General features: G+C 35.2%; 1 protein-coding gene and 2 long non-coding RNA genes across 13 annotated transcripts; 2 read left to right on the top strand and 1 right to left on the bottom strand.

Annotated features, from left to right (window-relative positions):
- Positions 1 to 28,246: 28,246 nt before the first annotated feature.
- Positions 28,247 to 33,749, top strand: LOC110686851. Of its 11 annotated transcripts, none has more exons than XR_002504335.1 (11): positions 28,272 to 28,494; positions 28,589 to 28,650; positions 28,750 to 28,763; positions 30,029 to 30,119; positions 30,218 to 30,407; positions 30,821 to 30,937; positions 31,014 to 31,127; positions 31,235 to 31,318; positions 32,313 to 32,516; positions 32,597 to 32,691; positions 33,047 to 33,749. It is a non-coding gene; the product is annotated as an uncharacterized LOC110686851 (long non-coding RNA). The 11 variants fall into 11 exon arrangements; XR_002504334.1 differs by having other exon boundaries at positions 28,276 to 28,390; XR_002504329.1 differs by adding an exon at positions 31,587 to 31,658 and having other exon boundaries at positions 28,267 to 28,650; positions 28,750 to 30,119.
- A 2,926-nt stretch (positions 33,750 to 36,675) lies between these two features.
- On the top strand, positions 36,676 to 39,762 carry LOC110686852. Its single transcript, XR_002504337.1, has 3 exons — positions 36,676 to 36,941; positions 37,684 to 37,729; positions 39,574 to 39,762. It is a non-coding gene; the product is annotated as an uncharacterized LOC110686852 (long non-coding RNA).
- Positions 39,763 to 54,205: 14,443 nt separating this feature from the next.
- On the bottom strand, positions 54,206 to 55,518 carry LOC110686810. The gene is made up of 4 exons (XM_021863398.1): positions 55,313 to 55,518; positions 55,017 to 55,177; positions 54,784 to 54,872; positions 54,206 to 54,523 (listed from the first exon to the last, which is right to left on the bottom strand). The coding sequence occupies exons 1-4, from the start codon at positions 55,516 to 55,518 to the stop codon at positions 54,206 to 54,208; spliced, it is 774 nt and encodes a 257-aa protein (XP_021719090.1).
- Between the last annotated feature and the right edge of the window lie 16,571 nt (positions 55,519 to 72,089).

The following is a 72,089-nucleotide window of genomic DNA, read 5'->3' on the forward strand; positions in this document are numbered from 1 at the left end:
ATTAGGATAGAAAATACGAACTGCAATCCGTCATGTATTTTGGTAATGTCTTGAAGACGGAGTTTCTTGGAAGACAAAGCCATGAAGTAGCAAATCAAGACCCTTGAAGACTCAAGGGGTCATGCTAGTTATCAAATGCATCATTTACTTACGTTTTTATATTTATTTATGCTCATATATATGACGAATGATATGTTAGATGCATATTTAGGATTTCGAAATGCTGCGATGATTAGTTAAGTTCACTTAAATCAACCAACATAGAAACCCTAGGTCCCTAAAATATTGAGTAAAACATGCCATTACAAAACAACACTTACTGAACTATTGAGAATAGTGATGGGCTATGCCAAAGTGAGGGACCACTACTTTCCTAAGACCGATAGGTATATTGATGGGTTTGCCATAGCAAGACATCATAATACATGTTTCGTTTTGTTAGACTCAACGATATGAGTGATGGAGTCCTAACATGTCGTGGCAAAAGAGTTTCTTACCTTATAGTAATAAGTGTTAAGACAAGCCAAAGCATTGTTACACTACAACAAATCATCACTTGTGCCACGAATTATGCCACGGGAATACCAATTTCGTGGCATAATTTCATTTAGCCACGAGAAAAATGAACTATGATACATAACTTAAATAAGAAGAATAATTTATGCCACGGGTATTTTTTTTCGAGTGGCAAACATCACACTTGTGCCACGAGTAGTACTTTTCCTGTGGCTAAAATCACAATGTTCCATGAGAAGTTCGTTTCCTATGGCAAGCTTAACATTTGTGCCACGAGTAGTTTTTTCTTGTAGGAAATTTTTCACTAATGTCACAAGTTATAATTTTCTTGTGACAAACATACACTTATGCCACAATTTTTGTTAAAATTCACTTGTTAATAAAATTAGGTGCCATTAATTAGTCATATTACTTCTTTTTTTCTTTAGTTCTAAACTTGAAGATATTCCATAAGCACTAATTGATACAAAGTAGAACATTAAACATATATAATACAAATTAGAGGTCGAATATATTTATATTTCTGATACATACATAAATTTTCTTTATAAATATGCTTGGGGTTTTTTTCCCACGCAATTTAATATCGCTAACAAATCACTAGTAGAAAATTTTCAAAAGATACCTAAGGAACACACTGGTTTTTAGGGCTGTATAGAGAGCGGTTTGGACCGCACCAAACTGCAAACGAAACCACAATTTTGCGGTTTGGTGCGGATTGCGGTTTGAAATTGCGGTGCGGATTTTTAAAATGATCAAACTGCGGTTTGCGGTTTGGTGCGATTTCCAAAATTATTGAGACCAAATCGCACCTTAATGCGGTTTGCGATTTTTGTACTATATTTTACTTAAAATTATATAAAAGAACTAAAATATATGAGCTAATTTTTGACTATTAGTTAATTAAAGGTTAATAAAAAGAGTTTAATATTTAAATTATCAACTAATAATTATAATATAAAATAAAATTTTTGTTTTAAAAAGAATAATTACAATTTTGATAAAATACGGTTAAATTGCAAACTATACCGCATCTTGCGGTGCGGTTTGAAAAAAATTACAAACCGTTGTTTTGCGGTTTGGTGCGGTTTATGATCCAAACCGCATCGCAAACACCCTGCTGTTTTATGAAAACTTCGAACCCTAAAATAAAATTAAATAAATTAAAATTCCATGATATAAGAGATGCAATAATATTTTAGTTTTATTTTATTATTTTTTTATTTTGAGGAATAGTTTTATTTTATTAGTTTGCCTTTATATATGATCTATTTCTAATACACACATCAATATTTATTTATAAATATGTTTTTTTTAATCACTAGTTTACAACAGTTACTAGTAGAGATTATTTTAAAGACACCTAAGGAAGACACTTATTGTATAAAATCTCAATCCCATCATCTATGTTATAAGTGCCATATCAGCAGTCAAGTAATAAGTCAATATAGACAATTATGGTTATTACTCGTACATAGTACACATTTAATAACTGAAAAATGGAAAAATTATTTTCATTCAAAGATATTATTTCAAAGAATTTCAACAGAGAAAATAAATGAAATTTTAATATTATTTCCGTTTTCTAATTGATACTTGTGTATAACACCATTGCATTTAGGGATGTCAATGGGGCGGGGCGGGGCGAATGTTGGCCTTCCTATCCCCATCCCCACCTAATATTTTCATCCCCATCCCCGCAGCGGGTCCAATTTTCATCCCCATCCCTGCCCCACGGGGTACAACTCCAAAACCATCCCGCCCCACCCCCCACTTTGATATCCATCCCCACCTAATCCCCACCAAAGACCCGCCTAATCCCCACCCAAGATCAACCTAATATCCTTATCTCAAATACAAAATCTTACATAATTAATACAAATTATAAAATAAAACATTCTATACACATTTTTGTGTTATAATATAAGTGTCGTACAAAGTATCATAATTAATATTGTATTTCATGTAATTATTTTATAAATAGAATAAAAGTATGTAATTTTACTTTAAAAGATATATAGATGTGGGTATGAGGTGGGGATGGGGCGGGTACGAAGTGGGGCGGGTGGGGATGGGGCGGGTACAACTTAAAATCCACCCCAACCCCATATTCCATGGCAGGTATGGTTTTTATCCCTATCTCCGCCCCACCACCCGCCAAACCGAGACCTATCCCCGCTCCATTGGGGCGGGGATGGGGCGGGTCTCCTTCTTGACCCTCCCCGCTGACATCCCTAGTTGCATTCACAAATGACTACTACGAGTGATTGAGTGAACGAGTAATGTTTCACCAACAATTATTTTTTTAATTTTTATTTTTATTTTTTTTAACCTTTTTTGTTTTAATCTATTGAATACAAGTTTTCTCAAATTATTTACAGAGTATTTGTTAAATAAAGTATAATAATAAAAATAAAAAAATTGAATCGCACTCAAGTCTCAACAGTTCTCTCCACAAACCAGGCTCATCTCCCTCCCTCTTTCCCTCTCACTTTCCAATGAAGCTCATCGCTCCTACCTTGCCCGTGCCGAGACAAATTTCCTCCATTGAAGCAGCATTTAAGGTAAGATTTTTTTTCCTTTTCTCATCATCCGATTTCAATTTAATTAACAATTTAGGGTTTTATCTTATTCTCACTACACTCAATTTAGGCTTCCCTAAACTCCACGGCTTCCTCCATTTCACGGCTTTAAACAAGTCTTGTATTCAATTTCTGCGATTAATAAGGTAGAATTCGAATGAAATTTCCTCATGATAAAAAATAACTAGCCTTAATTCGAGCAAAATCGAAAAATGTCGGGCCTGATTCTGAGCCAATTTTACGGTTTTTCATGCAGTATTTCAAGCAACAGCAAATTCAAATAATTTTGAACCAAAAATCAAAACTTCGAGGTTAATGTTTCCGGGTTAAATAGCTTTGCTTTATTTTTTGGCTTTTGGTCTAATTTTTCATGTTGAATGCTTTGATTTCTTGGATTTAATGTGTTCTAACCTTTGTTTGATTATAATGTGTTCTGAAACAAAATAAATTGTGGGTGAAAAGTGAATATATATTGAGAGTCACAGTTATCCTTGTCGACTGATGAATCGAGAGTCAAACCAACTCATTTAAATGAATTCTTTTTTATGAAGAACAAGTTGATTTAGAGGAGATGTGAACTAATGAGTACTAATAAGAAAAGGAACTTGATTTTGTTGCTGTAAAATTATGTGCTTAATTTAATGTTTGAATGAAATTTGGTGGATGCAACTATGTAATTGGAGCTTTTTCCAAAAATATTATGAGCTTAATTTGATGATTGAATCAAATTTGGATGCTAATATGTTTTAGAACCCTTTAAAGTTAAGATTTGGGTTAAGGGGGAGTGCCCCCCTTCCCTTTTAAATTGTTGTTTAACTTGCATTAACCGGGATATTGTTTGTGTCATTAGTATATTAGCCTTCTCAAAGTCAGCAGTTGGGTAATGAGGTGTATTGACTAAGATGGTTGTACAGCTTGCTATTGCTGCATTTGTGAAGGATGAAGCATTTGTTAAGAGTAGAAAGAGATGTTGTAAAATAAAATTGTTTGTGGATAGGATCCGTTATAAGGAGGCGCTGCTCCAACATGTGCAGGAATTGGGAAAGGATACGGCTTATTCCATAGAATCGCCATAAACTGAGCCTTAATCCCACCTATGTTTGGGTAAATAAAGCTCATTGCAGGCCCAACATTCGAATTGACTGGAGGAGCAGCACCCATAGGAGATGAATTAGCGAAGAATTGATTAAATAACAGAATACTTACCATCATATTACTAGGAGCACTAAGGGGCAATGCAGGCTGAAGCATATACTGCCTCTCTTTGTAAGTTAATGAGTTAATCCTTTATAGTTAATCTAACTAATTTTTTAACAACCTAACTTTCTATCAGTGCTGAAATCAACCAATTCATTAATCTTGCTCATAAAGTCTATGTTGTTGGTCACAAGGATCATTTTCTTTGTGCCTACTTGTGCTAAGATTGCCTATGAAAATGAAACTGATATGTGTGCTTCTGGTTCTGGTTATGTTGATATTCTTCTTTATAATCTGTTCATAAAGAATCATGGTTCGTTGACGTGGATGTCCTATGGGTGTATTTTTGATAGTACGAGTGATAAATATGTCAAATATGTTTGATAGTTTTAAGCTTATGTTGGTTAAGAACTATGTGAGAACCTTAGTCCAATATTTATGGGATGGTTATGGGCACATTGCTTCTGGTGTTAAATTTTCTTGATGTAGCACTAGCAAGAATCTGACCGCAACTTTTGTAAACGGGTTTATGGCCAGTTAGGCCTCTAACATATATTTTTGTTGTGTGTTAAAAAAGGGACTATAGCAACCATTGTGACTCTATAACACCTTGTTTTGATTCTTCTGAATAGGAACTTTCTGTTTCAATGAGGCTTGCTACCACATATCTAATGTCCAGTGTTCAAAAGAGAAATCCATAGTATATGCTTTCAAGTTAGTAATGAATCAAAGAAAAAAAAAATTCTTCTATTTTTTTAGGGTGAAATTTTAGATAGGGTGTGTAGTTTGCTAGTCGGTGAAGGTGATAAAATATCGATGGTTGTTCCTTGTGGTTGTGCTCATTGGACCACATACATCAGTGTGTTTTAGGCCTAATAATTCACCTGCCCTTTCTCCTAACTTGGAGAATTGTTGTTTTATCATCTTACCTAATATACTCCTTCGCAGTTTTCAAATAATTTTAATCAAATGAGTCAAGAATACCTTCTTGTAGTAGTCTCTTGATGCATTTGTTGAATGTGGCCAAGATGACAAATCCATAAGTACTTATGTCTCATTTGATTCAACAATCATAGATTTCTTTGGTGGTATTATAAACCTTATAAACTCGTTTGTCTAAATAAACATCTAGATAAATGTGTAATGCCATAAAACATGTAAACAAGACTTACAAACAATCATAGTTATAGTCTTGTGATCTAACAAGTCAACGTCCAATGCCAAAAGATCAAAATATGTTCAACAATAGAACTAAAATCAGTTCTATTTTAAGACAAACTATGCAATTACAAGTTTAATTGATAGATTGTCTTCTTTTTACGCTTGTAATTGCACGTCCACTTGTGAAGCTTCTTCTCACATAGTTATTGAAAAAGGAGAATATAGTGAGTCATTTGTGGTATCTAATACCTTTATTAATCTCATACATTTTTCAAGTGATGGTTTTATAAAGAAGATACCTGCGGTGAGAGCTACTTTTCCTTTCGCCTCATTTTCTAGGTACTCGCTGCATTCCCTATTGTAGTGCCCTCACCTACTACAGTAGAAGTACCTCATCTTTGCCTTGTCTTTTAACTCCTTCTTCTTAGGCCTTAGAGAGAACCTAGTACCCTTGCAAGAATCGGCTATATGAAGCTCTTGAACAACCTCCATCAATGAGAGTTTATCTTGATTGGCTGTCAAATGCATTCTCAATGCAACATAACCCGAGTGGAGTGAGCTTAGTAGCAAGAGAGAGGCTTGTTCATCGTCTAATGGCTTCCCAATGAGCTCCAAGTGCTTGAAAAGCCTTGTTATTTAAAGCACATGAGGTTGAAGAGGCATTCTGGGTCTAAGCTTAGCATTTTAGACCTTGTTCCAAACTTCAAGCCTTTCTTAAGCAAGGAAACCTTCGTTTGGGATCTTGATCTTCATGTTCTTAAAGGACTTGGTTAAGTGATGAACATTCAAGTCCTTAGTCTTAAAAGACACAGTGACAAGCTCTTTAAAACAATTAAGAAGCATGTCTTGAAGGTATGAGGTTAATCTCCGCTTCCAATCCTCCAAAAAGGAATTCCTCATTAAAAGTGTGACCTTATCACAATCCAAGGACCAAGTCTCATGAGTCTCATAACTTATTATTCCCTTGGAAAAGAAGATTGGAATGGGAGTGTCAAGAATGTACTCCATGGAACAATTCCAAAGTGTTTTCCGGAGTTCTTCTTCTCATTCCTTGAAATTGGTCAAATTTAGACAAAATGTCGATTTCTCTAGGAGTTTCGGGCACATGTAGTTGTTGTCTGTATTATTTAAAGACATGGTTCTAAAATTGAAAGAATTTGAAATGAAAAACCATTCATAATACTAAATAAGATTGAATTCATGCATATATATTTCAAAGTTATTTAAGCGTCTTATTCAAACATTAAATTTGTCCCTATTTGGGGAGAATAAGGTGATTCCAAGATCCAAAGAATCAATGAGTGATTAACACTACAGCAAATTGACCTTTGTGCTACGTGCAAAATCGTGGCACAAGTTTAAAATTCTCGTGGCTAAATTACATAGCCACAGGATTTTTGAAATTTACTCCCGTGGCACAAGAGGTCGTGGCTAGGAATTTGCCACGGGAAAATGGATGTCGTGGAAAATTTTAATTTTTACGCCACGAGTACTCACGTGACAAACAAATTCACTTGCCACGAATACTAACGTGGCTAACCAATTATTTGCCACAAATTCTGCCGTGACTAATAAGAGCTGCTGCCATAAATATTACCGTGGGTTAATAACTGTGTTGTCATAAATATTATCGTGGCTAATAGCAATAATTGAACAAAATATTTAGGCACTGGTTCAAACCGGCTTAAACACAACTACACAAGATATGTATATGTCAAACAAATATAAATCATTTGAGAATTCAAAGATTTCATAATGAAGTGGAAAATCAACTTGGCAAAAAAATCAAAGCCTTTAAATCAAATCGAGGTGGTGAATACTTAATTCATAATGACCATATCAAAAAATATGGTTTACTTTCAGAATTGACACCTCTAGGAACTCCACAATGGAACGGAGTATCCGAAAGGAGAAATCGAACCTTGTGTCTTAATGATCTTCTTATCTCTTTGTGGGGACATGCCCTTCTAACCGAGGCACTAACACTGAACCGTGCTCTGTTAAAAGTTTTAGTAAAGACTCCATATAAATTATGGATGAAGAAACCTCCTATGTTGTCTTTTCTCAAGATTTGGGGTCGCGAAGCATTTGTCAAAAGAGTCATTTCTGGAAAAATTCACCCTAAATTTGACAACTGTTTAGGCTACCCTAAAAAAACCAAGGGGTATTAATTCTACAACAAATTTGACAACAAAGTGTTTTTTGATCACGATATGTCTTTTTTTGGTATGAACACCTTTCAAAAATGTGGAAGGAAAATCGAACTTGATGAAGATCGAGAGGACGAGCAACAAAATCAAATTGACAATCAAAGTGCTACATCATCAGTTGACTTTGGTCAAAATGTGTAAAGTTAAACCGACAATGCAAATGCTATGTCCATTATCATGAAACCTTTTTTGCTGTCGCAATGCTTATGTCCATTCAGATCATTCTAGCGATTGCTACATATTATAATTATGAAATATGGCAAATGGACGTCAAAACCACCTTTCTAAATGGAATTTTTGAAGAAATTGTGTTTATAACACAACTTGAAGGTTTTTTTTTTTACCAAAACAATACTGGGAAGGTATGCAAGCTTAAAAAGTCCATTTTTTGGTTGAAGCAAGCAAGCAAAAGTTGGAATCTGCAATTCGATGAATCCATCAGTAAGTTTTGTTTTATCAAGAATCCATATAAGTCTTGTGTTTACAAGAATGTAATTTCGGGGTAACATCGCCAACCTAGTCTTATATATCGATGATATATTGCTCATTGGAAATAGCATTCCGATGCTAGAGTCTGTAAAGGCTTGACTTGGAAAGTATTGCTCAATGAAAGACTTGGTTAAGACATAGAACATATTAGGAATCAAGATCTACAAGGATAGATCTAAAAGGATGATTGGATAGAGCCAAAGTACTTACATTGATAAGGTACTAGCATGATTTAACATAGAGCCAAGAAAGGTCACCTAACCATGTCACTTGGCATAACCCTAAGTAAGAAGCGATGTCCAAAGAGACCTGATGAGCGAGAAAGGATGAATCAGATTCTATATGCTTCGCTTATTAGATCGATCATGTATGTCATGATATGAACTAGGCCACATGTATCGTATTCCTTGAGTGCTACGAGCCGGTACCAATCAGATCGGAATGCGGCCAAGCATATTTTAAAATACCTAAAAAGGAAAAACAATAAATTCCTAATATATGGTGGCTTAGATGAATTAGTTGTTGAAGGTTACACTGACGCAAGATTACAAACACAAAGATGATTTTAAATCGCAGTAAGGATATGTATTCTGTCTAAATGGAGGAGCATTTAGTTGGAAGAGTGCTAAGCAAATAATAACGACAAATTCTACAACTTAGGCCTAATATCTGGCAGCTCCTGAGTTTGTCAGTGAGCTTTATGTTGGACCCTTCATCAAGGGTCCAATAGCCCTTTATTTTGATAACAATGGAGCTATTGCTAGCCAAGGGAAAATTAGAAGGTCAAACATGTTAAGTGGCGATTTCACATGATAAGGGAAAGGAAGTCAGAGGGTGAAATCAAAATTTGTAAAGTTGGAAATGACGACAATGTAGCCGATCCACTTACTAAAACTTTGCCTCATGTGAGGCAATGGGAATCAGGAACGTTGGTGATTGACTTTGATTTCCTTGTTTGGTGTTTTAATTATTTTTAGTGTATTTTAATATAAAACACTTTGATGAATCATTGAAATTTTGGAGTAATTAAATTTCATGCAATTTTTTCACTCCGTTTCTATTCATTTGTGGTTTAGAATTAAATATAAAGTCCATTCAATTTCAGAATATTCAAAATAGGGTATCAAGACTAGTCATGGATGAAGAAACACTTATTAAGTGAATATTGAATATTGTAATAAAAATTTATCCCTAATCGAGGCCATTTAAATGACCACTTGAGATTAGTGTGTAGTTTTATTTATAGCACTGTTTCTTGTGCTACAAGGAGATTGTAGGGAATATTTTAAAAATCACACACTTGAGACCCATTGTGATCATACACTTAAGCAAGGTGTCATCCAAAGGGAAGGAAGCTAGAGTAAAAGAGTCGCCAATAAGTTTTAGGAACTTGTAAACCGTTCACCGGGTTAAGGGTACACCCTTTTCACGATCCATGATATTGCTAACTCCATAGTGGACTGAAACCATGACTGGATATTCGGGAATGAAAGTACAAATCCAACCTAAAAGAGATTGAATCTTCCATAAAAATAGGCTTTTACTTTATTCTTCGCATATTCATGTGCGCTTTCTGACTAACATACTATCAATATATTAAACATAAACCTGTTTAATCTATGATAGTGTTATATTAATGCACAAAAAAATCTATTATTTGGCGATCACTTAAATTATAATCACATTAGCCTAAACAAGATTATTAATTATCTTATTAAGCGTGATTACAAGTACAAATTACTTTTAATCCTACAAGAGAGGGTGTGATCAAGGCAATAAAAATAATATATCAAGCAACATAATAATAATAATAATAATCATCATCATCATAACAATCTCAATCTCATTAAAGCATAATATATTATTATCAAGATCCTAGGCATGATACTAACAAGATTAATAACAAACCCTAGCATGTTACTAAACAATAAAGATCAAAGCTAATCCCTAACATGATATAAAAAAATAGGAAGCAACCTAAGCATTATACTAGAAAGCAATAAATAACATCCTAACATGATACTGGGAATAACAATTATATAAACATTCTTTCTATAGAAATAGAGCAATTAAAACAATACACACGTTAGTAACTTTAAGGAAAATATAAAATCAAAAAATTTATTTAAATAATTAAAATAGGGTTTTGGGACAAAACCCTCATAAATTATCAACCTTTAACGTCTAGGGCAATCGAGGAAGAGAAGGAGAAACATGAGAAGAGAGAGAAAGGAAAAGGAAGAGATAGAAAGGAAAAAGGAGAGATGAAGCAGTGGTTCATTAATATTAGGGTTATGGTGAGCTCGGCACTCATTTCATACCTTTTATTTATTAACCTTTTGTAACAGCTTTTAACGGTCGCTATTTTTGTAATTTTCCACATGAATTTTATTTTTAAAAAATGATAAAGTACCTTTGCGACCGTTAAATAGGCAAAAAAAAGTCGTAAATATACGACTGCTTAGAACGGTTGAGAAATTGCGACTGTCTCAAAATCGGTCGCAGATTTTATATTTTGTGAACGTTTTAATGACTGTCATAAAACACGGTCACAATTTGATCGAATTTTAGTAGTGCAATTACTGATTTTGCATAAAGATTAGTGTGTAGCTAAGAGGTGTTCAATTTAGGACATGTCTATCAGATGTTGGCTTGCTGTGATGTGTATTAACCGTTACATGTTTTGGATCAGTATTTACAACAACAACAACAATACGAAAGAGAAGGTGTATTGGAGAAATTGAGTACAGCCGTAAGGTGTTTCTTAAGAAGCTCAATGAGTATAAAGGGGAGCACTCTGATGTGATACAAGAGACATAAGCTTTTGCATGTATGAAGGTAGAGCACGACAATGAATTGCTACTTCCTTCATATCAAACCCATTCTCCTAATTATTTGGTGCTAGATAAGAATTATCTCTCACGTGTTCCATATTCACTTAAGCTTGCACAAAATGGTCTTAATCGAGGCAATGATTTTTCGCTATATTTTCTTATTATGGATGATCACGTGTTCCATATTCACTTAAGTTTCAAACTTGTTGAAAAGGACTTTTTTTTTTTTTTTGAGGGGGAGTTGAAAAGGACTTCTGTATGGATGATTACGAGTATCTTGTTTAATTGATTTAAAAAGTCATTTTTTTTTTCAACTTGATTGAGTGTTTGATTGAATTATTGTACATCAAGTTTGTTTATTTAATCTTCATTATTCAAATTGAAAGGTTGTGCCTCGAGTAACATTTAGCTGTATTTTTTTTCAGCATGTGTGTCTGTGAGTTTTTGGTTTATCTTATTGCACAAAAGACTTCTTTACTAGACTTGATTAATATGATCATTATTTAGTCCGGGCTGGAATTTATTATTGTTAAAATGTTTGATGACCACTTATCAATTCATAAAATAAGCTGTAAATTCTTTTTAGGGTTTTCCCAAGTTATCTCCCCAAACTTCTTCGGTTTCTATGTTGTGTCCATGCCTTTTCAAACGCCTAAGTTGTGCACTTAGCCTACTAATTTTTTTAACAATAACCTTTGACGTTAACAATAACCTTTTTTTATTATTTTATTTTCTGATTTTTTAATTTTTTTTAAAAGTATTAAACTAATTAGAACGGGACAAATGTCAAATTAATAACACCACAACACCATTGTTGATAAAATAACTTAACTTTCGTTAACATATATGACAGTCAAAGGGTATTGTTGATAAAATATCGTGAGGTGGAGAGCACAACTTATAACTTTGAAAAAGCATGGGTACAACTTAGAAACCAAAGAACTTGGGGGGCATAGCTTAGAAAACCCTTCTTTTTATGAACGTGGTTTTGCTGCAACTTATATTTTGTGAATAGATAATAACTTGAAATTATATTTAACTATCAAATTGTTCACTAAAACCAGCTTATATGCTGCAGAACCTACTAAAGATTTTGCTAATAATTTCCATAGTGTAATAAAGTTTACTGGGTTGTTCCTGCTGCTCTTGGTTGTTGCTTCTGGTTGCTATTGTTACTGTTCTAATAATGTTGCTCCTTGCCTAATACTGCTGCTCTAGGCTGTTGTGTTTGTGGCTGACTGGATGTTACTTCCTCCAAACGTTGTTGTTGTTGCTATAACTATGTTCTTGGGCTGTTGTTTTTTTGTATTCCATTTTGTTCTCGGATTTTTAATCATTTGTATTTTTAATTTTACAAGATGGTTAGAATTTTTGAGATGTAAATTTTAAATTTGGTTTGCCATGTTTTGATAATCTGTTTGTTTCTTCGTGCCTTTGTGGCATGAAAACCAATATTTGAGATTTTTTGAAAGTTAATTAATATAAATGATAATTTGAAAGGTGAATGGAAAAATATAAGGGGTAATTGTAACAAGCAGTTGTTGTGCCTGTTAAAAATACCCCTAATATTTTGATTCTTCAAGACATTATCTGTAATGGGCAGTCAAAGTGTCGGTTACAAATACCTTGCTATTTGTAACGAGTAGTCAAATTGTCCATTACAAATACCTGGCTATTTGTATGTAATAGGTAGTCAAAGTGTCTGTTACAAATACCTGGCTATTTTTAATAGGCACGTTTAATTCCCGTTACAAATAACTTTATATTTTTAACGGGCACTTAACCTACCTTTTACAAATAACTGGATAATTGTAACGGACAAGTGCCCATTACAAATAATATTTTTAACGATAACGGCAATATACGTATCGCCCGTTGCCCGTTTTGAAAAGCCTGTTTTTGCTCGTTACAGATAGGAATTTTTCCACTATTGTGATTATTTTATGATTGGTTAAATAAATAGTGACAATAGCCCTTCATTTTTGTAGCATCATAATGAACGAAATTTAATTTAAAGAATAGTTCTTGGATTAATTTTGGTTTGTGGATTTAAATGAATTTATTTAGTTGGTTTTGATTAAACTCATCGGTATGAGTAAGGATTAGGGGAAGTATGACATTCTCATGATCAAATGGGCAAGCTATTCAAGCACATGGGCAAGAAGAAGAAAGGCTTTAAAGGGAAGGGTAAGAAGACCTTTCCATCTAAGCCAAAAGCTAAAAAGGATAACAAGGAGAAGAAGGTAGCCTCTTTTAAATCTAATTCCAAATGTTTCTATTGCAAGAAGAAATGACATTGGAAGAGAGATTGCCTCAAATTCAAGGAAGATAAGAAGAGCGGAACCGTTGTTTTTTGATAAGTTATTTTTGTTATAGACTTAAAGTTCACTAGCACAACATAAGGGATATTAGATACCAGATGTGGGTCACACTTTGTTCCAATTCTTTGGGACTTATGCAAACTAGAAGGCTAAAGAAGGGAGAGGTTGAACTCCGGGTCGACAATGGAGCCTGAATTGTAGTCGTATCCGTGGGAACTCTTAGTTTGTCTTTGCCCTCAAAGGTTGTATTATAACTTGAAAATTTTTATCTTGTTTCCAATGTTACCAAAATCATCATTTTAATTTTGGTGTTGGACGCTAAAGGATTTAAGTTTCAAGTAAAAAAAATACAAGTTCGTTTTATCTTAATAATGTTTTATATGGTACAACACATTCTGAAAAATGGTCTTTATGTTCTTTTGTTAGACAAACAAGTTTATAATGTTAAAAAATATCCCTACGAAAGCTTAGATCGTTGAGTCAAATCAGACATACTTGTGGAATCGTGTCTTGGCCACATTAACATCAATTACATCAAGAGACTTCTACAACAAGATATTCTTGACTCGTTTGATTTATAATCGTTTGAGAATTGCAAACGATGTTTATTAGGCAAGATGATAAAGCAGTTATTCTCCAAGTTGGGAGAAAGGGCAAGTGACCTATTGAGCCTAATACACACCTATGTATGTGGGCTAATGAGTACACCCGCAAGGAATGGTTATCAATATTTTATCACCTTCACAGAAGACTACAATAGATATGGATGTCTACCTTATGTCGAACAAATTAAATTTGAATCGTTTGAGAAATTAAAAGAATTTCATAGTGAAGTTAAAAATGACCATGGCAAGAAAATCAAAGCCCTTTGTTCGGATCGAAGTGGTGAATACTTGAACCATGAATTCAATGACCATATGAAAGTACATGATATATTTTCTAAATTGACACCTCCAAGAACTCTACAATGGAACAGAGTATCCGAAAGGTAAAATCGAACCTTGTTAGACATGGTACGATCAAAAATTGGTCTTAGAGATCTTCCTATCTCTTTCTTGGGACAAGCACTTCTAACCGCGACACTAACATTGAACCACGCTCTGTTAAAAGGATTAGAAAAGACTATATGAATTATGGACGAATAAACCTCCTAGGTTGTCTTTTCTCAAGATTTGGAGTCGCAAAGCATATGACAAAAGGTTAATTTGACAAAATTTACCCTAAATCTGACAAGTGTTTCTTTTTGGGATATCTAAAAGAAACCAAAGGGTATTACTTCTACAACAAATAAGAGAACAAAGTGTTTGTTGCTCGCGATGGTGTACTTTTGGAGAAGTATAATGTAGACACATGATTGTGTCTCCCCAAAAAACAAACCAGTGATAACTATCTTTCACATCATTGATTATCGAACAAGGTGGAATGTGAAAGAGACTTATGAATGCCTTTGTTTTAAAAAAAAATATTTATTTCTGTTTTGGAAAATATTCCTTTTTGTAACCTATTTATCAAAAATTTCCGTTCATGTTTAGTTTAGTCCATGATAAGGGTTCAATAATGGTGTATTTGGATGAGGCTCAAACAGAACTTTCCAAGAATATATTATAAGCCCAACTCTGATGAATAATGAGGAGGTTATGGCCAAAATACTAAAATGGGCTCAAATCGGATTTTACCCGGCCTAATGATCATGTGGAAGTTCCAAAGGTTTAATCTCATTCCTAAAATAATTAGGATTTATTATAAGCTGATATAATTTTCTAAAAGATCTTATTTATCCTTTTTAAAAAGATAATATCAAAGAGTTTGAAATTTGATAAAAACATTCCTTTTTTAAGTGCTAATTCTATGATAAACGTTCAAAGACAGTAAGATAGTATTTTTGTGCCTAATAATTTTCTCCAAACCATTATGGTTGGATAGATTATGAAAATATCTTTCCAATGATATATTAAAATATTAATTCCGATTTCTAACGATAAAAATATGAAAGAAATACGAAACTTTATCCAAAATTGAAACCGTCCCACTAGTTTGGCTGTATCTTTTGTTCTAAAAAAGTTTTATTCTAATTCTAATTGGTTTGGAAAGTAGATTTCAAGACCTTTTCAACGACATATTATATGCCTCATTTAGACTTTTGGATCAAAAGTTACAATAAAAACAAAATTCGCAAAAAATGATGACCGTCGAGTTTTATTTCGATTCGAATTTGGATTCTTTTCTATTCCTTTGACCCTCTTTTATCCTAATAAATAGAGGTAATATCACCCCTTTTTATAGAATTAATAAGCTTGATGATCAACAATAATATATTCACTTCTCTTAAAAGCTAGAAGCTTATGTTTTCCTTCTCAGTGGATTTTCTAAGCCTTACCTTATCAAATAAAAATACAGCATTCACGAGTTGTAGTCACACCTAGCACAAGAGTCAAAGCAATCATAAAACACAACAAACCTTAGGTCAACCCTAAGAAAAACATAAGCAATTTCCTGTAACCCAAAACATAGATGAAAGTGCACTAAGTCCCACACGGACAAGTGATCTTTACAAAGATCTAAGGCAGAAGACGCAAGTTTTCAAAGACATGCAAAGCTATCACTTCCAAGGCGAGGAGATGAGAAAATTAGAACAAGACGGCTTAAGGCGTAGTGGTTTTTGACAACATTCCTAAGGATGCCAAAGTTGTTACCCGATTTTAGAAGATGACTTCAGATAAAGCAATCTTGGACAAAAACTTATTATGTCTTGAGGCATGGACGATTCATGCAACAAGTTTCTCAAGGCAAAGAGACACATAATTATCGAACAAGTTTTCCCAAGACGAAGAAAAATTGTCAAATGATGCACACTTCCCGAGGCGTAGAAGTTGGCAATTGCATCCCAAGGCGTGGGTACTTAGTGGAATTTCACTTACGAGCTACTTAAGGCGTAAGAGCTCACGACAGGATTCTCAAGGCCTGGAAACTGTTAAACTATTAGACTTCCCAAGGCGTGGAAAATCATCATTCAGAAGATTTCTCAAGATAAAAGAGTCTACAACATGTTTCCCGAGGCAGGGAAATTTGTCATCATTCATTTGTGATTGAAAAGAAGATGGCTACAAGCATAGTTATCTTGGACTATGTTCCCTAGCTTGAGGAATATAGTCACAAAACGATAGAAGATTTCTACAAGCGGAGCAATCTTTGATGGTGTTCCCTATGATGAGGAAGATTTTCACAACGGTAATTGAAGGCAGCTACAAACGGAGCAGTCTTCAGGCGATGTTCCCTAGCATTGTGGAGGTCGTCACAACAACATGCAGCAATAAAATCAGCTACTCTAGAGACCTGTGCTCGATGGTGCAAGATACACGTTTCTTAACTCTTTTATCTGTTTAACTGACACTATATTGCATATAACGGTGTTACAAGAATGATTTAGGATCACAGAACGTTCTGAATCATTCTCCGTCCCTATCGCTAGTTTGACTTTTGTTTTCAAAACATGTGTTTGTCCAAACTAAGTCAAAGTGGGGGGCCTTCTGTAGACACCTGATTGTGTCTCCCCACAAACCAAACCCAGAGATGAATATCTTAGACGTCATAGATTTTTGAACAAGGTGAAATGAGAAAGAGACTTGTAAATGCCTTTGTGTTAACAAAAATATGTCTTTCTGTTTTGGAAAAAATTCCTTTTTGTACCCTATTTATTAAAAATGTCCATGCATATTTAACTTAGTCCATGATAAGGGTCCAATAATGGTGTATTTAGATAAGTTTTGAAAATACCTTTCCAACGATATATTATATGCCCAATTCTGATGAATAATAAGGAAGTTATGGCCAAAATACTAAAATGGGCTCAAACCGGATTTTACCTAGCTACGACCCAATGATCATGTGGGGGGTCCAAAGGTTTAATCCCATTCTTGAACTAATTAGGATTTATTTGAAGCTTATATAAGTTTCTAAAAGATCTTAATTATCCTTTTTAAAAAGGTAAGATTAAAGAGTTTGAAATTTGATAAAACTTTCCTATTTTAAGTCCTAATTCTATTTGAAGTGAAAGACGTTCAAAGACAGTCAAATATTATTTTTGTGCCTCATAAGTTTTATCCAAATATTTTATGGTTGTATAGACCTTGAAATTATCTTTTGAATGATATATTATAATATTAATTCCGATTTATAACAAAAAAATATAAAAGAAATACGAAACTCTATCAATAATTGATACCGCCCCACTATTTCATCCATATATTTTATTTTAAAAAATATTTTAATCTAACTCTAATCAGGTTAGAAAGTAGACTTCAAGAGCTTTCCAACGACATATTATATGTCTTATCTGGACTTTTGGATAAAAAGTTATGATAAAAACAATATTCTCAAAAACTGCTGACTGTCGAGTTTTAATTCGATTCGAATTCGGATTCTTTTCTATTCTTTCGACCCTATTTTATCCTAATAAATAGAGGTCATATCACCCCTTTTCTAAGCATTAATAAGATTGATCATCAACAATAATATATTCTCTTCTCTTTAAAAGCTAGAAGCTTATTCTTTCCTTCTCTGTGGATTTTCTAAGTCTTGCCTTTAAAAAAAATATACCGCTTTCACAAGTTCTAAAAACACTTAGCCAACTTCGAAGTTGTCTTCTCCCATACGTAAAAGGATAATAATTTCCGAGGGTTTAGTCCCGAATCTTATTTCATTTCTTTGATTAGATTAATTACTTAATATTTTCCTTGAAGTTACTAACGTGTATATTGTTTTGATATAAAGAGATACGAGGTAACCAAGTAAGTAATTTCATTGATATCTCTATAGAAATCATGCTTAGATTATTTAAATTCCTAGTATCATGTTAGGATGTTATTTATTGCTTTCTAGTATCATGTTTAGGTTGCTTCCTATTTTCTTCTATCTTGTAAGTATCATGTTAGGGATAAAGCTTTGATCTTTATTGTTTAGTGACATGCTAGGATTTGTTATTAATCATGTTAGTATCATGGCTAGGATCTTGATAATAACATTATGCTTTATTGAGAATATTATGATGAAAATTATTATTGTGTTGCTTGATTATTATTGTTATTGTTTGATCACGCCCTCTCTTACAGGTTTAAAGGGAATTTGTACTTGTAATCACGCTTAATAAGATAATTAATAATTTTTTTTAAGCTAATATGATTTTAATTCAAGTGATAACCAATAATAGATTTGTTTGTGCATTAATACTCAACCAGCATAGATTAAACAGGTTCATGATTAATATATTGATTGTATGTTAGTCAGAAAGCGCACATGAATACGAGAAGAATAATGTAAAGACCTATTTTAGGGCAAGTTCAATCTCTTTTACGTTGGATTTGTACCTTCATCCCCGAATATCCAGTCATGGTTCAGGACCATTATGGAGTTAGCGATCTCATGGATCGTGAAGAGGTGTAACCTTCACCCAGTCAACAGTTTTCAAGTTCCTAAAACATGTTGGTGACTCTTTTGCTCTAGCTTCCTTTCCTTTGGACGCCACCATACTTAAGTGCACGATCACAGTGGGGCTCAATTGTGGGATGCTTGAAATATTCCCTACAGATTACCATTCCCAAATGACAAGTGGGAGGAAAATCAAACTCGATGAAGTTCAAGAGGACGAGCAACAAAATCAAATTTACAGTCAATGTGCTCAAACAGCATCTGTTGACGTTGGTCAAACTTTGCAAAGTTAAACCAACAATGCAAATTCTTAGTCTATTATCCTACGTAGGTCACGGAGGACAATGTCTCAACCTTATAGATATCTTAGTGTCGTATTAACCGAGAATCAAGACATCCTAGTAGTGGATGGAGACAAACTGACAACCTACAAGCAAGCTATAGGCGAGCCCAGACTCTGTTAAATGGAAAGAAGCCATGACATCAGAGATGGACTCCATATTTAAAAATCAAGAATAGGACTTGCTTGATTTACCTAAAGGTTACACTCCTACCGGATGTAAATGGATTTCAAATTGAAAATCAACAAAGATGGAAATGTATTCATTTACAAAGCTAGACTGGTAGCAAAAGGTTACTGTCAAATTCACGGCGTTGATTATGATGAAACCTTTTCTCCAGTTGAAATGCTTAAGTTTTTCTGGATTATCATAGCCTTTGCTGCATATTACAATCATGTAATATGGTAGATGGACATACATAAAACCGCTTTCCTAAATGGAATCTTGGAAAAACTTTGTACCTGACACAGCCTAAAGGTTTTTTCAATCAAAACAATGATGGGAATGTGTGCAAGCTTAAGAACTCCATTTATAGGTTAAAGCAAGCAAGGAGAAGTTGGAATTTGCAATTCGATGAAGCCATCATCAAGGTCAGTGGGAGTGACATCGTTTTACTAGTCTTATATGTCGATGACATATCGCTCATTGGAAACATCATTTCGATGCTAAAGACTGTAAAGGCCTTGCTTGGAAAGTGTTTTCAATAAAAGATTAGGCATCAAGATCTAATGGGATATATCTAAAAGGATGATAAGGTTGAGCCAAAGTACTTAAACTGATAAGGTATTTGCACAATTCATTGTGAAGGAGACCAAGCAAAATCACCTACCCATGTCTCAAGGCATAACCCTAAGCAAGAAGCAGTGTCCAAAGGAACATGGTGAGCAAGAAAGGATGAATCTGATTTCATATGCTTTGCTTATTGGATCGATCATGTATGCCTTGATATGTACTAGGCTAGATGCATCGTATGCTTTCAGTGTTACGATCTAATACCAATAAGACCCCGAAGAGGCGCATTGGAGTACGACCAAGAATATCCTTAAGTAGCTGTAGGAAATATTTCAAGCGTTAACCCCTAGCTTGAACCCCACTGTGATCATACACTAAAGTACGGTGGCGTCAAAAGGGAAAGAAGATAGAGCAAAAGAGTCGCCAACAAGTTTTTTAGGAACTTGTAAACTGTTCACAGGGTGAAGGTTACACCCCTTAACGATCTAGGAGATCGTCAACTCCATAAGGTCTTGAACCAAATAGGGTTTGGGGATGAAGGTACGAATTCAACCTAAAAGAGATTGAACCTGCCCTAATAATAGTCCTCTACTTTATTCAGATCGTATTCATGTGCGCTTTCTAACTAACATGCAATCAATAGGTTTACCCTAAACCTTTTTATCTATGTTGGTTGAATATTAATGCACAAATAAATCTATTATTGGCGATCACTTGAATTATAATCATATTAACCCTAAACAAGATTATTAATTAACTTATTAAGCGTGATTACAAGTACAAATTCCCTTTAAACATGCATAAAAGATGTGATCAAGCAATAAAAATAAATATCAAGCAACATAATAATAATCATAAAAATAATTATAATAATCATAACAATAATCATGTTCATGTTAAACCATAATAATAATAGCAAGATCCTAGGCATGATACTAACAAGATTAATAACAAACCCTAGCATGTCACTAAACAATGAAATTCAAATATAAAGCCCTAACATGATACTAACAATCATAAATATTAGGAAGAAAATAGGAAGCATCATACTTTTAATCATACTTGATATTAAAATTACCCTAGACATGATACTAGGGAATAAATAACAACCTAAGCATGATTTCTACATCATAATATCAATAAAGAAACCATTAAAGAACTTACTTGGATGCCTCGTACCTCTTTCTAATAACAAAATACACACGTTAGTAACTTCAAGGAAAATATAAAACAACAATTAAATAATAATTAAAAGAGAGATTTGGGACCAAACCCTCAGAAATTAAACCTTTCATGTCTAGGGCGAAGGCAACTTCGAATATGGCTAGGTGTATCTAAGTCTAATGAATGCGGAATTTTTATATTTGAGAGAAGGCTAGTTTAGAAAAGAGAGAGAGAGAGTAATCAAGAAAATCTTGATGAGAGTTGGTGAATCAAAACGGAGTTTTTAGAAGGCTATTTATAAAGAAAATCAACCAAAAAGATAAAAAAATCAAAACAGAGTTCTGACGCGTAAAACGAAGGTTAGCGCCAGACGCTGACATTAGCGCCAGACGCCAAGCTTAGCGTCAGGCGCTAATGCTGGCGTTTGGCGATGACTAAGTTTTTGACGTGTTTTCTAGAATCAGATAAAAATTACCATACAAGAGGATAAAATCTTATTTTCCTCAAAAACGTTCTTTTATTCTGATTAAAACTCTAAAAGTCAACAATAGTCAATTTATCAATGCTAATTGCATTAGGAATGATAAATCTATATTAGGCCCTCCTCTAGATCATTCGGCCGCATATAAGGCTCAAACTGGGCCCAGTTTAGTAAATTGGCCATAACTTCCTCAATATTCATCGGAATTGGGCTTATAATATATCGTCGGAAAGGTCGTTTCAAGCCCTATCCAACTACACTATTATTGGACCCATATCATGGACCAAAAAAAATGGATTGACTATTTTCTTAAAATAGGTTTTCAAAAACAGAGAGAGGAGAAAAGAAATTAAAACTATCCGCAACACTAAACTTTCCACACTTTCACTTCATTCGATTATGATTCAACGTGAAAGGTACTCATCAATGGGTTTGGTTTTGGGGAGACACAAATGGGTGTCTACAGTACCTTAAAAGGAACAAGGATAAATTCCTAGTATATGGTGGCTCAAATGAATTAGTTATTAGAGGTTATACCGACGCAAGATTCCAAACAGACAGAGACGACTTCAAATCGCAATTAGGATACGTATTCTATCTAAATGGAGGAGTATTTAGTTGGAAGAGTGCTAAACAAAGAACAATTGCAAATTCTGCAACTAAAGCCGAATACTTGGCAGCCATTGAAGCATCTTAGGAGGTAGTTTGGATTCGTAAGTTTATTGGTGAACTTGATGTTGTACCCTACATCTAGGGTCCAATAACCTTCAATTGTGATAAAAATTGAGCTATTGCACAGGCTTGAGAGCCAAGGGAACATAAACATGACAAACATGTCAAGGGGCGATTCCACAAATAAGGGAATGGAAATAAGAAGGTAAAATCAGAATTTATAACATTGGAACGGACGACAATGTAGCCGATCCACTGACTAAACCTTTACCTCAAGTTAAACACAAAAAGCACGTTGAGGCAATGGGAATCAGGCACGTTTGTGATTGGCTTTGATTTCCTTGTTGTGTGTTTTAATTAATTTTCGAATATTTTAATGTAAAACACTATGTTAAGCCAATCGGATTTTGGAGTAATTTAACTTTATGCAATTTTATCACTCCATTTCTATTTATTTGTGGTTTAGGATTAAATATTGAGTCCATTCGATTTCTAGAATATTCAAAATAGGGTATCAAGACAATGTATTGGATAACGAAACACCTATTAAGAGAAAGTTGAATATTATATTAAAAAATTATTCCTAATTAAGGTAATTTAAATGATGGACGATTAATGACTACTTGAGATTAGTGTAGTATGATTTATAGCACCGTTTCTTGTGCTACAAGAACATGATTGTCATAAATCATTTGCACGGGTATTGGTATAGAACTATACCAGATCGACTTATGAGATTAGTTTAAGTGATTTAAAAATCTTCATTAGCATACTTCTCATTATGGCTATCGGAACCTCATTCCTCGACCATGAGTATTGTGAGTTCTTTTGTTTGAATACTAGTCCGTTTTGATGTTCGTCAAATGTCTGTCGTACATGGGGATTATAACATAACAATCGAACAACTAGGTCATTTTAGTAAGAGAATCTGACAGTACAAGCCTAGGAATGTCCCCCTAAAAACAATAGGGAATATGTCTTTGTTGTTTACAAAGCCTCTCGAAGAGCAACATATAAAAAATGCATGGCCGTGCTCATAATGAATTTTAGGAATCATCTGTTTATTGATAATAAAACTCAGATTTCGAGAAACACTTCAAGACGTAATAAGGATGACGAAAAATCTTACCATATAGTTCATGAACAGACATAATTGACATAGGAAAAAGGTTATACACTAAAAGCACACTTGTTAGAAAAGACAAGTATGGTATTGATAGGAATTGAGTCCATCGAACAAGTGTATTATTCCGATAGAGGGTTTGAAATTATTAGAAATCTAATTATTCATTGAGTTTAAGTGATCGGAATGCCTAGTTAGAGGCCGCTTCCGATTAGTAATATTAATGTATATTTAATATTCCAGCTTAATCTTGATTGAACCCTTCATATCACACCCTAGCAAACAGACAATCCATCAGGACAAATTAATCAAAAAAGAATTAACGATTCACTCGAGTATTATGAGCATAGACGTCGGATATCGATCTAGGAGCATCGAGACCAAGCGTTGCAAGTCGAGTCCAATTAATAAGACAACAAGACGGTAAAAATTAATTAATTAACAAGTACCAAAATACCCCTAACATCGGAATGCTCCAAGAAAACTGAGAACTGGAGGCAGAAGTGCTGGCATGGTAGCTAGCATGCACGCCACACCATGCAGAGGCCACTAGAAATGGTGGCTGGTGTGTAGCACAGCAAGCTAGCACGCACATTCTAGGATTGCTAATAGTGGCATGCTAGCATCGCTAGCGTGCGCCAGCGTGTTAGAAAGCTTACAACGCTAGCAAGCCAGTGACATGCTAGGCCAAGCTAGAAATGGGGCGCACAAGGCCTTACCCAACAGTCGGACCTGCTAGCGACCAGCCTGTGGGCCTAGCCAAAGGTGCAGGCGGCAACAATGCAGCCTTGGCGTGCAATGCCAGGTGCATCAGTTGGCACTAGCTGGTTGGACCCAAGAGAATGTTAAGGCGATTTAGCGGTTCTTGGGGAGTAAGATATTGGTCCCCCCCCCCCCATTGTGTTCCTCATCTACCCTCCCCTCTTTGCTTGACACTTGTTGATTAATTATTACATTGCTTCTTCTATTGATTTTTTATTTATAAATAAAATAAAAAATAGGAATTTTACTAACTCTCCCATATTGATGGTACAAAGGAATGCCAATAAGAATTTCTCTATAAATACCAACCTTTTGATTTGAGAACTTCACTTGAGTTGAACTCAATAAGGCATCTCCTATAAAGTTAGAATACCTTTAAGTACGAGTGAGGGTCGGATAGTTCGTTGTTGCAGGTGGATTTCCGAGGGAGGTTCATGCGATTTAGGGACTTGATGTAAGAGCTAATTAACGATGAAAAGAAAGCACTAAGGGTAATATTGTCTTTCTCCTTATCTTTTTAATTATGCTTATTAGTTATATTAATTGTGAGCGGGTCTTAGGGTCAGGTTTTGTTTCCGCGAAAAGTTAAACTTTCTGGAACCCAACATGGGAATCCCATGATGTAGGTTTAGACATCTACTTTTCGCCTTATCACTTGACCAGAAGTGTTGTGACAATAAATAAACCATCTTTGTGTTGGATAAACGTGAAGAATGCTTATGGACTACTGATAAAGTCACAAAATAAAATATAACTAGCATGACTCAAAACGAAATAAACCAATGTCCAATTAACTAAGTTTGATCAATAATTAGGCTTAAACCCGAAGTTAAAACCTAATTTTGACGAACTTTTGGGTACCTAGGTTAAAAATTAAAGATGCCACGGGAAAATCAACGCGCATCTCAACGAGTCACGCTGGTATGGCGTGCGCAATTCACAATGGTGTGCATGCAGCCTCCACTAATGCGGTTACGGAGGAGTCAGAATTTCGTGAAAATACAAAATCGAATCTTACCATAAGACCGCACGCATGAAAGTTAGTTATGTTACCCCCTGAAATGCATCCAAATCACTTGCGTGCAACAGGCGCACGCGAACCACTAAGATGCGCGCGCCACCTGTTGTAACAAAATGCTCAAAAACCTAAACTCACCCATTCCTATAAATAGGGGCTTATTACGAAGCTTAAAGACACAGAAATTAACATGAAACACAGGCAGAAATTTTGTAAACCTCATGTCCCGACTGGAAGTGCTATGATGATAAATAAACCATCTTTGTGTTGCATCAACATGAATAATGCTTATGGACTACTAATTAAGTCACAAAATCACCAAACAACTAGCATGACCTAAAACGAAATGAACCTAAGTCCAATTAACTAAGTCCGATCAATAATTAGGCTTAAACCCAAAGTTAAAACGTAATTTGAACGGACTTAAGGCGCCTAGGTTAAAAAGTTAAGTTACCGCGAGAAAATCAGCGCGCATCTCAATGAGTCGCGGTGGTGTGGCGCGCACAACTCACAAGGTTATGCGTGACGCCTAGGGCAACCTCCATTGATGCACTCACAGAAGATTTAGAATTTCGTGAAAATACTAAATCGAATCTTACCAAAATACCACGCGGCGCATGAAAGTTAGTTGTGCTGCCCCTTACAGCACATCAAAATCACTTTGGCGCAGTAGGCGCGTGCGACCTGGTGAATGACGGAAGGTAGATTCTAGGTCGTTTTATTATAAAATTTCTTTAATAAAAAAAAATTATAACCAAACCTACTACTAGTATAGGGGTAAGTCCGAGTCGAATCCAAAGGAATGAAGGCATATACTATGGTCTTATGTCAAGTTACTTCGAAGATTGAATAATAGGTTTGTAAAATAAAAGCAAATCAACACGACAATTTCTAAGAATAGAAGTCAATATCAAGATGTTAGGCAATTAGCATCCACATACATTTACAATAAACATGATAATTGGATGGGAAGTTGATCAATCGAATAATACGAGGGAAAATAGTATTTGCAATCAAAGCCACTTGAAAAGTTATTTCCTAAGTGTCAAACTAGTGATCTTAACGAATGATATTAAAGGAAAATCACAAGACAAGTTCAATCGATAAGTGTAACTTCAAAATCAATGTGTCGTATCAATGAAAACTTCAATGCAATCTAGGTTGATAATCAAAGTTGGCTACTCCTCAACAAATTAAACACATGCACAAATCATCAACTAATTTAATAACAATATCAAATCATGAAAAATATCCTAATTAGCATTAGTTTATCATTCATATATTCTTCACCATATCCTTACAAAAGTATCTACTCATTACACATTTTTCAATTGAAAAGAAAAACTAAACAAATCATCAATTTCTTCATCAAAATTGTAATTAAAATTTCAACAATCAAATCAAACAATTAACTAGAAATTCAACAATATATCAAAGATCAAACACTAAAATTTTTACTTAACTTTGATCGGTATCGAAGAGAATGAAGATCAAAATGTGGCAATCATCCATTACCAAGTTTTTCTCTCTAAATTCTAAAAACAAAAGGTTCCCAAAATCTTGAGCTTCTCTCTCTAAAAATCTATTGTATTCTATTTCCAATACAATTCTCCAACTATTCTCTCTTAAAAAGGAAGAAAATCTATGTATAGTAATACTAAAAAAAGGAGAAGTTTGTTAGATGTTCAAAAACAACCCGTACAAGCGCGCCCTCTCCACATAATGTGCGGCCGTGGAGGAATGGGTATGGAACCAGGGAATCATGGCTGTGCGCCTACTCTCCCGTACTAGCCTATTGCACGGCTGCGCCTAGGAGCAGGATAGCCTCTCTCGTGCTTCCATCGATTCCTCCGTGCGCTCCACTTGATAAACATTGGTGATGGTAGTTTACAAAGGGCCCACGGTTGGTTCAACACCACTTTTGATATCCACGCATCTTGAGAGTGCGGCCAAGAAGACTCGAAGCTTCCACACCTCAACACTTGAGCTTCAATGTGAGAGAACGTCTTGCATCTTGAGCCTTAAAAATCTCGAGAAAGAGCCATGGAAATCCTTGGACATCACCTTTCTATTGAAATCAAATAAAAGAGAAAAGGGGAAATAAACTAAGAAATACTAGAAAACGAGAAAACAACTAAGAAAAATACAAACTAGAGAAATAGAAGATAAAACTAAAGAAAAAGAGATAAAAAAAACTATAAAAGCGATTAAAATCATCCTAAAAGAGGCTAAATGAGTTCCATAAATGACACTCATCAAATTCCCCCACGCTAGACTTTTTCTCGTCATCGAGCAAAACAAAAGCAAGTAGGAATAGGATGAAAAACTCATTTAAACAAAAAAGGAAGAAAATGATAAGAATGTACACTAAAACTCACATTCGTAGGAATCATGGTTTTCTTTAGCTACAACAAACCCTTTAAACCCCAAAGTCTCCAATGAGGACGAGTGAGGTCTCATAAGGGTATCTAAAGTGTTTGACCCATAACTTTTATAGGCAAAAATGAGGCAAATAATTAAAATGAAAGTAAAATCAAAAAGGAAAAAGTAAAACCAAAAGCCTTTGAAATGGGCTTTATAGATGATCAAATACAAGTAAATAAATAACTTTCTATACAATAAGGGTATGCATGTTCCAAGATATCCAAGATTGATAGAAACATAAAATATGCTAAGCATAGAGAACTAGTGAAACACAGTTCACCTTCATCTCAACAATCGTAGCACGTTCTCCTAACTAGCTTCAAATCCACACCTTTAGTGAGCATATCAATGATTCTTCGAAGGAACCGAAAAAGAAACATCTTGACTATGCATATTGCTCCATAGGCTTGACTCACATCTTTTCGTCCACCGACTTTTGACTTAACCAAAAAGGTCAAAAGGTCTTGAAAAGGGTCGTAATGTAAGGCCGAAAAGGGTGAAGGTAGGCTAAAATTTTAAATTTTATGGTATACCTAAATTATGAAGCAAAGGGTGATCAATCCTCAACATCATAATCAAGAAATCACCAAACAAAAACACCAACCCCCCAAGCTTATTCAAAGCCAAAATAACAATCATAAATCTATAACCCTTCTAAAAGCCCCAAGCACCAGGACTATTTCCAATTTACTGTTCCTTATGAACAGGAAATTGACTTTTGTGCCCTCTCCTGCCCTTAGCACCCTTCCTTGATTGACCAAATTGACAGGGCTATTTTGGTCTTTTTGGGTTACCTATTTCTATCTCCTGTTTTGCTCCTCTCATCCTCAGTTCCTCACTCTTCTCCTAAGCATCCTCAAATTTCTCTTTCTCTCTCCTCCATTGAAGCGCACTCTAAGTTCTCCATTGAAGCCTACTTTGAGTTTTCACTCCTCTGACGTATAATGTTTTTTCTTTTTTCTTTTTTTCAAAAATTTTATATAATTTTCACCATCTATTAGGGTTCTTCTTAGGTGGATTTCATTTAATCATTTGAAGTTGAAGTACGAGTTATGACTAATCCTTTCTTAATATTAAACTACCAACTAAAATAACAAAAACCCCATTTGTAATTCAAATTTTTTTAAAAATATGCAGAATAATTTATGGTGGAATTCGGTTTAATAGAAGGTCATGATTTGGGAATTGAGCTATGGGAAGTAAGTTATGCAAATTAAGCTAATGGAATTATGTGAAAAATGATGCTTGACAAGCTGAATTAGTGTGGTATGATCTAATGACTTCTCCTTTGTTACCAGGTTTCGTGGTGGAGGTGGTATTCTTAATCAATTATACTATGAATCAATTTTTATATCAGCTTTTTCCAACCTAGTTCCAATCAGGAATGGCCCATTTCCCTGGTTCTCTCTCTCTTTTTTTTCAATACTTCTACTAATTTATGATTAGTGTAAATAATTTATGGTCTAGGTATCTGTTGATTTTGTTGTATTTTGATTATTCAATTATTAATTGCTGGTTTTGATGTTATTAATGTCATAGTTGGGTGTTTTTGAGTGGAGATCGGTGTAGCACTGTAGCATGCTTAATTATTGGAATATAGTTTTCTAAACTATGGTTTTGAATGTTATAGAAATTATTGTTATTTGGGCTATCTGATATTATTTGTAATTATATGATAAGATTTATGATTGATGCTGCAAAAGTGTGCATGCGATTTTAGTTTTTAATTGTCGTAATATTGTTATTTAGGTGATTGTTAGTGTATGTGATAGTGTAAAATTTAGTTGTTATGGGTTTTCTCCAATTTTGTTGAAGTACATAAAAGTAGTAGTATATGCAATATTCAAGTGCAACAAGCATTCTCAGTTAATTCAGGAAATTTGAATTGAACAGTTGATTCAATTCAGAAATTTTGAACAAATTATGCAAATATTCAAGGGCAACTTGGAATTGAATATTCAAGTGCAACAAAGTATACGCACATTGAATCTAGATTTTGTTGGATTATAGCTCAATGTGAAAAATTTCCACATAATGTTTTCTTATCTTATATGTTGATGCTTAATTTGGAAGGGAGGTTGAATATTGATAGTTAATTGATTCATGAGCAAGTTAATGGATGTAAGAGCAATGTATTGCTTATGCCCCCTCTTTTTGGATGTAAGAGCAATTAGAATGATTGATGGTTGAAATTAAATTATGTTTGCTTCACTATTTAACAATATTGGTTGTAAGAGCAATTAGAATGATTGATGGTTGTTTTTGATTTTTTTTTTTTTTTTGATGTGAAATTGTGTTTTCCTATTTGAAAGTTAAAACTTTTATTTTGGGTTTTTATAAAATAGAAAAATAGTAAAGGTTGGAGTTTCAATCTTTCTGTGGTCTTAATAGTCTTAATATATGTCACCTTCATCTCCTCGGTTGCCTCGCCTCACCATTTCACCTCATCTCCTCGCAATAACTCCTTGATGCTTTAATAAATTTTACAGGGTTTTAGCTTTTATAGAAGTTAACAGAATTTTGATTTTTGATATTTATTTTATTAAATTTACAAGTTGTTTGCATATTTTAATATAGAATCTCAGCCGCGTCGGAACAGCAGCAGCTACCCAGCAATGAGCACCCCTTGCCAGGTGCCAGTGGGCCAAATGTCATCAGATAAGCTGTGGTAATGTTTTTTTTTTATTTATAATGTTAGTGAATATCAATTTCTCAGTTCAATTGTGTCAGTAAAGTCAGTTTAAGCTTCTGCTATCGTTTTAGCAGCTATGGTGATGGATCATCCAGGGCCAAGCTTACCGTTATTGCATGTGATTGTTGGTGAGGATGAAGCTTCTGAGGATTCAGTTGTTCAGAAATTGCGTTGTAACACCTCTTGTCAAAGTTGAGGATTCAAGGACTCTGTTTGTAGCATATGATATGGACCTGAGTTTCCTAGCAGGACCAGCTAACCGAGGTATGTTTGGATTTTCATTGGTATGCTGATGCGTACATCATTTTGGTGATTTTGGGAATAACATTCGGCTATCTGTTTCTGTTTCTATCCATGGGTTTCTTTGCTTAAATAGATGACCTGTCAACATGTTGGTTTCCAATTTGGAGAATTTATACCCTTTTCTTTCTAATTTTAGGTTCTGGGATTTGGGGGGGAAATTGAAAGAAACTTGATTGAGACCATGCTTGTTTAGTGTGGAATTCCAACTTAGTACGATTATCCTTTATAAACCTCCTATAAAGGTGGACTTACTGCTAATTATATCTTTCTATCCTCTTTCCTGGAAGCCCCTTTCCCCTTGCAAATGTACTCTACTGCTGTCTTTTGCTTCATATCTGTATTTATATTTAACTGATTATCTAATGTGATTTCAGACCCTTGATCTCTTTTCTCAATTATGTCGTGAGAGAAGATACCCTTATTCCAGGCTTGATGGAACGTCGATCAGCAAACGGCATAAGCTGGTCAACTGTTTTAATGATTTTTCAAAGGTCACTATTTTTTCCATAAAAAAGTACATAAAAAGTTTTTTTGTGAAGAACCCTCATTTGTTCAAGTGCATTGCAGGATGAATTTGCTTTTCTCTGAAGTAGTAAGGCTGGTGGTTGTGGGCTGAACTTGATCGGAGGAAATCCATTGGTCTTGTTTGATCCTGACTGGAACCCTACCAATGATAAACAAGTAATTTATGTCATATTGGCAGATGTATTTCTGTTTTCTCTTTCAGATCTATTGGGTCTAGACTGGAGCATTGTGTCAGCGCTAGTTATGTATATGTTTGCTTGTAGGCTGCTGCAAGAGTTTGGAGGGATGGACAAAAGAAGAGAGTCCATGTTTACATATTTCTGAGCTCTGGAACCATTGAAGAGAAGGTTTTGTTTGACACATCTCTCATGTTACTCTATGACTTTTAAGAAATTCAGGGACTTGATTAGTTTCAAGTTTCAACTTTCAAGTTTTTAATATGCATGAATGTGCCTTTGGATGACTGTTGATTTATGGCATTATTCCCAATGGCATTTTTGTTTATTCCTCCCTGTTTTGTCATAAAAGGACTGTTTAGTCCTCACAACTGTATATAATCATAACTATAACTTGAATTATTGAGATCACTTTTTGAATCTTAAATCATGTGCAAAGGTGTACCAGCGTCAGATATCAAAAGAAGAGCTTCATAAAGTTATTCAAAAGGAACAAGGTGGTTGTGATAGGGTAATTTAGTAGAATAAACTCATTTGATTGCATTTTGCATTTGTTCCAATGGCGAGATCACAGTCCCCCCCCCCCCCACCTTAATTTAGGGGAACACCTTTTCAATGGAAGATCTATGCGATCTGTTTACCTACAATGTGAACGAAGGTATATAATGTTCTACGTTTCATATTGTTTACAACATTTGCCAAAAATGGATGTTTCATATTATTGTAAGTTGAAACAAATGTTTTCTTTCCTTTTCAATTAGTCATTCTCTATCTCTCTCCTCATCAAAAGCATCTCTTTCTCTCTCCATTTGACACTTGCAACCAGATTTTACCTTGTAGCCTGTGCAACCTTCTAAAGTAGCAAATAATAAGAAATGGAGGTAGGTTTTTTTTTTTTGGAAGACAATTTACAAATGCGGTGAGCATGTGAAGCAATTGGGTGATTAAAAAATTAGATGTGTTCTCGTCTGAATTTCACTTAACAATACCTGAAGTTCCTTCTAAATTCCATTTCGGAAGTAGTTTAATAGATTGTGCTAAATCACAAATGTTCAATTTTGAATTTTAAGCTTGTTTAGTATTATTTAACCCTGATGCCTTAAGTCCATATTGACTTGCTGCACAATATTTTGGCATCAGTTTAAGTGTTGTGTGCTTTTTACAGGTATTTCATGAAAAGATGGATTGTGTTCGATGTAGAATTAGTGATTTAACTAATACCATACAAAAATGGCATGCTTGAGAACAGAGTGGAGGTCGATTGTATTGAATCAAACTGTGAAGGTTACCAATCTAGCCAAAATACTAATGATATTGGTGGGTTTGCAGAAATTTCTGGATTGCATATTCTAAAAATTCTCAGAAACAGGTAGTTTTTCATAAATTTCTAAAGAATTTGCGTTTCTTTAGTCTTGATTGCTTAAATATTTTGTTAGGGCTTGTTTTTAGGTGGGGTCTCTGAAGAGGATCTACTTAACTGGGCTCATCATTTATCTCCCACTTCAGTTCCTGATATTCTATTTCAAGCTGCAGCTAGTGATTAGGTTAGTTAATTTTTTAAACTATTTCCAAATAGCTTATGAAGTTTCGTCACCCTGTAAAATCGTTTACAAGTTGAAAAACTGTAATAAAATGGATTTAACTGCTAATTAAAAATTTCTCTTGTGACTTTTTTTGAATCTTATTTTAACTATGCTTTTCCCGTCTTTGCTTAACTGATTTTGCAAAGAATAGTTGTATTGAAGGCCAAAAACTTTAAGACTATCCTTAATGAGTTCTTTAATAATGTTAAAAGTCCAAAAGTGTTGCTAGACATGCATGTTCAAGGAATATCGGTTAGAGTAACGTAACAACATGACTGTAAGTTTTACAATATGGTAGCTGTTTGTGGTAATGCAGGTCACTTATGCATTTACAAACCAAATAGACGGGAAGCTTGTCCCTGAAGAATCTATTAACATGGTTTGCTGACTTGGAGGTGTAAAAAATATCTCTAGTTAATGGGAAAACATGTACTGAAGATGAAAAGCTGTCAAAAGTACATTGATGGGAAAACCATCAAAAAGAAGATCATCGTTCTTGGTAAGATCTTGAATGTGATCGTGGTTCCTGAAAATGCCAAGGTTGGTCAGCGATGAACCCCTTTTCCTTGGCGTTTGTTGAAATTTTCTTCTCAGTTGGAGTAGAAGTGCATCACATTCCAGAATTACGAAGCCAGTCTGAAGCTTAACTCACTATATCACAAGAATGCAGTATGATCTCATCAATTTTTCATTCGGAGTAGATTTGTTTATTGGGATTGTTGCTACTGAGTAGATTGTACATGATGCGTTCTCTAAGTGCAAATGGTGCGTTAGAAGCATATCTATGAAAGAGCTTCTTTTCTTCACTCAAAAGTTTTCTCATTTTCCAGTTTTAACAAAAAACAAATGCTGAGCTATCATATATCTTGATTCATTTGTGTATAGTTATTACTTTTTATTACGTGTATATGTTTTGAATAATCTTAAAATTTCTCGTCTTCGACATCTTTACACTTGAACCTTTTGCCTTTAAGCATGTCGAGATGACAGTTGAATATTACGCTGTTGTTTTTGTTAAATTGCTTGTTTATTGATTGTTATTGAATATGTTGGTTGTAGCTTTTTCCCATTTTTAGAATAAGATTTTTGTTAATTTCAATTTTTTCTGTTAATTTAGGGTGTATTGTGAGTGAATATGTAGGACAAATAATTAAATTGAATGAAATTGAGTTTCTTTTTCTTGTTATTAGTGTGTTTGATGGATTTTTGTTTAAAATAAATTGTGGAAACCATATCCATTTGCGTTCATGACTCTTTATGAACATTGTAGAACAAAAGAAAGGGCATTTAGTCTTTGTCCTTTTTTTTTGGTGAACCAGTCTAGGTCTTTGAACACAGTTAGTTTTTCCCAAAATCTATATCTTTACTTAATTCTTAGGAAGAGAGAAAGAAATAGAGTAAGAGGGGCTGGGTGAAAAAGGGCTAGGGGGAAAGAGATATATATATAAGAGGCGGAAGAGAAAGATATAGAGCAATAAAGAAAAAGTATGGCCGATAGAGAGAAAGAAAGAGAAAGATGGGTCGGAGGAAAAAGAAAGAAAGAGAGGTTTGGAAAAAAGAGGGAAATATAGAGAAATCAAGAGATATAAAGGGGTAAGGGGGAGAGAGGTAAATTTAGATGGAGGGGAAGGGGGGATGGAGAGAAGGAGGGGGTCATACTTAATCTGAGAGAGGGAAAGGGTAATACTTAATCTGAGAGAGAGGGAGGGGGGGTGATATTTCTAAGGTCGTATGGGTCATATGGGTTTGAGAGATTTAATTTAACGACAACAGAAGATTAGCAAAAGTTTTGAAGAAAGGAAGGATGTGCATTTTGTAAGAAACGAGTGAACACAAGAAATCCTTAGAAGGAATTAAGATCCTCCTTGCAGAAGATTATCATCAGGGAGTGACTTGGCTACCATAATGCTAGGAAAAATAAGAGTCGGACTGATGGCTGTCGAATAAGGATTACAGGCAGTAAACAATCTCAAATCCTCTTTAAATGCCAAAGGTGCTGCACATCTCCCTAGCTTGCCAGAAAGAGCAGCAAGTATAACTTCAACTTTAAGCCGGAACTTCCCTCCATTTGACTTAAATCCGATGGACAATCAGGTAATACAGTGCATTAAATTATACTGATTATCCAATGTATTCAAAATAGTTAATAAGTTCCTGATTTCCCAACAATACACTGTCTTGTGACTGCAGATGACACAGATGGGTTGGCTATAAAGCAACAAAAGAGAATCGAAGATAGGAATCAGGAACAAGTGTTCATATTCCAATTGTTGCTCTAACAGCACACGCAATGTCGTAAGATGGACAAATATACAGGGTTGTTGTCTAAGGTCTCAAGATCAAGTGCTTGTCTGCTTGAAAATGTTTATAGGTGGATCTAAGTCTATGTAAGAGTCAAAAGGCTAACTTTTGTTTTTGGTGATCATATAACCAGGCTTTGAATAGTTTTGTTTTGTTTTTGTGTTATTTGTTTTTTTTTTTGTTTTTTTGTTTTTTTTTTTAATATTGTTTATGTGTATGGATGCTTCTTTCCGAAACTTGCTTTCATTTTTGGATTTTTGAACAACAATGTCTTCCTTCTTTATGGAAATAAATAAGGACAATCAATTTTGTATATCCAACTGTAGTAAAATCTAACACCATATCTTAATTATTCAGTGATAACTTAGTGGTTGTTAAAATATATCTTAAGTCATTCTTAAGGTGTTTCGTAATTTTTATTGTGGTTCTTAAAAATTAATTGCGTCTTTGCAATTTTTCAGGTTTTTTTACACAGATTCATTCTTCTACCGATTTAATTTAGCAACCACGGGGTGTCGATGGCAGAAAGTGGGATATTTATTTGGAGACTGATAGAGTTGGTGGTCAGATTGTATGAGTAGAAAAAAATTTGTAGATTACAATTTGAAAAACTGAGGAAATTTTCGAAATAACATGTGCCATCAATAATTTAAAAAACTTACATAATTTTAAATTTTTCATTAGTTTTTCTATTTTTCAATAAATTCTTATTTTAAGAAAATACTACATATGTAAATTATTACAAAATTAATCTTTTTTCTTATTCGTTGAACATTAAGATAAAATTAACTACTCATATATAGCCTATCAACCAGTTTTAAGTTTCAACTAACTACTCCCGTAAAAATACATATACAGCTCATCAACCAGTATTGAGTTTCAAAAAAAAAAAACAAAAAAAACTAACTACTCATGTTACAATTAACGAAGAGCCTTAAAGATTAGTATTTACATAGCATCGTCATCAACTGATTGATTACCTCGCAATAAGTATCAAAAGCATTTTTTGAAGATATCTTGCAATATTAAATAGTACATTTTTGTATAGAATATGAAACAGTTTGTAGAATTTCAAAACTATGGGAGAAGGAGATGGATTTATTGAAATAAGTGATAAAAGGAGAGATTTGGAGGAGAGTAAGGGCATATTCTCTTTAGCTTAATTTCAGTTCAGTCCAGTTCATAATTTCCTTCTCTCATAAACAATTCATTTCAACTTAGCTTAGTTTAGTTCAGATCCAATCATTTCAATTCAGTTCATTTTAGTAAATCAGAACATGCCCTTAGTGCGAATTACTTTGTAATATTAACAAATCTTAAAACTAGGATAAAGAGTACTAAAAAGGAAAAAAAAATGTTATGACCACTTTTAATTAATTTTGAACATAAGATAATGATTTTTTTTAAGCATATTGATCATTTTTATAAAAGAACATCAATAGTGTATGATTTATATTATCATTACTACAAAATGAGTAAAATCTCGACGCTTAAGCCTCGACGCTGAGGTAACAGTGTTAGTGGGTAAATACCATATGCGTGTTTTCTTGACGCTTTTTTAGGTCGATATAAAGTTTTGACGCCAAAAAGCGTCGAGAATGCTAGATTGCTAGCCTGTGCCAGTCATGTGACTGTAATTATCTCAGTTCACTATCTCAGATTTAATTTGAGAATATTAAAACCGCCTAAAGCAAACACGAAACCCATTTCAATTCTCTGTTCTCAACCCTTACAATTCATTCTCTCTACGACTCTACTTCATCCTAAATTCGCATTGAGGTTTAGAGCGTCATGAATGTCATAATCAGATCTTGGTTATCCTTGCACTGCTCATATGCTTGCTGAATATCTCTATTCGCCTTTAATGGCATTCAATTTCATCTCTTTCGATCTTTGTCGATAATATTCAGGTACCTTGTTTCTTCTATGGCTTGAATTTTGTTTTGTTAAATTGAGTTCTTTAGACTGTGTTTAGAAGTAATGTCACGAAATTCTGGTCATAAATGGGTTTGATTCATGAGCGATAGATATTTTAGGGTTTCTTTTTGTTCTACCATTTGAATAAAATTCCAAATAATTAGCCCTCTTTTATTCTTTGTATGAATGAAGGACGATTTCGATCTCTTTAATTAATCTTGTATCGTGTTAATTTGTTAATTGGGATTCTGTTCTGCAATTTTTTGGTATGAGTTCAGAAATTGCATAACTTGGGTTTGGATTTTTTGGAGTTCGATGTAATTGAATACTAGGGGGGTCTATAGTGGCGCTTATCTGTGTTTAGAAAATCAATAAAACAAGGAAATTAATTGCATTTTAAAAATCATTGAATGTAATTAATTAAGAGAGAGTGAGAAAGGTTACTAGTAAGTTGTGCGGTGGGCAGTGTGGAAGGGTAGGAATTTGTTCCTGGCGTATATGTGCTATACTTGTTCTTCTAGTGTACATTGGTAAATTAGATTACTTTGATATGAATTATATATTCTTTTAATATTGATGTCTCATCAAAAAGATTTTTTTTCATTGAATATAGGAATTATTTTGTTATTAAGGCTTTGGTACAAAGTGAAAAATGATACCTAAATTGAAGATTATGGATTAGGTTGTATATTTAATCAGATTATAGATTATTTTGCTGACATTTGTTGAATGCAGGAACTTGACTTTCATTCCAAGTTGGACTAATTTATAACCTTTATGGGTATGTCTCTGGATGATTGTATTGTTTTCTAAAATTGGACTCTCATTTCATGCTTTTGCTTTTATAATATGTTCCAAATTCCAATCAGAGTGAAATGTTCCAAATTCCAATCAGGAAGACAGTACATGAATATAAACTGGTCCTAAAACCATATTGCAACTTTGGTAGAGATGTTATGAAGGGCTCTTAAATCTTCAAAAGTTATTTCATTGGCAATTGGGCTAAGAGGGACTATATTTTGGGAACTTTATACATATGCATAAAGCTATTTTTTAAAATTAATTAAATTAGTGTAATGGTTTTGCTTTTGCTACATAGCTTATTAAACTTAATAGGTAATTATGGAGTATTAATAACTCGACAAAAGAGGTCAGTGGATGCTTAAGTAAGAAAATTCGACAAATATTATGCCTTGAATTTATTTGGTGCACTGGTTGAGCAAGTATTGTTTATTGTAGCGTCTGATGTATGCTCATTATTTGATAATTTCTTGTATTTTATTGGTGTGATTCTTAATTATTTGTGGTTGTGGTAGATGGGAAAAAGAGTACGTGACTAGGTGGGGTGTGAGATATGACTAATTTTCCCAAGCCTAAACGCTTTCCTTTTAGTAAGGGGTGGCGTCTTACAGTCTTACTCCATGAAAGATGTTACTTATTCTTGTAAATGAATTATCTTTAGTCTCTCTACACTTAAGGTGATTTATTCTAATAAAGATGAGTACTTATTATGTGTATCAAATTTGGCTTAGGTGACATTTAGCCTCAATAGCTGTTGCTTTTATTATGAAATATTCATTCTTAGGTTTTATATCATAGTATCAATATCCATGATTGAGTTTTTTTGTTTATGTATGATCTTAATTTAAAATTCCACTCTGTTAGCTCAAATTTGAGGTTGGAACACTAGCTATTTGTGAATCCATTGAGTTTAAGAGCAGCTATTAACTATTTATTTAGAATCGGCATTACACGGTAGATCATTGTCTTACACTTGATATCTTCATGTCTTGCCGCTTATTGATTTCTTATATTCATCAGCTTTGATTTCTTATATTCATAAGCTTTGATTTTTGAAACTTTAATCTCCAATATCGTACCTTGAATGGAGCTCTCGGCAGTCACATTCTTTGTTCATAAGAATGTAGGATATAATTAATCAATATGACTTTTGACCTTTTGAGCATGGAGTATGGATTCTTGATATTTTTGCATTTAACTTCCTTATGTTATATGGATATCCATATCTGTAAGTCAAACATTTTACCATGTTTAATGTAATCAACTTTATGATTCATTTATGCATAATGTAGATAGTGATTGTTACTATTACATTAATTATTACAATACACTTTGTTTTTAGTTCTACACCATTGCTTTGGTATTAAGGGGCCTGTAGACAATTTATACAAACGACACTATATGCAAGTGTTATATTAATCCATATTTTATTTCTCTCCGTCTTCTCAATATTCTAATGTACTAATCCATTGCATCTATTGTTGTCTACTTGTCTAGTTTTGTTGCTATGCTGGATCTAGAACTGAATTTCAGAACTAAAAATCAGATTTGAAATCAGAGCTGAAATCCAGAACTGAATTCAGAGCTGAAATCCAGAACTGAATTAAGAACTGAAAATCAGAACTGAAAATTAGATTGAAATCAGATGTGAAATTCAAAATGCTTGTGTGTGTGTGTGTGAAATTCAGAGCTTTCTCAGCAATGTATGTTCTGGTTTAAATACATTGGTCTTTTAGTTGTTTGAATACAGAATGTTGAATCTTGAGCCTATATTATGTAATGTACTAATTTATACTTTTTTTTTTTTTTTTTTTGTTTTTTAAGATTGGAAAAGGCAATGTTTACAAGAGAATAGGCCGGAACACTTGAGCATCAAAACAAGAGACTATATATAAGGCCATTTTCTATCTATCTATTTTGGTTTTTAGTCTTATATTAGTGATGAATTTATTTAGGGACAAGCTACTATAAAATGCGACGTTTTTTTTTATTTTATTTTACTTTTATTTTCTAATATATATATATATATATATATATATATATATTGTGTTGATGTTTTCTTTTATAAATTTGGTTATTCACTACGTACTCTTATTATTGTTGATTAATTTTTTTTTTTATAAATTTGGTAATTAACTACATACTCTTATTTATGATAAATTTAAATAACTATAATGTATGTATAATGGTAATAATTTAATAAAAGGAAAAAAAAAGCTTTAAAAAAAATTCTAGACGCTTTTTAATGTATACATACTGTACATTTTCATATTTCAAGAGTTTCCCGCCACACGGCACCATAGGCTGACATGAATAAATGCAAGACAACAAAAAGCGTCGCTAAATTAAAGGATGTGGACATGTAAAAGTTTCGCTAAAAAATTACACAAAATTAGGATAATGCTCAAAATAAGTATTTTCCGACACTTGGTATATTAGTTAGGACACATAAAAGCGTCGATATTTTCGACGTTTTTTTGTGTCCCTCAAAATTCTCCACTCACGTATTCTCGACGCTTTTTAGCAGCGTCGATAAATATTTTTGCAACGCTTTTTAGCGTCGAAAAAAGGCCTAAAAAGCGTCTAAGAAACATGCATTTTGTAGTATATGAAAAAAAAAGCAAAAGGAAATCTAACATTGAAATTTTTTATGAAATATGCAAATTGTAAAAGACGAGTAACAAAAGTACTTAATGAGGAGAAGGGAAAAATCAAACTGAAAAACAATTTTTGAAATTTGTAAAACCTTAGAACATGGGGGAGAAGCTAAAGGAGAAGGAAAACAATGAATCAAGTGAAATTGAGGTAAGGTGGGGTTAGAAGACAACAACAATAATAATAATTTATGGTAGAATCATGCTAGATTTATACATAAATGCTTTTTATGAGAGCTAGAGAGAGAGAGAGAGAGAGAGAGAGAGAGAGGAGGAGGAGGAGGAGGAGGAGGAGGAGGAAGAGAGAGAAATACAGAGGGACAAGGAGTAGAACCTGTAATATATAATAAGATTGAGATAGATAATTTTTTTTATAAACATTAAACCAAATGAATAAGGTACATATGCAAGTAGAACTTAACTATAAACTTTAGATAACTGTTTAACAACCGAGACTTATAATTATGATAAAATTATTGATTATTTCGTAGTCAACATGAATTATGTATAAACACTTTTAACAAAGATATATTGTGCTATATTGAGAAGGGGGGAGGGGTGGGGTTAGGGGAAAAGAAAGAAAAAACTGATCCCTCTATATCTCCCAATTTATCTCTATCTCCATCCTCCTTCAGACCTCCCTCTCTTACTTTTAACTTTCAAATTTTAATTTATACACTAATCTCAATAAGTATTTGTATTATATAAAAAACACTTATCCTTAATTAAATTAGGAGTCTAACTCTTACTTGTCTATGTTCAATTTAATTTGAGTAAGGGGTTGGTATATATCTTACGTTAAACTAATGCAAGCAACTTCCCTTTTACCAATCTTCCAATCGCCTTAATCGCACCACCCAGTTTGTCAATCCTCCTATCGCTTTGATCACACCACTCAGTTTTTCAACCCTCCTATCGCCTTTATCGCACACTCCATTTTGCCAATCCTCTAATCACCTTGATCGCACCATCCAATCTGTTAATCCTTTAATCGCCTTGATTGCACCCCCTAGTTTGTCAATCCTCCAATCGCCTTGATTGCACCACCCAATTTGTCAATCCGCTAATCCCCTTTATCGCACCACCCATCACAACACCCAATTTGCCAATCCTCCAATCACAGTGATCGCAACACCCAGTTTACCAATCCTCTAATCACCCCCCTGCAGGCTCACGCCGGTATAATTTTGTACATTTCATTGATTTTAATCAACATACCCATATATTACATTAATTCCTTTGCAGCACAATCTATTCCATCAGATTTCAACTTTAATCAATGCTAACAACTATAGCTAATTTCATTACAAATAAAACATTAAAAATAAACTACACAAGCATCGAATAATTACACATTAAATCACCAAGTATAAATCCCCAAATTGGGGGACCACTCGCATAGCGCGCTGACCAACAACTAGTTTAAAAAGCGTAAGAACGCTTCCCTCCAAGCTAATATGAAGCATTGTCCTCAATGCTCAAAATAGAGAGAAATTTATATCAAAATATTTTTGGAGGTTTTCATTTTATTAACATTTTTTTCACTTTTGCCAAAGCATTTTAATTTGCTTTGCTTTTTCTCATTATTTCATTTCTCTATATTTCACTTTATTGCATTGTTCTCGCCTCTTTTAACTATGGACGACTTTTTCAACATGGTATCTGCCTATTTCACAAAAAGTAAACAAAATAAACTTGCATATATTATAAGAACCGATATTCAAACTCATCCACCACAATATCCAACAATAATGATCAATTTCTTCATAAAAACCAAGAATGAAACAAGAATGAAACAAAAGGCTCAAAATCTAATAATAAGGCTTTAAAAGATGGTTTATGGGTTAAATTGTTAGCAAGTAGGAAAATGTAAACCCAAAATAAAGAAATAGAATCTACACTACCTTAGCATACTCTATCCTAAAATCAATCAAACATACTCTCAAACCGTGCACACCGATATCACATAGGAAACAATTCACTAGTAGAAAAAAAGGCACCCCTTAATTGCCACCGGTTCAGTCCAAACCGGTGGCAAAAATGGGCTAAAAAATTGGCGGGTTTATGAACCAGGGAAAAAGGCACCGGTTCAATTCAAACTGGTGGCAAAAACATAAAGCCCACCAGTTTGAACCCGTGCCGAGCCTTTTTTTTTTAAAAAAAAATGCTCTCCACTCAAACCCTATTTCATTCTCCACCAAACCCTTTCTCGCCGCTTCTTATTCTCTTTCTCATCCCTCTTTTTCTGATTTTTCATTCTCATCTCCTCTACCTCTCGTTCCGTTTCTCTGATCTATCAATTCATTTCTCTTTCTCTTTCAATATTTCATCTCCTCTTTCTCTCGTTATCCTTTTCACTAATTTTTGGGTTTGATTATTTGAGGTTAGTGTTAAATACCTTGTTTTTTTGGGTTTTATTGTTGTAATATGGTTCGAATTTTGGGTCTTATGGATTTTTATAGGTTTTTTCTGGGGTTAATTGATTTTCTAAATGTTTTGCGTTTAATTGATTTACGAAATTTTAGGTTTAATTGATGTTTCTGGGTTTTTTCGAAATACTTTCTGGTTAATTAATTTTCAGGGCTTTATGTTAATTGATTTTTCTGGGTTTCTTCCAATATTTTTTGATATAATCCACCAAGAACGCATGCATGAGCAAGATAGGGTTTAATTGATTTTTTATTTTAGTTTAATCGATTTTTTTTATATTAATCGATTTTAATTCGATTATTTTTTTATTTTAATCGATTTTAATTCGATTTTTTGACTTTAAGCGATTTGTTTTTTATTTTAATCGATTTTAATTAGTTTTTTTTTATTTTCTGGGTTTTAACTGATTTTCAATTATATGGTTTGTTTTAATCGATGTTTTAACATATTTTAATTGTTAATTTTTTTTTATTTTATGGGATTTTATACTTATTTCAATCGGTTTTTTTGTTAGTTTAATCGATTTAAATTCAAATTTTTTTTTCTGGGTTTTTAACTGATTTTCAATTTTGTTTTTATTTTAATCGATTATTTTGTCTTTTAATCAATTTTAATTCGATTCGATTTTTTATTTTCTGTTTTTTTTAATTTATTTCGCAGCTAATTCTGTTTAATCGATTCATTTTGGATGTTTTAATTGGCGCAGGTATACTATTGCTTTGCAAGCCCAAAATAGTGCACATAATCGAAGAATCAAGAATCAAGAATATTGATTTAGATGTTCTATGGGGTTTTTTTTATTGTGATGTTGTAATTTTTTTTTTTGATTTATTTTGTAATTTTTTTTATTTATATGTTGTAATTGATCAATTTATAGATCTATATTGTAATTTTTTTTATTATATATTGTAAATTTTCGATTATATTGAATGATAGTTGATTTATATTTTGTTGTTCTTCTTTATTTTAGGTTTTTAGTCAATATAATTTTTTAGTGAAAAAAAAAATTGATTTTTTGGCCTTTTTTGGCACCGGTTAATCGGTGCCAAAAACTTTGAACTAATTTTTTGTGGGCTTTTATGGCACCGGTTAACCGGTGCCATTTTTGATTTTTGCCACCGGTTTGAACCGGTGCCTTTTTCATCCACTAAATGGCACCCCCACATTGGCACCGGTTCAAACCGGTGGCATTGAGGGGTTTTGAACCGGTGCCAATTTCCTTTTTTCACCTAGTGATTCATTCAAAAGTAAAAGGTCGGATTGTATTATGTTAAAATCATAAGAAAAACATTAAAATAAAACAAATATAAAGCCTCAAAATCATTTTAGTATTTTTTCTTTTTGAAAAGAGGAAAAGAAAAAGAAAAGGAGAAAAGATAAGAAAAGGAGAATAAGAGGAAAATATAAAGAAAAGTACAAAGATGCATGATTATCATGTAAATCCCAATCAACATACAAGTGGTCATTCGACGACATCGTCAATGACCCCAAATAGCCTATGGTGTTACAAAGCAAACATCCTCGAACCGTTCAACTCTTCCAAAACTAATCCTAATCTAAGCAAACAATGAAAGAAAAAAGAGAAAATTGAGAAATAAGAAAGATTTCACCGAGTTATCCAAGTTATGATAATAAAAGCGGGGTAAAAGAAAATACCACTTAAATGAAGCTCCATAAAGCATTAGTATGAATTTTCAAAACCGTGTGAGGATAGAAGAGAAAATATAACTATATATACAAAGCAAACGGTTAGCAGCTTCAAAACAAAATAACAAAATAGCAAAATCAAACTATACACTAATCTACAAGCATTTGGATTAGAGGCTTTGGAATCAATTGTTTTGGATTAAAGGGGTTTGGATTAAGGGAGCAAAATCATCATCAATTCATCATTATAAAAAAATCATCTCAACATCATCATAAAAAAGATACTCAACAAGATAAATATGCAACACTCATGGAAGCAACAACATTACCAACAACACTTGACTTCATCAATCATCAATCAATACAAGCAATTACAAGGCATCAAGGTACAAAAGATCAACGATATTCATAACAACAAAATTGGCAACCAAATCTTTCCCGCAAGAATAATGTTCCCTCAAGCTAGACAAAAAGACATCTTAACATCCCACCAATACAAAACAAAAGATCATATAATAAAAGGGGTGGAGGAAAAAGCATAATGAGGGGAAACTAGTTACCACTAGGCCCGACATAGGAAAACCTTGATAGGGGACCGTAAGAATCCCATCCCCCGGTGTAGCCGGATGGCCAACCATAGTGGCCCCTAAAGTTTTCTTGTTACCAAGGGGCCAAGGGAGGGAATTTCTCGGGCAATTCTTGTGGTAAAGGATGGGTGGGGTGGGGTGGACATAGGGGTAGTTATGATTACCCCTATAGTTGCTCCCACAAGGCCCACAATAATCATAGTTACCATGCTTATCCAGGAAAGTGCGGGTCACGGTGTTGTACCCTTGAGGTCCTTGCCAATATGGGTGTGTAGACTTCCCATTACCCCCTCTAGACGGCACGGGACCGAGTTGAGAAGGAAGTTTGGGTAGTTAACCGAGGGGGTGATCTCCCCACGGTGAACATTAGAATCATAAAGTTGTTGTTGAATAAACATACCTTTTTGCATTTAGGAGATGCCTCTTATTTGATTGTAGATTGCTTCAAAGTCTTGATCATACATCCTTTCCATGCAAAGTTGCATGCCTTGCATTTGAGCACTCAAGGCTTCCATGTTGGGGTTAGAGAATCGATGTTGTTGTTGTTGTTAATGTTATTGGTATTGTTGCTCTTCATTAAGCCTGTCCTCCATCTCATCATCACCGAGGAGGCGGTTACTAGAGGGGAAAAATCATACATTTTGAACATGCCGATGAAGGGAAGTCAAGGAGGGGTTAGGGATATAGCAATGATGCTCCCTCCTACTCAACCAATCAAATTCCTCTTCATCATATTTCTTAGCTAAAAATTGCATTTGTTTGAATGAGCGATGTCGAGGTAGAGAGAGTCAGCCTCCCCCACCGGAGTGCTAGAAGCGAGGTACTGATCAAAATCGAGCTTGGTAGCCAATCTAGTTTCTATGGTACCACATTGAATATCTCATGCATATCAATGAAATTTTTCAAGAAGACGTGCCCCAAGTTTAGCCTTCCTCGCCACTCCTCTCTAGTGGCTAACAAAAGAACAACCAATTCGACCTTTGACATTTTACCCAAGTCTTGCTTTGGGAAAACCGAGTATCCTAAAAGTTGATGAAGTACTATAAGACAAGGTTAGAAGATATCACTAGCTAGAGAGTAACAGGCTGTGAATTCATTCAAACCTGAGATGTCATGCCACCAATCATTTTGAGCATAACCATCGAATAATTTATGCGCGAGAAAAAGAACATCCGAACCCGGATTGAAATTAAGCGCCGCATTGAATTTGGCTAGGGATGGAGTTTTCTCCACGTTGAAGAGTTGAAACGAGATTTGGTAATCTATTTCACCAACTGGAGTGGAAGAGAGTGAAGCAAGAAACTCCCTTGTAGACTCAATGTACGTTCGGTAACAAGTGTTAACAAAGTCGCCGATCCTAAGGTTGTCAAACAAAACCCATAGATCCTCATCGATACCCTGTATGACCATGCTTTCTTGGTGGTAAAGCCAAGAGGGTTTTAGGGTTCGTTTTTTGAAATTGGAAAAGAGTGGTTTATGGTTTGGATTAAAAAATTTTAGTTTGGGTAATGGTAAAGGTTCATTGCTAGTTTATGTTAGAGGTGAGGGTGAGGGTTCCTTAATTGTTACTTGTGTTTTCCTCTTCTTAAAGGGAAGGGATTTCAAGATTTTTGACATGTTCTCTCAACAATGAAGGAATAGTGTCCTCTGAACAAGTATATTACTCTGATAGTGGGTTTAGAATTATTAGAAAGCTAATATATTCAGTAAGGTCAACTGATCAGAATGCCTGGGTGGAGGCCGCTTCCAATCAGTAATATTAATGCATAATTAATATTACATCTTAATCTTGACTGAACCCTTCGGGTCACACCCAAGTAACCAACGAGCCGAAGCGTGAATTAATCCGTAAAAAATGAATGAGTCAACCGATTAATATTTATTTAGACGTCGAAAATTCGATCATAGAGCGTCGAAATCGAGCATTATAAGTCGAGTCAAAAATAGTAAAATACGAGACGTGCAAATAGTAATAAATCAACGTATTTCCCAAAATACCCCTAGCAACAGAGTGCCCCGTGCAATCCGAGTGCTAGGGGCACAATGTGTAGCATGGTGGCTAGCATGCGCACAAAGCCAAGCCTTAGCTGGCTGGTGCGTGCTAGCGTACCAATGCTAGTAGCCAAGGCAAGCCTCGGTAGGAGCCCATACTTAGAGTGCGCGACTTGCTGGCCGAGAGCAGCAGCAACCAGCAACTTATGGGTGCAGGTGGCTAGGCCGAGACTAAGGGAGGAACAAAGGGAAGCCCTCTTGGGTGCCTTGATGCCCATGTGGGAGTGGACATGTGGCGCAAGGTGAGGGATAGAATAGGGAGCAAGTTTGGTCCCCCCTCTCCAAGTGGTCCTCACTTGCTCTCTCATGTATAGTTGACACTTGTTGATTTATTACTAGCTTGCTTAAATAATTTTATTTTGCCTTTAAAATAAAATGTGAAAATCTCACTATCCCACATTGATGGGAGAGACAACCAGACTCTCATTATTTCCTATAAATACCCAAGTAAGGGCATTGGAAATGATGCTTGTGTAAAAGTTGGAAAAGGGATCACTAGTAGTGAAAATAAACCTTTGAACTCAAGAGTTGGAAAAGGTATCACATTTTGTGAAAGCCTTTGAACTCAATTACTCAGGTTTATCGGTCGAGTCTTGCTAACACCAGGACATTGGACCTAGCCGGTGATCATTGTTGCGGGTGGATCATCGTTGGAGGCTTCGTAATTTCGAAGCTAGCTTTCAAGTAATAGCCTAAGCGGTGGGGCGAAGCACGCTTCAAAGGTAATCTTATTATCTTAATCTTGTTGTTAAGTTAATTATGTTTATGGTTTTCTTTATTGCGAGTGCGGTCTTTATTTTTTATTTGTTTCCGCGGTGAGTCAAACTCACCAAACCCCAACAGCGGTATTGGAGCCTCGCTCGTTTATTTTTAAAACCATAATATTTTTCAAGGTGTTTTTATGGCTTAATTTTCTTGTTTTAAGTTGCTAATTATATTAGTAGCTCGTTTTATCCATTTTAACCTCGTATTAGAGCTGACTTTAGCTCCCGAACCTAGATTTTGACCCAAAAATAGTGAATTTTGGGTGGAAAAGGTGTTCTGGAAATGGTTTTACGCTCTTAGAGCTTGTTTTTAGCCAAAAAAAACGACCAGAAATGCACTTTCCGAAGGGTTTTTTGTTTTTACGAAAAATTTGAAATCTTTCTAACCTTGAAAATCAATTGCATATTTATGGTGGATATGTTATTGGTTCAATACATACTTTATATGAATTTTAAAACCTCTTTAGGCATGATTACTTGGTGGTGATTTGTGTTTGAAAGCTTGGTTTTATTTTTCACATAATTGCAAATTAATTGCATTAAGTGTGAAATTGTTGTTATTTGAGGCTTCTAAGTACTAATGATTCAATCTTTAATTATGTTAAGTGATTGAAACTTTTAGTTACTAAATTCCATGAATCTTTGTTGAACTTTGTTGATTTAATCATTTTTTAGTTGATTGGAATCATAAAGTTTGAAGTTTGTGATAGAAATTTGTTTATCTTCATATTAGAAGATATAATTTTTGAAGGATTAACAAGAATTAAAGTTGGAATCTTTATTGAATTTATGTTCATTTTTCCAACTCCCTTTTATTTTGTCAAAATCTCAAGATTAATTTAAATTGATTAAATTAATAGTGAGTAATTGCCCTCTTATTTTGTTGCACCAAGTTAAACCAATTTTATTAAAGAATGGTTCTTGGAAATAATTTTGGTTAAATGCACTTGGATAGATTTTATTTGAGTTAGAATTGTTTAATTTTCATTTTGCACATTACATTAGTTCTAAAAATAATTTAGAATTAATTATTAAGTCACGCGAAACTCGGGTTCAAAAACCCGAGAGTATGGCACGCAAACCAGGACAACACCCTTCGGCTAGCCGGGCTGCTGTGCAGCTTGCATGTGGCTGCCAAGTGCTGATTTTGGTGCGCGTCACTGTTGGTGCGTGGCTAGTGCGTCTGAGGCAGCAAGCAGCACTACAAAGCAGCAGCGTACGCTAGCCACTGCTTGGTGCGGGCTTGCTGCTCGTGTGTGGCTTGGTGCGGCAGTGGTGTGCGGGGGATGTGCTGCAAGGCTTGCGGCATGGTGCGCATAGCTAGCAAGCTTGTGCGGCCTCGTCGCTTATGTTCCTGCACGCCCCGTAGAAGAGTCGACGCTTATGCGGTATTCTATGCTAAGGGTATGACACTTAGCATCAGTCACGGCTATGCGCACCTCCCCTTAATTAGCACAAATACCCCAGTTTTAAGGCGATATTATTATTTTGGATTTTAGCCGTTTTATTTATTTTAATTAATCTTTTATTTTAATTAAAATTTTTGTGGCTAGGCCTTGGTTTTAATGAGCGGCATTTGCAAAAAAAAATTATTTTGGCAAATAACTTGGTTTTACCGGCATAATTAATTAGATTAATTAAGATGGATACGGAATTTTGTGGGAGCTTCAAATATTAATTGCGCATATTTACAAAATCGGTTAAAACAACTTTGACTAGTTTTAATTAGGCGTGTTAATTGAATTAACCACCTAGATTAATTACTAGTTATCGCGTGTTTATGCATTATTACTTGTTTTTGTTGTAAAATGCATGGGCCATTAACAAATAGTGAATGGATGAATGGAATGTATATTCTCTCACAGGTTTTATAAAATGGCAACTAGTGGGTCCCGATTAGGATAGAAAATATGGACTACGATCCCTGATGTATTTTTGTAAATCTAAATACAGTCTGCGTACCATTGAGTATTTTTGTACCTTTATATTTAGATTATTCCTAATCGTAGATACTAGTTGTTGCATAATTTTGGTCAAGTCTTGAAGATGGAGGTTCTTTAAAGATAAAGCCATGAAGTTGCAAAAGAAGACCTTTTGAAGACTTCAAGAATTCAAGGGGTCATGCTTGTTGCCAATATGTATCAAAATGCTTATGCTTTACATATTTATGATCAATAATATATGAATTATATGTTAGATGCATGTTTAGGATTTTTAAATTTTTTGATGATTAATTAATTTCACTTAAATCAACCAACACAGAAGCCCTAGGTCCCTAAATATTAAGTAAAATTGCCATTCCAAAACAACACTTATCGACCTATTGAGAGTAGTGATGGGCTACGCCAAAGCGAGGCATCACTACTACTCCCTAGACTCATAAGGCATACCGGGTATGCAAGTTGGTATTGGTTGTACTCAACGATATGAGTGATGGAGTCCTAAAATGTTGTGGCAATGTGGATAAATTGTTGAGAGAGCATTAGATGCGACGATTTATTCAACCAAGAGTGGCTTGGAGCCATTAGCATAGCGTTGCTTTCCTTGGGAGATTGAGTCTAAGACAAGCCAAAGCATGCTTAGCCACTCTTTGTTTCCTTGGATCTTGGAATCGACTTATTTTCAATAAAAGGGGACAAATTTTAAGTGTGAATAAGACGATAAATAAGTTTGAAATATACATGAATTAAACTTCAATTTTATTTAAGTATTATGAATGGTTTTTCATTAGAAAAATTATTTCAATTGTAGAATCATGTCTTCAACTATCGACAACAATATAATATTCCCAGATCTTCTCGAGAAGTTACCATTTAGCTTTAATTTGGTAAACTTCAAGGAATGGGAGGAATAACTCCGTTTGACCCTCCGCAATTGCTACCTAGAGCATATCTTGGATACACCCATCACGAGTTTCTACTTAAAAGGGTTTATGAGCGATGAGGTTCATGAGGAGTGGAGTTATGATTACAAGAGAGTCTCTCAACTCATGGAAAACTCCATTCCGAAACAGTGGAAGAAGAAATTCTCCAACTACCTTCCGGATGTACTCCTCAAGGCTCTAGAAGATGTGGTCAATCTGAGGGTCACAAAGAGAGACATGGGCAACTATTGATGGACTTGTGGAATAAGTGACTAGGTCATTATCTAACATGAGGATCAAGCCACCGCAAGATGGGTGTCTCAGCAAAGAGAGGCAAGAAGTATGGGCTAGGGTCTAAAGTGCAAGACTTAGACCTAGGATGCCACTTCAAGCCCATGTGCAAAAGATGACAAGGTTATTTAACCGTCTGGAACTGATTGGTATACCGGTGGAGGATGAGAAAGCGGCTCATATGCTTTTAATCTCACTCCACTCGGGGTACGTTGCAATCAAGATACGATTTACCAACAATCAGAACAATCCGTCCTATAAGGAAGTTGTCCAAGAGCTCCAAAAAATCTATTCTTCCAAGGCGGCTAATTTGCTCTAAGGCCCAAGAAGAAGGAGTTCAAGAACAAGGCTAAGATGGAATCCTTCTATTGTAGTCAGAAAGGTCACTACAAAAGAGAATGTAGCGAGTATTTGGAAGATGAGACAAGAGGAAAAGAAGCCTCAATCTCAAGTAACATCTTGACACTTGAACACAAGCAATTTATAAGGTATTAGATATCAGAAAATTGACTCACTTTATGCTCCTATTTCAGGAACAAAGTGAGCACCGCTTTTCAAGTTGACATGAGTACAAAAGTGGGAGATGAAGATAATCTATCCAAAGAAAGCTTGTAATCTCATGTGTTTTGTCTAAATTCTAAAACTTGTTGAGTTTTATCTACCATACTTTGATCTTGTGACATTGGACGTCATTTTAACCTTAATCGCAAGACTTTTGTTTCATGTCCTGTTTATAATTATGAAAATGGCACTTTTGTGTGTTTTGACAAAATTGTTTATTATGATACCAAAAGAGTTAAGACAATGGATTCAAATCAAACTTACTTGCGGCATTGTCGTCTTGACCACATTAACATCAAACGCATCAAGAAGCTTCTTCAAGAAGGCGTTCTTGACTCTTTAGATTTAGAATATTTTTAGAATTGCAAAGGATGTTTATTAGGCAAGATGATAAAGCATCAATTCTCCAAGTTGGGAGAAAGAGAAAGTGACTTATTAGGTCTAATACATACCGATGTATGTGGACCAATGAGCTCCCCCAATGTCGTACAAAAGAGTTAAGACCACTTCACAGACGACTATAGTAGATATGGCTATTTCTACATAATGTCACATAAATCTGAATCGTTGGAGTGCTTAAATGCATGTTCTATCCAATATATTTCATGAACCAAGCCTATTTCTAGCTCATTTCCCTAAACCATAACCTATTTTTCACTTTTCGTATGCACATCACAAAACCGAGCTAAACTGGTTTTAGAAAAGGTTAAAATAAAAGCAGAAAAAGAAAACATTTTGCAACAAAAAGCAAGATCCGAAAGAGTAGAGGCTTTGGAGAAACTTGTCCTTCGAGCTAACTCAGGAAATAAGTACTTCAATTATGAGCTTGCAGCACAACCTAAAGGCAAGACTCTCCCAGAAAAGTTCTTGACTACTGCAGGGAATATTTGAGTAAAACACAAATACAATCCCTAAACTTTTGTATTTGTGCACTTTTGGTCCCTCAACTTTTGTATGTGCATTTTTGGTCCCTCAACCACCATATTTGGTGATTCTGACCAAAAGTTTAGGGACATTGCTTAGTCAGCAAAAGTTTAGGGACCATGAGTCAGCAAAAGTAAGCATTTAGCAGCCAAAAACTTCAGGGACGATGACTAAGCAAAAAGTTTAGGGATTGCCACCAGTAATGCAACAACAATTACACATCAAATGTGCACGAATGTTTGCACTATTAAAAAACTAGCCGTTAACAATTCAAAACAACTTTATAAATTACAGAATATCTCCAAAAAATTGATGTTCATCTTTAAAAAAATCTGGCTTCTCAAATAAATTGCTTCCACTGCATCAGGAACTCCAGTCAAGGTATCTACAAAATATAAATGTAAATTTGAAATTTCTGTTCATTGATGAAATAATTTAAATTTTTTTTTTGTTTTTGTAGGATGTATTCTTATAGTAAAGGTTCTAGTGGTAATGGAAGGAGGTGTCACTGTGGCTTACCTCTAACAAGAACAAGGTCCTTGACTAAAGATAATCCAGGCAGGAGATTTGTAGCATGCCCAGACTATGATGCTGAGACCAACAGAAGAGGCTGCAAGTATTTTAATTGGGTTGATGATGAAGATCAGACAGAATGGCAGAGGTAGGTCATCTTAGGGCTACTTGAAGACAAAAAGATGTTGTGTAATGAAGTGCAAGAGCTGAAGAAGAGGGTTACTGAAGCAAACACAGTTGCAAGAAAGTTGAAGTCAGATTGTGTTATGTTGAAAATGAAAAAATCAAGGGTTTCAATATGTTTTAAGTGTGAATTGTGCGTTATTTTTGCACTTGCTACATGTGTACTTGCTTGGTTTGTTAATAGGAAGTAGGCTATCTAAATGTAATTGTTTTACTAATGACTGTTATTATTATGAAATTATAAATAAAAAGAAATGAGGTTACCTCCTTTGCTCTTGTTTCTATTTTGAACTTGCTTTGTCCTAGCTAAGTTCTGCAGTGACTGTGTTGTTATTGTTTGTGATGATTGAGATGGTGCTTCTGGTTGTGTTTGTGACATAGTATATTCCTGAGAGAAGGAATATATGGTCTGCTCCCCTGCATAATCAGAGTAAAATGCAGCTCCTCTTCTAAAAGTTGTTGGATTTGGTTGATTAATTGGCTAAAACAAGTGACATGAAAAGTAATTTATTAGAGTAATATAATGCATAAACAGAAACCAACTTAAGGCAATAAAAAAAAACTTACAGTTGCTTGTCTTTGATAACCATTAGGATAGGTGTATACACCCACACCTCTGTTGTGCATTGGGACTGTAGGAGTAGCTTCAGTTGTGTGGGAAGAAGCTGTGTTATTACCATTGAAGCTAGCCCTTTGTGCATTTCTACATGTTGCTTTGTTGTGTTCTGGAACCCCCCACAAGCTGCATGTTATTTTGCCTCCTTTATTCCTTAGCTTCCCAGACTCAGTAACTTCACCAGCAAAGGCCCTTCTCTTTTACTTAGGTCTGTTGTGCACCTTTTTCAGCTCTGGAGCAATCATAATGTTCTCTGAAGTAGGACATTCTTGTGGACCATTTAGAGGCTCAAGTAGGTGATCATAAGCCTTGGCATATGTGTGCTTTTTGAAAAAATCATTCACATATTTCTCTAGTTGGTCCACTTTGTTCTAAATGGCCACTACAGCATGTTGGCATGGTATCCCACTAACTTGCCATGCATTACAGGAGCATGTTCTGTCTGATAGATTAACAATATACTTAGTTTGAGTTGCCCCCTTCTTCACTCCACAGCAAAAACCTCCATCCCAGAATGCATTCCAACCCCTTGCCCATATCTTATGCTTCTCAAGTTGTTGTTGGATTCTAGGACATAAACTGAGATCCCTTTCCTTGATCATGTCCCTTTTCTTGTGTAATCTGTCCATTAAGCTCTCTCTAATGTCTTCTAACATGCTGATGATAGGCTTATGTCTCCATTTCAGTATCTATGCATTAAAAACTTCACTCATATTGTTGTCTACACTGTCACAACAAGACATAGGTGTGTAGAATGCCCTACACCATTTCTTATAATTTCTTTTCAACAAATCTCAGCAGCATCATTTGAGAGGTCCCTCATTACTTGTAATTTAGCCAGAAAATCATTCTTAGTTGTGGACCTTGCAATTATCCAAAATTGCTTCCTAAACTCCAAGCTACCACCAAACACACCCCTAAAGTTGCAATACACATGTCTTGCACATACCCTGCTCTCAGCCTGTGGAAAAACCTCTACAATTGCAGCAAGAAAGCCCTTTCGTTGATCTGACATAAATGTATAGCCTGCCCCTTCTTCTGTTCCCAAATCAGCAGTAAGTAGGTGTAAGAACCAACTCCAAGTTTTAGTGCTTTCAACACCTACTACAGCCCATGCTAAGGGGAACATTTGGTTGTTCCCATCCCTACCTACTGCAACCAATAATTACCCCCTGTAAGGACCCTTCAAAAAGCACCCATCAAGTGATATAAAAGGCCTGGATCCACCTAAAAATCCTTTCCTCAAAGCCTCAAAACAAATGTATATCCTGTCAAAAACAGTCCCATTTAACTTCAGCTTCACTGTATTCCTCCTATTGCTTCTTAAAATCTCAGCTGCATACCTAGGTAGCAATCCATATTGCTCCTTTTACTCACCCACAATAAGAGATTGCCCTCTTCTCCTAGCCCTATGAGCCAAGTACTTACTGATCCTAATGCCCCAATCTAACCATACAGTCTACATGAGATCATGTAACCTCATGTAAGGGTTGACTTTGAACTGTGTGTTATACTGCTTTGCAATCCAAGAGGCTGACATTTTCTTTACCTCAGAGGATCTTCCACAAGTATGTTCACCAACATAAGATTTGACACAAAACTTTGTTTTATTTTTATCCCAAGAGGCCCAAATTCTCCATGGACATCCTTTGTCCTTGTGCTCACAAAGTGCCCCTACCCTCATTTTATCATTCTTATGAAAAGGTATGTTTCTGCCTTGTTCAATGGAATGATTGCTGATGGCCTGTTTAAAAGTGGATGGGTTGTCAAATTTCTGGCCATGATAAAAGACTTAGGATTGGGGTTTTTCACTTTCCAAGATCTTAACACTTGACTTAACATATTTATTGGAAGGTGGAGCAACTAAAAAACCACAGTCACTGTCATCATTATCTTCATCAGGGCTATCTAGCTCATCAAACCCTTCAAAGTCACTCCCAATTTCTCCCAAACCCTTAAATGCAGCTACCTTTCTCAACATCTCCAACTCATCCTCATAAGAAACCACATTTTTTTTGTCATTGGCTATTTCACACCTTGCTTGCACACACTCCTCATCATCCACATCAGTCCCTTCAGTGTCATAAATTATATCAGCTTGGTCATGCCTAGGAATATTCTCCTATTCATGCAAATTCACTCCTTCACTTGACCTCTCAGCATGCTCATCATCTTCCCCAATGTATGTTGTTAACAAACTCATAAAACTACCCCTTCTCCCTAAATTATGAAATAAAGGATTGATATGTTCCTGATGCTCTGTATATATGTGAATGACCTTGTATTGTAGAAGTAAACTCAAGAAAGGATCACATATATTTTTGTCAAAACCTAGGTACCTAATCCCTGAGTTAAAATCTTTCCTAGGATCTAAGAAATGGACCTTAACAATATCATCATATCCTAGACCATCTAATAACTTCTTGACATAATCAACATCCACAGTTGCAGGTATATCCTCAAACACATTTATTTTTCCCCCCAAGTAAAATCATTCACATCCAATTTGCCACTGACCACCATGATGTATAATCAAGCAAGATTTTCATTCCATAATCTGACAAAAGAATGGACAGCTTTTAGCAATGGCAATTCAACTAAGTACGCAACTTTCTTTAGTACCATGCGATCACACACATGAACATGAATGTCATCAATTAAACCAAACATACAATTAAAGCTAAATGCAAAATAGATTAAGGTTTAAGTGAACAAAATAAAAGCATTCATTTTCATTAATATAATCATCATAATTGTCATTACAAAATATCCTACATTAGGCTTCATTGAATTACATACAACTGCATCATCCTAGATCACTAAATGAAGCCTAATCTGATTAAGTTAGATCATACAATGTCATAGCAGTGACATACCCAAAAAAAACCATCATGAATGTCACATTCAACCTACATACATACATTAAGCTATGACAATGTCAAAAGACTACCTAAACCATATATTAACAGCACAAAAACCAGCTGATACCATAAGCAAAAAACTACCCACCCTACCACCCCACCACCCCACCTACCACCCCACCTACAACCTTCTAATCCTCCTTGAATAGAAGTGGAAAGCCATCGAAGTACACTGTCATGTCCTTCTCAATAACGCAAAGAAGTCCCTCCCAAAGTTGTAGAGAATGTCATTCGGAACCCAATCCCTGAACTCATTCCTATGGTGAATGCGGTATGGGAGGTAAGGTGCAATGTGCCTTAGGGTCCACCATAGCCGCCACTTCCAGCATACCCTCTCAACACTGATCTGGTCCACCCAATGGAGTTTGGGGAACACATGCAGCACAAGAACATCCTGGGTTTCCATCAGTGGGTGAGCATCTTCCAAAGCCTCCATACCTAGGTTATTAGGTGAACACGTCTATTAGATTGGCCGTTTTATGTGATCACATTAAAAATAGAGCATACAAAACCCTAATCTTTACTGTAAAACCCTAACTGAACAAAAATCACACAAAACAACAACTAATTTCATGCGATTGCAGAGAATAACAAAGTGAAGCATAATTTAAGTAGATCAACACAAAAAAATTCAAAATTTTCATCATTTTCATCAAACCCTCACTCGCTTACGAACACCCAAACAGGGTATGTTTCATATTACAAAAAGAAATTGAAATAGGGGATGAACTAACCTCTAGCTGATGTCAAAGACTCGAGTTTTGCTTTCTTATGCGACGATGATTCTCCAAATTTCCACCCAGACATACCAATGGAGCTCGTATTTTTTACTACTATTTGAGATGAAGATGAATGACCCTTCACCTCTTCTAGAATATATACAGAAGCTTTATCCCGCCAAAGGATGAATTTGAATTGGGAATAGAAATCAAAACGCTGAATTTTGATTAACAGGAATTCAATTGGGCCACGTGGCTTCTTTAAGTCCCTTAACTTTTCTTCATCATGACTACTACCATCTCACAATTAAATAATATTTTTAACAAAAATATCTGGAAAAAAAGGAAAAAAAAAATTTGCTGACTCATGGTCCCTAAAGTTTTGCTGACTAAGCAAGGTCCCTAAAATTTTGGTCAGAATCACCAAATATGGTGGTTGAGGGACCAAAAATGCACATACAAAAGTTGAGGGACCAAAAGTGCACAAATACAAAAGTTTAGGGACTGTATTTGTGCTTTACTCGGGAATATTTCAAGCATTATCTCTAGCTTGAACCCCACTGTGATCATACACTAAAGTACGGTGGCGTCCAAAGGGAAGGAAGATAGAGCAAAAGAGTCTCCAACAAGTTTTAGGAACTTGTAAACCGTTCACAGGGTGAAGTTTACACTCCTTAACAATCCAGGAGATCGTTAACTCCAATAGGTCTAGAACCATGACAGGCAGTTCGGGGATGAAGGTACAAATCTAACCTAAAAGAGATTGAACCTGCCCTAATAATAGGCCTCTACTTTATTCTGATCGTATTCATGTGCGCTTTGTTACTAACATGCGATCATTAGGATTAACCCTAAACCTGATGGCGATCACTTGAATTATAATCAAATTAACCCTAAAAAGATTATTAATTATCTTATTCAGCGTGATTACAAGTATAAATTTTCTTTAAACATGCATAAAAGGCGTGGTCAAGCAATAAATAATAATAAGTATCAAGCAACATGATATTAACAAATTATAAATAAGTTATCCATCAATTAACAAATAACATGAAATAATTTCGTAATTTAACAAATTACATGAAATAATTCGCTAATTAACAAATTACGTGAAATAATTCGCTAATTAACAAATTACGTGAAACAATTCGCTAATTAACAAATTATGTGAAATTATATAATTCGACACAATAATATTCATAATCATAATATCATAACCATGTTAAATCATAATATTAATAGCAAGATCTTAAGCATGATACTAACAAGATTAATAACAAACCCTAATTTGTCACTAAACAATAAAAATCAAAGCTTTGGCCCTAACATGAATATTAACAAAGAAAATAAGAAGCATCGCAGGAAACATAATTGTCACTTTAAATATTAGAAATTATAGTTGTTACCCTAAACATGATACTAGTAATCATTGTTGTCATTAAAAACATCAAGCATCCTAACATGATACTAGAAATCAAAATAGGAACCTAGACATGATTTCTATGTCATAATAGCAATGCAAACAATTAAAGCACTTACTTGGATGTCTCATATCTCTTTTTAATAACAAAATACACACGTTGGTAAATTCAAAGAAAAATAATAAATCAAACAATTAAATTAAATAATTTAAAGAGAGATTTGGGACCAAACCCTCAGAAATTAAAACCTTTCTCTTCTAGGGCGAAGGCAACTTCGAACTTGGCTAGGTGTGTCTAGATCTTGTGAATGCAGAATTTTGTTTGTAAAAAGGCTAGTTTAGAAAAGAGAGAGAGAGAGATTAATCAAGAGATTCTTGATGAGAATTGGTGGAAATTGATTATTGTTGAGAATTGATGATTGAAAATGGAGGTTTTAGGAGGCTATTTATAGAGAAAATCAGTCGGATGTGATAAAAAAACGAATCAGAGTTTCGAAAAGAATAAAACTCGATCACAGTGTCAAACACGCAAGGGGCGCCAAACGCAGGACTCGAGCGCCAGACGCCAGGAGTGGCGCAAAACGCTAGACTTTGGCGCCAGACGCTGGAAAATAGTTTTTACGAATTTTGTTTTTATCATATCTTTTGATCTAGAAGTCCAAATAAGTCATATAATATGTATTGGGAAGATCTTGAAGTATTCTTTCCAACCCTATTAGATTAAGATTAAAATCTTTTGTAGATAAATAGATATTGCCGAAATAGTAGAAGGGTGTCGTTTTTGGATAGAGTTTCATATCTCATTCATATGTTTTTTGTTATAACTCGGATATAATATTATAATGTATCATTGGAAAGATAATTTCAAGATCTATCCAACCAGATTTTGAGGCACGAAAATAAAATCTTAATATATTCACTTTTGTACAAAAAAAGGATTCTAAAAAGGAGTAGTTTTATTCAATGTCAAACTCTTTGAAACATAATTATCAATCCTAACTCCATTACGATTTAAGAGAATCTTCTAGAATATTCTAGAAGACTATAATCAATCCTAATAGCTTTAGGAATGATAATTAATAATAGGCCCTTCTCTAGATCATTGGGCAGCATATAAAAAAACCAAATCGGTCCAGTTTAGTATTTTGGCCATAACTCCCTCATTATTCATCAGAATTGGGCTTATAATATATCGTTGGAAAGGTATTTTCATGCCCCATAAAACTACACTATTATTGGATCCTTATCATAGACCAAACTAAATTGGAATGCACGTTTTTGATAAATAAGGTAAGAAAAGAAATATTTTCAAAAACAGACTAAAGAGATATTTTAATCAAAACATCCTCATCACTAGACTTTTCACACTTTCACTTTGTTCGATAATCAAATAACGTGAAAGGTATTCATCACTAGGTTTGGTTTTGGGGAGACACAAATGGGTGTCTACAACTACGGATTTGCCAACCTTTAAGGTTACAGTCCTAGGACTCACTTAATGAGCTTTATTGGAATTATGGTATTTAAAGGGGTTGAGCCAAGCCTATATGCATGTACTTTTCCTCTTTCATTGGACCCAAATGCTAGATCATGGTTTTATAACCTCGATGCAAAACAAACTTCCTCTTGGAGTGACGTTGTAAAAGCGTTTTTAACCCAATATGGAGATAACATCGAGCTCACAACTACCTTGCGCGATCTCGAATTGCTTAATCAAGGGGAAGAAGAAGGCTTCATTGACTTCTTTTCCCGGCGGCGATCAAAGTTTGCTCTTATTTCACAAAGACCTCCAGATCATGAACTTATTCCAAAGTTCATAGACAATATGTCTCCACCATACAAGTGTCATTTACAGTACCTTGGTCTAGACACATTTCAAAAAGTCTATGCTGTGGGAATATTAATTAAAAGGGACTTGATAAATGAAACCATGAATCATATAGATGGACTTGTTTTTAGAGAGGATTTCACCTACGTCGGAAACAAACAAAGCTCGAAGACGCAATCTCAAGAAGTTGTCAATAATTCAAGATGTAGCACCCTAGGTCTTGTTTTGTTTCTTTCCTTTGTTTTTTTATGATAGACTAAGAGTTTCATGCTGTCAAATCTACTTATTTTGTACTCTCATTAAGTAATGAATAAAAAATATACTTTCAAGTACGTCTATCTTGTTCTCTTTTCAATCTCTTTATTGTTATTAACTTGAATTAAATAAAACATATACATACAAACAGGCAATATCAAAAGGCATACATTCTTAACACTTTAGTAATCTTGATGAGTTTTGGCTTACATGATGTATTGAATGAAAAGAGGCCCATCTTAGGCCCAGAAAGAAAGGATATGATAATTTCACCAACACAAGAGGCAACTTGAAACTCCATAAATATAATCCCATGTTCTTAACCTTAGAGAAAATCCATCTTTTTGGCAGCCCTTTTGAGCCTCGTCAATTGAGCCTTAGTTATTCAACCTACAATATTCCATACCTTGGGATGGGAATGGTGCAAAGATACAAATAGGAAGTTGGGGGAACGAAACATAAGATGTCTTTTACAACTCTTGAGCATTGGTCTTCTCACTTATCACAAGCAACTAATATGTCCGCATGCGTGGGATATCTCCATCTTCTCCAAGCAAGGAACAGTGATTGGACGTGATTGCTACATGAAAAAATGATCGTTATCACTATTACACGTATACCTCATTGCCAATTCATCACGATGATTCCAATATTAAGTCAATAATCCTTGCTTTTCGAAAACATGTCTAATTTTCTTTCTTTATTCTTCTATAGGAAAGGATTCCCCTTCCTTTTTATATGAATCCATTTTTTTGTTCATTTCTTTTTTAGGGGGTAAGTCGGGATGATCCCTCCCATTTGGAAACTAAAATACTCGGAAATAGTATAATTTTTCCGCTCTATGCCTCAAATTGGGGGCTCAAAAAAGCCAGGACATCCCCACTTCTCTCTTTTTACAGATTTGAATACGCTTTTTATGCTGTGAAATCAATGTCATGCAAAGCTTAATACCAACCATCTTAATAACTTTAAATGACAAAGGGAAGAATACCACTTCTTATTATTTGACCAAGATAATTAATTATGTTACTTGATCAAACAATTTATGATAAACATATGCAATACTCCGCAAATTGAAAATATAAATCTCGGGGCCTTAAATAAACATGAGAAACATCCCCTAGCATATGTATACATGAATTCCAAAAGTCACCTAAGTCTACACTTGGGGGCTTCAAATTAAAAATATAAGTCTCACCTTAAATTTCATTGTAAAATGAGACTATATTTTTGAAAGTGATTAGAACAATTTTATAAATTATTCTAACCCTCCACCAAACCTAAGTTTGATAAACATTCATTTTCAGACTTTGGTGCTTATTTAATTGAAAGAACTTCACTTTCAATTAGCAAAATATGACAATGATGACAAACACTAAAAAGTAGAACATAAAAAAATTAAATATAAAAAAGTTTGCTCACATTTTCATATCTTCGTTGAAATTTGCGAATTACGACTTACCTTCATCAATCTTGGACAAAAAAGTCACACTCAATTACGAGCTAGACTTTTCTTTCCATTTTGGGTCCAGTTTTGAAAATAATATGATTATGATTATTGCCTACTAGAAAAAGTTACTTTTCAAAACAAACTATTGGACCATTTTCAAATTTTGAATTCTTATTCGAAACAACATGTTTCTAATAAAAATAGTATTCAAAATTTCCTTTCTGAATTTTTGTTTTCTCAAAATAAATTAATTTCAGATTCTCAATAACCGTTTGGATAATACATGTTTATACATAAATATTTCCAAAAGAAATGAATCAAGATTCGACTTCTTCTTGACTCGACCTTGTTCTCACTTATTGACTACGGGATGGTAAACGAACCACCTACAAGACCAAAATCAAAGATTGACAAGAACAAAGAAAATATTAGATGTGCTAAATCAACTTTGAAGAATAAAATCACCGCAATGGTCTTTACAAACGTTTAGACATTAGGTAAGATTACTAAACCTTAAACACAATTGTTTTTGGTCTATAAACAAGCAAAAAACTAACTTGCTTTCTTGAAAATAACATTAACGAAAATGTGAAAGCCATATCACTGTTCTAAATATTTCAAAAACAAAAATAGGATATATACACAGGTCCATCTCAATATCATATGAATGACTCAAAAAATAGTAAGTCATTAGAATTTACCCCCAATTAGGGGCTCCAAGACTGGCAAAATAGAAAGAATGCGCATAACCCGACACATGGGGGGTCGAATATCAACAAAAAAACAAAATGAGATATTCATGCCATTCGAGCTACTTTTGAGTATTTCCTAAACTACAAATGGTTTACGTATATCTCGAGCCTTACAATTTTAAAATGAATCAAAATGATATAATAATCATGTTGTTCCTTTAATTGAAAACTAAGTTTGCAACTGAATTTGGTCATTAAACAGGTTACATACTTGAGCCATTTCCAAGATCAACTTCAAAAAACTAATCTTAGTGCACAATTGTTGTTTCAAAACTTCAATTTACTCTAGAGATTAAAGAGTATGACTAGTATAGAGTAAAAGAAACAATATCATGATACATACTTGCTCATATGAAAGTTTAGTACTCAATCATTCATCATGAAAATTGTATCAAGACACTTTATTAACATAAAACAAACAATTTCATGAGTTAGAATGTAAACAAAAAACTCCAAAATTCTAAATTAAGGAGCCTTCATTTGAAACTATTATCCATTGTTGCACACATCAAAATTTCGCAAGGAGGATAACATCTAATTTCTCGAGATTCAAAATAGTGACAAAATTTGAACTTAAAAGAAAGAATACAAATGTAGCAAGAATATAAAAAAAAATTTGAACAACATTTCATCTTTCCCTTACTTGTTCTAATGAATGACCAATATTACTAGAATTAGCAAATTTCTTTGTTAAAACTATCAACGGTCAAAAAACGGTTTAAACACACTAGTTTAATTGTTTCCAAGATCCTAGTTGTTATCATAATAAGACAAAACACGGGATTTGTAGACCCATTTCAAGCAACATTAAAGGGTCTAATTATTGACAACAAGCAAATCATCGAAGTCACCCAACACTGGGGGCTACAACATTCGAAAATGTAAAATGGGAGCTTATGAACCCGAAATATAACCAAGCTACACCAGTTCGATGATCTCTTCAAGAATTTCCTAAACTAACTAGTTTTGTGCAAATCTTGAAATCACAGTTTTATAAGTGAATAATAATAATCATCGGTTATTTTTATCATTGATAAAACCAATTTTGCAACTTACGCATGAAAAAAAATAATAATAAACATGAGTCGCAAAAACAAATTCATATTATTATAAAAGTTCAAAATTTCATTGATAATTCTAATGCATAATTGTTGTTCTAAACACTTTAATTTACATTAACATTAACAAGTATAGTCAAAATTAGAACAAAAAAATATATATATGCTTGGCATGCTCATACAGGATCAATACTTTGTCACTTTACATGAAAATTGTCGCAGTATATTTCTTAAACATGTCACAACGACAAACAAACAGATTCATGAAAATAAGTTAAATAAAAAAACCCCCAAATTCAAAATATGGGGTTTAACGGTTCAAAAATCGCCCAAATTCAACCAAGAATGAACGAATTATGGAAAATATGAATAAGGGACGAGATCTACTTCCTTTAGCTTTGAAAAACAACAAAATCCAAGCTCTTTAGAGAGAGAAAGAAGCAATAATCGTGAAGGAAGGAGAAAGAAAGCAAAATGAAAAATCGCGCTTAGCGATTCTCTTTTTGCTCACTTAAATGTCGCGCGCAACTGAATTAGTTGCGTATGACAGACCAGCGCAACTCAGAACGATGCGCGCGCCTGGCCAGCACGACCCACTGAATTGCGCGCGGATACTGGTCACTAAAATAACCGGTATCCAGATTTTGATCCGCTTTTTTTATCATTTTTCAACAGTTTTTGCTCGTTAATAGACGTAATGGCGCGCAAATTATCAAAATCTTTTTAAATTGCTTTTCATATTGTGGTTTGTTTTCTTCTTTACTAGTTTTTTTGCATCATTCTGGCATGCACACCATGCTTTGTGCCTTCCCCAAGCATTCGTTTTAAACGTTTTCCGTAAGAGTGCCTTAAGACGTTCTGTGGTGGTGCTTTACGTAAAAGCACCCATAGCCAGGTTTGCCATTTTACTGTACTGACGTTACAAATGTCCGAGTTTTCTTCTTTTTTCATGTCCTAAGGAAAAAAGGAAGGCGTTTTCATGCAGAGTAAAAATGCAAATGGCTTATCGTACGGCGCAAAATTGTACTGCGTAGGTGTTGCATAAAATTTCACTCAGCCCAAGCTTTGCGAGATCTACCTCTCGGGACTAAAAGGTAGAGAATTACTGTAGGCGTTTGCTCACGAGTTGACAGGCACGCCGAACCTTCAGGAACAAGCACTTCTTGCATGGGAGCAAATACGGTAGTTAGTGCGCTTACTAATTTACCGGACAGTTAGGGTGTCGAATCCATCCCCTGTATAAAGAAGCAACGAGACGATGTCGCGCCTATGTAGTCACTTGCCCTCAATCCTGAGACACGTGTACTTATCTTGTGGACAAAACTGATGAGAGAGTTGCTGACTTTCTTCCCTCTCACTGAATTTGGATATGTGCCTCTAGTCCTGAGACATGTATTTCTATCTTGTGGACTTCCGGCTCGAATACCGGACCATTTCGACTCTAATACCGAAAACCCTTTTTCATATTTTTACTTTGTTAATGTCAAGCTAAAGTTTCAATGAAATATCGAGGGACTTTAGACCAACGATGACATGATTGAGAGGAAATCTTCCCCTTTTATCCTTTTAAAATCGATCACTTGTCATGACTTGACATCACCCAGAAAACCTTTACCTGTGAAAGCGTTCTACAACTGCAAAGGATCAATCTAGATTCTATATCGCATTAAGACTAGGATGAAATTTTTCTAGCCTTAATAGCTGCTTGTTTCAAACACTTAGCGAACCAAGGATTTTTTCGACATCCTTAAACATTACTGAAAGATTCTCTATTCTTAAAGAACTTCACAAAATGAGTCTCGGATTTATTTCCTTGATACTTTGATCATCGTCTATTTTAGACTCAATCAAAGTGGGGGCTAAATGTAGACACCTACTTTTGGCCTCTTGTCCCGAAAGGAAGTGCGATGATGTTACAAAAATCCGTTCTTCATGCTAGATCAAAGTTGAAGTGTTTATGGACTATGAAAAGAATTATGAAGTAAGTTAAAACCAATATTTGAGACCAAGTTATCTTAGAACCTTGTTCGATGACTAATTAGGCCTAAATAGTGTTCATACAAGTTTATACTTGATTAATAACGGACCCAAATGCGTCAAATGCAATGATTGGAACCAATGAAACCTACATTGTTGAAAAACCGAGCTAAACAGGTAAATAAAACATCAAATTCCCATTAAAGGCCTATATAGATGGATAGCCCTTTCAAAGAGCTTTCCAACGGTATATTATAAGCACAATTTCAAACCACAACGAAGAAGTTATGATCAAAACACTAAACCGCAACGTGATGGCGCGAATCTAAAACCATAAACCTAGATCCCTACTCCTATAAATAGGGGTCTTCGTTTAGCATTACGAGGACCGAAAAATTCAGAATTAAAACCCTATTATTCTCAAAACTCTAATCTCTCAACTTCTCTTACTATCATACTACTTTTTCTTCTCTCTTCCCAAATACTTTCCAACCCTAATTGAATCCATTGAAGTCTTTGGAGGTACAAAGAAGAAAGAAAGTCCATAAACGCATTAAACGGAGATTTAACATAAAAGAAGAACGATTAGTTTCCTGAGCACTTAGATAAATCACTTTTCTTTTATTGTTAAAATAACTTTTATTGATTAATTAGTGTTGTTTGATCACTTTAAACAAACTTTTAATTAATTAATTCACATAGTAATGTTTTGTTAATCAAGAATAGAATTTGATATTTAATTGTTGTTTTATCACTTAAGACAAGGCAAATATTGTTTATTTTGTTCTTTTCACGAATATTGATTAAACAAAGAATAACGACTTTTGCAATGTAATTCCTATGTGATTAATGCTTGTAAAAAAAATCAACTAACTTAGTCTTTAGGTATCACATTGCATATATTATTTTTGTAATGAAATTGTTAAAAAGGAAGAGCTAGTAGAGGCCGTACTAGGGCTAGAATAGTGATTCCTCCCTAAAAGGAACGTTATTTTAGTACCCTCGCTCCCGAACTCATTTCTGGTTTATGTAGACCAATTTGGGCATGAGTAAACTTATGATTCGTGCTAATTATTCCATGAACTCCACATGGAAGAAAGGCATGAACGAGGTTTATGAGTTTTCCTAAAACTCATTGGCGACTCCTACTTGTTTCTTATAAAAAAAAGCGTGATGAGAGTATCATTTCTTATTTAAGGTCTTCCAAACAGTCAGGAATTCAAATATTTATGCACCCTAACAAGTGTAAAGTCCTAGGCTTTTAAGTGGCCAAGGGAATTTAAGGAGAGTACCCCTTACGATGGGATCACCCTCCTTACAACTTGTCGCCTGACCGACTGAGAAATTCCCAGAGCTGCCAGACAACCGGTTAATTTTTGGACTTCCTTTAAAGTATGGGGAAACTGCATGTTGATCACTACCTGTATTTTTTTTGGGTTTGCCTCTATCTCCCTTTGGTCATTCAGGAATCCGAGAAACTTCCCAAACTCAACACCAAAGACACACTTTTTTGGATTAAGCGTGACCTTGTGCCGCTTGAGTGTGGAAAATGTTTCTCGGAGGTTAGCAAGGTGTTCTGCTTGCTGTTTGGATTTTTCTATCATGTCATCAATATACTCCTTCTACATTCCTCCCAATTTGATTAATGAAGATTGTATTAGTCATGCGTTGGAAAGTAGCGGCGCATTCTTCAAACCAAACGGCATCACATTATAACAGAATAACCCCTGATAAGTGACGTATGCCGTCTTTTCTTGATCTTTTTTCAATAGGGGAATCTGATGGAAGCCTGAATAGGCATCCATGAAGCTCATTAGGGCATGTCCGGCTGTAGAATCGACCAGACATTTAATCTTTGGGAGTGAATAGATATCCTTCGGACATGCTCTGTTTAAGTCAGTGTAATCCACACTCATGCGCCTGGTACCATTCGGCTTCTTTAGAAGCACAATATTTAAAACCCAATCAGGAAAGTTACAAGGCCGAATGAATCCAGCGTATAACAGCTTTTTTTACTTCGGCGGCTGCCGCTTGACTTCTTTCCTCGCCATGATTTCTTTTCTTTTTCCGAATGGGCTTCTTTTTAGGATCCACAGCGAGATTGTGAACAACAAGATCTGGGCTGATGCCTGGCATCTCTTCCACTTCAAAGTCAATGTCTTTGAATTCTTTCAGCATTTGGTGCAAGCTTGCACCCAACTTAGCAAAAGAGGTCATCCCCACCTTAACAGTTCACTCTATCTGACTATCATCTAGAGGAATATCAATGTTTTCTCCAGCCGGTTAGGGACGGAGGTCGTTTAACCACTCCCCGATCAGTGATTGCTATTGCTTTTCTTTTTTGCCCACCGCCAGCTGATCATGTTTTCTTTTCTTGGTAGCTGATGGGGTTGGATGATCATCCATGATATCATCAATGTATATTGGCTCTTTGCCCCGACCGGTTGCAGCTGCCGCAAGCTTGACGTCCGAGAGATAGCATTCCCGAGCCGTCTTTTGGTCTCCGTTTAGGGAGCCAACAGTTCCATCATCCTTCTCAAACTTAACAAGCATGAGAGCAGGGATGATGACAGCCTTGCACTCATTAAGAATGGGTCGGGCAAGGATAAGATTGTAGGCGGTCAGCTCTTTGACCACTAGGAATCGGATGGTCATTTTCCGACCGCTTCCTTTTTGCCCCAGTCGGATGGGCAAATCAATGCATCCGACTGGATGCATTACTCCTCCCCCAAAGCCCACAAGGGTATGGGAGACATCAATTAGCTATCCGGTTTTTACTTGAGGTTGGATAGACATTTTCGGCTGATGATGTCTGAGGAGCTTCCTATGTCAATCAAGATGCGACCAACACTTTACATTCTATAACAAAAGAATGATCATGCGGCCAACGGACTTTGCCTACGTCCTTTTCGGGTGAAGATGACTTCGGGGAAGGCGGATGTGTTGGCCGCCTGTCCCTCATCAAACGAATGGACCATCTTTCTCAGATGGTCCTTGTTGCCTCGGATGGTTGGGCCACCTCCGGGGAATCCGCCTGCTATCTTATAGACCGGATCTTCATTCGTTTCAGAGTTGATAGCAGGTTAGGGAGTCTTTTTGCTTGACTTCCGCGGATTCAATTTTGAATTCACTTTGGACATCATATAGGATTTCAGCGCTCCTTTGTCGGCCAGACGATCAAGTGTCCTCTTGAGGCTGAAGCTGTCGTTCGTGTAATGGCCGACATCCTCATGATAGTTGTAGTGCTTGTTCTTGTTCCGATTATTAGCAGAACCCTTCATAGGAGTCGGCTTCTCAAGAGTCAGCCAATCCTTTATCTCCATGAGGATGGAGTAGCTTCCCTTGTGGAACTCGTACCTCGGGACATACGACTTGCACTCTATCTTTTTCTTCTAGGCCGGCTGATCAGAGTTATTAAGCGCCCAAATCTTTTTTTTTTTCGTTTTGCTCTCTTCTGGTTTTAGAGACGGCTGAGAAGGCAAACTCTCCTTCTGTCGGTTAAACTTCTTGGAGTCTGACTGCTTATTAGAGGAGTAGAGCTCGGTCGCCTGTATGTCCGCATCCGCCTCCATCAGAGCTCCTTGGGGAATGAATATTTTCTTGCGGACGAGTTCGAACTTAAAATCCGACTCGTCCTTCAGACCTTTAAAAAGTCTGTATAAGATACTTCGTCAGACAGCCCTTGGATCTAGATTCTCACCAGATTGAACCTCCTGACGTATGATCGTAGTCCCTCTCTATCTCCCTACTGCACATGGCCTATATCCAGGATTGTTTTTTTTTGTAGGGATGTTCATAGAGAAGTTAGAAGCAAATAAGAACGCAAGCGTCTTGAAGCTGTTAATGCAACTAGCCGGAAAATTGCCGGAACCACTGCTGAGCTATGCCCTTCAGGGTGGCTTCAAAGCATCGACACCAAGAGGCATCATCCAACCCCTGTAGGTACATGAGGTAGGTGTATGCCAAGAGGTGATCATCTGGGTTGGAGGTACTATCATAGGTCCCAACCATTATATTTTTAACCTTGGCTAGCTATTCGGCCTTGACTATTTCCCTAGAGAATGCAGTTGTTCCCCAAGGTTTTGTAGCCGAAGCTGGCAGTCCTGTAACTTGTCCTCCGAAAAAGGCAGGCTGGAAGTAGGGCAAAGCAGGCGGTCGGTATAATGGTTGTGCCATATACTACGTCGATTTGATTACATGGGGCCTAAAATGTACTAGGGGGCCGCTTGATGGGGTCCTCGGTCTTGAAGGAGAATTCCCCACAGAGGTATTCTGAAAGCTATCATGATAAGTCGATGTAGAAGCCGAATTTGACAGCTATTGGGTCCTTAGCTGGTCGATGTACTGATGAGCATCAAGAAAGGAGTTTTTTCTACCATTCGGTTGTACATGCCGGATGGCTTTTCTTGTCACCGTTTCTAAGAAACGGAGCCTTGAAAGGTCGAACTAGGGCTGAGCCTTCTCCTTCAGAGCAGGATAAGGAGTCGACTGTCGGTCCCGGACCGACTTTTGCTTTCCAGCTTGAGTTGACTTGGTGGCCGACTGTTCCTTTTTGGGAGCAGCCGACCATTTGTTGTTTAGACCCTTATTTTCACCCTTAGGCTGCTCATGAACTTCATGAGCTCATCGCGAGTTACTTGGGCTGATCCCGCCGCCTGGCAGGGATCAGCCGGCTGCCCTGAGGGCTTACTCGATTATCTTTGCGGCGTGCTAGGACCCGCTTTATTTGCATTGCGCTCCCTCCTATCATTGTGACAGAGGCACTTAGAGATGAGTGACCCATCTGGGGCCACAAAGGTTTCGATGTCACCATCGTCACCTGTGTTAGGGTCTGTTTGGACATCTATTTCGTCTAGAGGCTGGTTGGTCTCTAGAGGCAGCACAGGTTGCTCTTGTGAAGCAATCTTAGAGGTACTCTCCCCACAGACGACGCTAAATGTTTTGGGGTTTTTTGTGTCCATGGGGAGAGTTACAGCTCAAGACTGGATTCAGCAAGGACGCTTGTACCTACAAAACAAACGGAGCACCGAATGATTGGTGCTCTGCCTTTGATGGTTAAGTTAAAATGGATTCGGAGTAAAACGTGCAGAAAATAAGTTATCTGCTCAGATTCCAAGCTCCGTTGCTGTATGTTTCTTTATAGTGACAAGTTGGTAATGATTGGAACGTGCCCCAATAAATGGGGGTATGTCCCTATTTATAGGGACCTTAGGAAGTGTGCCCTCCCTAGGGTTTGACGACCTAGGGATTTTGGCACGTCATTTTTTAGGGGCCCCTTAGGATTTGGGCCTTGAAAGCCGCCATTTCTACGGGGCAGTATCTGCTCGACACGTGTGACCATCTGGAAGGTCCAAGTTGGCACCCCTTCCATTAACACGTGTCATGCTCTGATTGGGCCACTTGGCAGGGTATAAAATACCCAAATCACTAATTAATTGATTTAAAGTAATTTAAACAATAAAACTAAGGGTGATCTATCTAAATGTCTGAGAAACTAACCACTTTTCTTTACTAGATCTTCGTTTAGAACACGTATGGACTCCTTGTTTGGAAATCTCCACCGTAAGGACAAGTAATAAGAGAGGGTAAGTGTTTACGACAAGAGAATTGAAAGTTCACAAGTTCACAAAGTTTTTGCCAGTGTTTTGGGTTAACTTCTGTGTCTTAAATCTTCGTATGAAGCTCTTAATTATAGGGAATGGTTGCGTTTAGGATTTTGAGCATTCAACCACAGCAGGTAGCGCGCGCATCTCAATGATGAGTGTAATTTATGACACTTATTTAGAATTTTTTAGGATGCTTTTTAATCGCTTTTATAGTTCTTTTATCTCTTTTTCTTTAGTATTATCTTCTATATCTCTAATTTGTCTTTTCC

Source organism: Chenopodium quinoa, unplaced genomic scaffold, assembly GCF_001683475.1.
Source record: "Chenopodium quinoa cultivar QQ74 unplaced genomic scaffold, ASM168347v1, whole genome shotgun sequence".
Taxonomy (NCBI): domain Eukaryota; kingdom Viridiplantae; phylum Streptophyta; class Magnoliopsida; order Caryophyllales; family Amaranthaceae; genus Chenopodium; species Chenopodium quinoa.

Coding starts and splice junctions, on each gene's coding strand:
- LOC110686810 (XM_021863398.1), bottom strand. CDS start 55,518: ATGAGGGTAGGGGCACTTTGTGAGCACAAGGACAAAGGATGTCCATGG. Junction 55,178..55,312: donor AAAGTCAACCCTTACATGAG/GTTACATGATCT, acceptor ATTGCTACCTAG/GTATGCAGCTGAGATTTTAA. Junction 54,524..54,783: donor TTCCACAGGCTGAGAGCAGG/GTATGTGCAAGA, acceptor TTTAATGCATAG/ATACTGAAATGGAGACATAA.